Source organism: Phacochoerus africanus, chromosome 5 (assembly GCF_016906955.1).
Source record: "Phacochoerus africanus isolate WHEZ1 chromosome 5, ROS_Pafr_v1, whole genome shotgun sequence".
Taxonomy (NCBI): domain Eukaryota; kingdom Metazoa; phylum Chordata; class Mammalia; order Artiodactyla; family Suidae; genus Phacochoerus; species Phacochoerus africanus.
In genome coordinates, this window is record NC_062548.1 from 135,867,228 (window position 1) to 135,926,159 (window position 58,932).

At 59.9% G+C, this 58,932-nt stretch overlaps 2 protein-coding genes across 2 annotated transcripts in view; one reads left to right on the forward strand and one right to left on the reverse strand.

Annotated features, from left to right (window-relative positions):
- ADI1 (acireductone dioxygenase 1) overlaps positions 1-3,547 on the forward strand; it is a 7,425-nt gene extending 3,878 nt beyond the window's left edge. Inside the window, exons 3-4 of the mRNA XM_047782713.1 lie at positions 1,935-2,114; positions 2,865-3,547. Coding sequence (XP_047638669.1) covers positions 1,935-2,114; positions 2,865-2,984 — 300 coding nt within the window. The 3' untranslated portion in view covers positions 2,985-3,547. The remainder of the gene's footprint in view (positions 1-1,934; positions 2,115-2,864) is intronic.
- An 8,540-nt stretch (positions 3,548-12,087) lies between these two features.
- TRAPPC12 (trafficking protein particle complex subunit 12) lies at positions 12,088-58,683 on the reverse strand. The gene is made up of 12 exons (XM_047782715.1): positions 58,559-58,683; positions 54,882-56,030; positions 44,729-44,845; positions 38,179-38,292; positions 37,177-37,315; positions 27,508-27,620; positions 22,819-22,891; positions 22,132-22,205; positions 18,484-18,582; positions 16,678-16,778; positions 12,497-12,584; positions 12,088-12,369 (listed from the first exon to the last, which is right to left on the reverse strand). The coding sequence occupies exons 2-12, from the start codon at positions 56,022-56,024 to the stop codon at positions 12,127-12,129; spliced, it is 2,304 nt and encodes a 767-aa protein (XP_047638671.1). The 5' UTR covers positions 56,025-56,030; positions 58,559-58,683; the 3' UTR covers positions 12,088-12,126.
- Between the last annotated feature and the right edge of the window lie 249 nt (positions 58,684-58,932).

Genomic DNA, 58,932 nt, shown 5'->3' on the forward strand with positions numbered 1-58,932 from the left:
CCCCTGAGCGAGGCCAGGGATCGAACCCGCAACCTCATGGTTCCTAGTCGGAGTCGTTAACCACTGCGCCACGACGGGCTCTCCGAGGTTCTCTGGGGTTAAGATGTCTGTCCTTACTTGGAATTTCACGTTTCCTGTCTCTCGTCAGCATCCCTTTGTCTCACGCACCGGGGGCTCTGTTGCGGGTAGCGGGGTCGCTCTATGGTCAGCGTCTTCTAGGTCAGAGTGAAACCCTCTTCCTCGCGCAGGCTTCCCTCTCCTGTTTTTCTAAACGAGCCTTATTCTCTGATCATCTCCTGTTCGCCTGAGGTTTCCTCGTGGCTTTTGGCAGGCGGCCTGCACAGACGGTGCAGCTGCCCAGGGCAGTGGCCCCAGGGGACCTGGCCTCGCAGGAGTGGCTCCCCTCCCCTCCTGTTGGTTGACACCTGCCGGGCTCACGGACCGGCCCGTGGAGCCACGCATTCCTCCTGGTTGGCGGCCGTTTCTGCCTGGTCCGTTTGGATGTTCGGATGTGTCCAGACTTGGCGCGGGGGCGCCCGTCGCAGCGGCCTGTCCCCTGCCTCGGCCCTGTCGTGCTGCGAGCTTCCTGCGCGCCTGGATCGGCGAGTCCGGGCTCTTGCACTGGAGCCAGCTGTTCTTCTGGGAGCCAGCACCGGGTCCCGGAAGCCCGGATGGGTGCCTGGCGACCTTGCTGCCGCACTGGGGTCCTTCACAGAGAGTGAGTGTGTGTGTGTGTGAGTGTGAGCGGGCGAACTCCGGTTCAGACGGAGACCTTGACCTGCCCTCCGACCCCTCAGGACTCCCCTGTCTATCCCCGGGTCTCTGTCCGTCCCGTCCCCCCCCCCCTTGCCGGTCACATCAGCCGTCCGTCCACGCGCCGGGGTCCCGGTGTGCCGGCTGTGCGCTCGCCGTCCCCTGTCCAGTGGCATCTCAGGCTGCTCGGTGCTTCTCTGGCTGAGGACAGAGCCCCACGTCCGCCTACGTCTACGGGCTGCTCTTCCTTCTGCGTGTGAAGGGGGGGCCTTCGGGTTGAAGGTCTGGCGCGTAGGGCTGGATTCTAACGGTGAAGGTTATTCTGTGTTTCCTGTAAAATTCTGTCAACTTTGCTGTGTATTTGAGGGTTTTTTCCTTTTTTTTGGGCCTTTTTTAGGGCTGCTCCTGTGGCATGTGCAGGGTCCCAGGCTAGGGGTCAGATTGGAGCTACAGCTGCCGGCCTGCACCACAGCCACAGCAACGCCGGATCCTCAACCCACTGAGCGAGGCCAGGGATCGAACCCGCAACCTCATGGTTCCTAGTCGGAGTCGTTAACTGCTGAGCCACGACGGGAACTCCACACTTGAGTATTTTTATTATAAAATGTTAGAGGGATGGAGACCTGGGGGACGTGGACGTCGGTTTGGACAAGCGGAAAGCGTACTCGAGACGGTGACCTCCTCCTCAGAGGTCATGTGGCTTCTGACGTGCTGGGGGGTCAGCGTGATGCCATGTGCGTGTGGTCACGTGATGGTGTGGGTCTGGTCACGTGATGTGTGCGTGCATGGACTTAGCGTGACCCCGTACGGCACGTTCCGAGCCGGAGCCAGGGTGTCTGTGTGGCGTCTCTGCACATCCGAGCTGCGTGGTGTTGGGCGGGTGAGCCGGCTTCTCTGAGCCGCTTCCCTCCTCTGTCCGGTGGGGGTGATGGGGCGCCCCGAGTGGGTTAGAGAGGCGCTTCGGACGTTGCCCGCCCGCGCCAAGTGCTGTGTGGGTGTTTGTTCTTTGTTGCACGGACTGTTCTGGCTCCTGCCTCCTCCGCGTGTGCCGGCGCGTCGCCCTGGCAGCGCCCGTGTCTGTCGGCCCCTGGCTCGGGCCGGCTCGGGCAGGGGGCAGGGGCAGGGTGGGTCCGGCCACCGTGCCCCCTGGGCCTCCGGTCCTGACGGCCCCTCCCGCGCAGATTAAGACCTTTTACGAGGAGCATCTGCACCTGGACGACGAGGTCCGCTACATCCTGGACGGCAGCGGCTACTTCGACGTGAGAGACCAGGACGACCGGTGGATCCGCATCTTCATGGAGAGGGGGGACTTGATCACCCTTCCCGCCGGCATCTACCACCGCTTCACGCTGGACGAGCGGGTAGGCGCGGGCGGCGGGCGGCGCGCGGCTCCCTTCACGAGCAGCTGGGTGTGGCCTTCCCCGCCCCGCCCTAGAGTCCTGGAGACCGGTGGTTCTTAGGTTCTCCGGCTAACCTGGGGTCTAGGTTTTGAGTAGACGACAAACGCAGGGGGCCGGAGAGCCGGGCTTGGGGCAGGGACGCCAGGAGAGCGCCGTTTCTCCCCCTGAAGGGGCCGGGCCTGCGTCTTAATGATCTGGAGACGTCGGGCCGCCCAGGGCCCGCAGTCGCCGCTCTCTCTCCTACCCGGGGAGTGGGCTCGTGCACGCGGGGCCGTGTCCCCCTTTTCCGTCCCTGCGCTCCGTGGCCCTGTCCTCCCAGGGCGCAGGGGCCTGGTTCCCGGGAGAGCGCCGTGCGCCCCTGCGCAGGGACCTGCTCTGTTCCCTTGATGGTGACCCGGAGGCGGGCACACCGGGGCCCCGGGGCTTTGGCTGCTGTAGAAGGTGCCTGAGGCACAACCTGCCCCGTGGGTCATGTGGTCCTGATGTGAGCTTATCTGGAGGAGGTGAACCTGGATGGACAGGTAAGCACGTTGCAGGTTTCCGTGCCAGGCGGCCGCCCCGTGGGCAGCGGGCTCTCAGGACCCCGCGCCAAGGGAAGCAGGTGGGCGCAGGCGTCTTTCCCGTGACAACGCGCCAGGACCCGGCAGGGGCAGCGGGGAGCTGCCTGGCCCGCGGTCTCAGCGCTGCCGGCCGTGTTCGTGTGTTTTCCAGAACTACGTGAAGGCCATGCGGCTGTTCGTGGGCGACCCCGTGTGGACACCGTACAACCGGCCAGCCGACCACCTGGAGGCCCGCGGGCAGTACCTGCGGTTCCTGGCGCAGTCCGCGTAGCCCGCCCCGGCTTCCTGGTGCAGGTCCGCTGTGGTGGCCGCAGGAAGTCTCCCGTTTTCTCCTTTTTCTGGCTGCAGCCGGAGGCTGGGGGGGGCTTCCCTCTCAGGATTGTTTGATCAGAGTGCGCGCTGATGACTCTGACTCGTCCCCGGCAGCATCTGGGCAGATCTGCCGCTTTTCTCTGGCTCGGGATCGGTGGGTCGGTGGCCCTGGGTCCGCTGGTGCCTTCAGCTCTAACCCAGCGAGTTTGTCGCCCCGAACGCCGACGCTTCGCTGCCCCGTGTAGGCCTGACTCTTGGCCTCTAAGCAGATGCCCATCCATCAAGGCCACCTGTGTGTGTGTGTGGGGGGGGGTGACAGCAGTGACAGGACCTGCCGGGGAGGAGACACGGGGGGGCTGGTGGGGGAAGCTGGGGGACAAGCTGGTGTGTTGGGGGGACGCTTACTTGCTGATGCCACTTCTCTGTTCCAGATAACGTAGCGCCTTAATTTTCTGCTTGCGGCTTGGGGTTGCCCTGTATGTACTACAGCGCATTAAAATCACCCCCTTCATGTAAACTGGGTGACGGGCGTGTGTGTCGTTCATTTATATCTTATCTGTTCAGTGTTTGTTTCCTGGAAGATTTTCTAGGTTCAGCTCCCTCATGCTGCGTCTCTTATAGTCGAACTTTTGCAATTTTTTTTTTTTTTTGTCTTTTTAGGGCTGCACCCATGGCACGAGGAAGTTCCCAGGCTAGGGGTCGAATCAGAGCTGCAGCTGCCGGCCTGCACCACAGCCACAGCCACAGTAACACGGGATCCAAGCCGCATATGCGACCTACACCACAGCTCACGGCAACACCGGATCCCCGACCCACTGAGCGAGGCCAGGGATTGAACCGCAACCTCACGGATACTAGTCAGGTTCATTTCCGCTGAGCCACGGCGGGAACTCCTGGTTTTCTTAATTAACAGTGATCTTTCGATGTTCCTACCACCTGCTCTTTGCTGCCCTCAGAGCTACTAAGAGGCTGTGTCTTTAGAAAGTCCGCCAAATAAAACCACCCTCAACCTGTAGGTGGTGTGTTTTTCCGGCTGACACTGAATCTGAGGCAAGACTTCCCTCTGCATTTCCCCAGCCCCTTGGCCGCCTGGTGGCCCAGCTGCTCTGCGTCAGGGGACTAAGCCCCTGGCTCAGCCTTGGGTGTTGGGTGTGTGTGTGTGTGGGGGGGGTGTTGGGAGGAGCCTCGGGTGTTGGGGTGTGTGTGTGTGTGTGGGGGGGGGTGTTGGGATGTGTGTGTGTGGGGGGGTGTTGGGGTGTGTGTGTGTGGGGGGGGTGTTGGGGGGAGCCTTGGGTGTTGGGGTGTGTGTGTGTATGTGTGTGTGTGTGTGTGCCCCTGGCTCAGCCTTGGGTGTTGGAGTGTGTGTGTGTCTCTCCAGTCGCACATGGGCTTAAAAAATAAATCCCAAGTGAGCAGTGTCTGCAGGTTCTCATGGGCCACCAGGGCTGTTGGAAAATTCTAGGTGACTGGCTCCGCTGAGGCCAGCCCGCCTGGCACGACATCCAGGGACGGCCTCCCCCCGCCCCCCCCCACCCCAGCCTCCCCCTCCTCATCCCCGACCAGTGGGGGATGCTTGTGATTTCGCACCCGCCCCTCCACGTGGCTTGGCCTTGGAGGGGAAGCTGCACCATTTTCATCCTCGTGGAGTCGCTTTGTGTGCTGCCAGCCACGGGCTGCGTGCGCAGGTCACAGACCCGACACGGACTCATCGGGGGAGCGCATGGCAGAGGAGCAGCCGCCTTCCGGGGGCCAGGTGTGCATCACCTCACCTGCCAGGGGCGCTGACATCAGCCAGAAGCCCTTGTCGCCAGGCCTTGGGGAGGGGAGCCTCGGGGCCATCAGGCGACCTTCCTTCCTCCTGCTGGGGACTCAGAGCCCCCGGCTCGCTGCGGGGAGAGCTCTGGGGAAGGCAGGGTTGGCAGCCTCTGTCCAACCGCCCGGGCCTCCCTGGCCTGGCCCAGCCTGGGGTCGGGCGGCAGGCGCGTGCTCACGCCTTTGAAGGGCTTTGGGCGGTGAGGACCCGCCGACGTCAATGAAGGGCTTCCTTGCACGGAGGCGTCATCAGCTTGGCCATATGTGGGGGCCAGGTGTGCGTCCCCAGGGCCCTGCTTGGGTCCATTTCACCCACTCTGTTGGACCAGGGGCGGAGGAGCGCCTGTACAGATCAAGTGACGGGGGCAGCGTCGTGTTCTCGCTCTTTCTGATGGGAAGGATTTGTTTTTGTGTTAAATTACCTGTGGTGGTTTGGGAAGTGTATCCACAGGTTCCTAGACAAACCCTCGCCTCAGGGATGGAGCCCGTCTCCCCTTGAATGTGGGGGGCCTGGTGACTTGTCTCTCACGGGTAAGACGTGGCAGACGTGACAGTGACAGCTGTCGCCAGGTCAGAGAGGCCTGTGGGTCCCTCAGGGAGGCAGCTGCCTGAGGTGCCATCCCAGCACCTGCAGGTGATGTGGTCCCCGCAGGGTCCCCGAAGCACCGCCCGCCCATGACTCGGGAGCTCTGGGCCCTGGTACCCTCACTGCCTTGTTAGCGCCTTGAAACACCGTTTTAAGTCACCAGCTCTTGGAGCAATTCTGTCACACGGCATCTGTACGGGCTGGTATGAATCCTCTTCGGTGGGGCTCTCTGTGCCCCCCCAGATGTCGGGAGTGGACACAAGCGGAGTCCGAGTGGCGGAGAAACAAGACGGGAGCAGGCAGCCTGTCCCCACGGGCGGCGCCAGACGTCAGGCCAGGAGTGCGGGAGGGTGGCACGCGGGGCCTGTGCGTCCTTACGCACCACAGCCCCTCCTGCCCTGGCCACCTCTGGGCAGGGCGTCCTCCCTGGAGACGGGGGTCCCCCCGGGGGAGGCGCCAGCTGGGCACCGAAGGGGGCTGACCCCTGTGTCTCCGAGGCTTTGCCAGATGGCGGGTCCCGTCCCGTCGGGGCCCTGATCCTGTGCTTCGCGCTGTTCCCGCTGTGCTGTCCTGCGGTCCTGTTGGGGCTTTGGTGCCGTGACAGGCAGGCGCTGTCAAGGGCTTCGGCCAGGAGGCTGTCGTGGGCAGGAGCGTCACCCTCTCTCCCTGCTGCACATGAGACGGCCCCTCGCCGTGGAAGTGGCATGGACGGTGCTGGAGCCTCACTTCCCGGCCCCACTGCGAGCTGGAGTGACTGCCCAGCTCTGGTCCCCCCACTTCCCAGGGGGCGGGTTCTGTGGGACCACAGCTGGCTCGGGAGCTCGATGTCACACGCAGTCTCCGAGGAGGGGCTACTGTGGTGTCGTCCACGCCCCGAGGGGCCGCGTGCAGGAGCAGCCACGGTGTCTCCGGACCAAGGGACCGGGAGGTGCCAGGTTCATTACAGGGACAGAGACGGCGGCCGGACCGCTTTGGGAGAGGAGCCCGGCTCTGGGCAGGCGGAGGATGGAGACAGGAGAGGGCGGCCGGCTCTCGGGCGGCATCGGGTAGGAGTTCGGCCGTCAGGCTCTGGCCCCCGAGCTCTGCTCTGAAGCATCTGTGGCAGGAGAGCCAGCTGCTCCGCCCGCTCCGTGCCTGGTCCCCAGGGTCGCCTCCACCTGGGGCCAAGCCTTGGGTTTCAATGGGGGGGGTGTGCCCGCCCCCTGCAGGGCCGGGCTCCGGGGGGCCTCTTCCTGGCTGTGTCCTCGCCCAGGGCAGAGGGAGAGCCAGCGGACACTGACGGTGCTTCCGTATCTTGGAAATTGTAAATAATGCTGCAGTGAACATAGGAGCGCATATGTTTTTGTTTTCTTCGGATAAAAGTGAAAGGCTGGACTTGTCCTGGGGGGGGGTGGTGTCGCAGATGAGGGGGGAGCTGGCCTGTAGTTTATCTACTTTGGGCTGCTCTTGTGCTGGGAATTCCCGTGCAAACGTGACCCTACTTGACTCTCAGACAAGTGGATTATCCGCATTCACGCAGGAGAAGCTGGCCTAGAAGGCTCGGAGGGTCAGGTGGTCACGGGACAGCCGGGCGGGCGGTCACCTGCGCAGGGCTGGGTGTACTTCCCGTACAGCCTGAGGCCTCCAGCGGGAGCAGCTGAGGGGATCTTGGATCTGCAGCTGGGGCAGGGGGGCAGGGGCGGGGGTGGGTACCGCTCTGATCCTGTGCTGGTTACAGAGGGAGCTGGGGGCCTCTGCAGGGACGAGGGGCCCACCGCCACCCACTCACCTCCCTCTGGACCAGCAGGAGCAGGAAGGGAGGGCTGAGGGCTGGAAGGAGAGCCCAGACCACTGCTGGGCAGAAAGCCACTGCCTCAAGCGCACGTCCTGCCCGGCGGTCCCTCTCTCAGGACCAGTGCGCCTTGCCGTCCGGGTTAAATAACTTTTTTTCAGTGCAGAGTTTGATTTATTAGCCTTTAATGCTTTCATGTACATGAAAAGCAACTGGACAGATTTTCCTCACTATGTACATGCATTCAGTTAAGATTGTTTTATTACTCAGTGGATTTTATTATCGCTGTACAATGATCATCACAACCCAATCTTATAGCATTTCCATCCCCAGCCCCCGGCCCATCCCCACAACCTGTCTCCTTTGGAAACCGTAAGGTGAGTCAGCATCTGTTCTGCCAAGTTCACTGTGTCCTTGTTTCAGATTCCACACGTCAGTGAAAGCACCTGACGTTGGTGTCTCATTGTCTGACTGACCTCACTTAGCATGATGGTTTCTAGGCCCATCCATGGTGCTAAAAACGCTGGTTTTTAACGGCTGAGTAATATTCCCTCGTGTATGTGTACCGCACCTTCTTGGTTCACACCTCTGTCAACGGGCGTTTAGGTTGTTCCCATGTCTTGGCTGTTGCAAATAGCGCTGCAGTGAGCACTGGGGTATGCGTGTCTTTTTGAGTCGTGGTTTTCTCTGGGTCGATGCCCAGGAGTGGACTTGCTGGATCGAACGGTAGTTCTGTTTAGTTTTCTGAGGCATCTCCATCCTGTTTTCCACAGTGGTTGCACCAATTTACAGTCCCACCAACAGTGCAATAGGGCTCCCTCTTGTCCACAGCCTCTCCAGCACTTACTGTTTGTGGACTTTTGGATGATGGCCACTCTAGCTGGTGGTACCTCATAGGGTTTTTGATTTGCATTTCTCTACTTAATGAGTGAGGGTGAACATCTTTTCATGTGTTTTCTGGCCAGCCGTATGTCTTCTTTGGAGAACTGTTTAGATCTGCCCATCTTTTGATGGGGTGGTTTGTTTTTTCGGTATTGAGCTGCAGGTGTTTCCAAAATTTATAAATTTTGGAGATTAACCCCTTGTCAGCTGCTTTATCTGCAAAGATTTTCTCCCATTCCGTGGTGGTGTCATTTTGTTCACGGCTTCCTTCGCTGTGCAGACACTTTTAAGTCCCATTGTGTTTTGCTTTTACTGTCATTGCTCTAGGAGGTGGATCTAAGACACTGCTGTGGTTTATGTCAGTGTGTGTTTGGCCTGTGTTTTCCTCTAAGAGTTCTATACTATCCGACCTCATATTTAGGTCCTTAATCCCTTTTGAGTTGATTTTGTGTGTGGTGTTAGGGAGTGTTCTAATTTCATTCTTCTGCGGGGCCGTCCAGTGTCCCTGCACCACGTATGGAGGGCTGCCTTCCCTCTGGTTAAATACCTTTGGCGCAGGGGCTGCTCTGTCTTCTAGAAATGCGGCCTCCCCTTCCTCTCCCCCCAGCCCCGCCCGAGCGGGAGGGCAGCCACACCTTCCAGCTGGCAAGCCTCTGGCTCGGGGTGGGTCCAGACCCGGGCAGGTGTATGTTGCTTGCTTCCTCAGGGCTCCCAGGCCCCAGCGGACGGCCTCGCCCCTCGCCCTCCAGGAGGGAAGGCCGAGGGAGGGCAGAGCTGAGCACGGAGCGGGTGAGTGGCAGTGGGGTGGGGTCCTGCCCCCCCCCCCCCCAGGTGTCTGGGTGTTTGCCAGCCCAGCTTCAACCCCAGATGTTTGCTCTCGGTCCCGGGAGCTGGAGCGTGTCATCACGGTGCTGGCCGGGCTGGCTGCGTCCTCACGTGGCCCTTCCTCTGCGGCAGACCCCGGCGGCTGTCCTTCGTTGCTGTTGTGGTTGACCGACAGTGTGCTGTCGGCTTCTCTGTACAGCAGTGCCTGGCGTCTACTCAGGTGAGGACGCCGTACCGCCCCACACCCCTCCCCGCCTTGTGACTTCATCTCATCTGCACACACAGCCACACTGCGGGGAGGGCTTCAACCTGGGAGTTCTGGGGACACTGCGGGCACAGCTCTGTCGACACAGGAGGGAAGCAGCAGGTGCAGAGGGACGGGAGCAGTCGTGGGGGGAGGGGCAGACCTCGGTCCGCGGTGGGAGCCGGCGGAGGGCTGGGGGCAGGAGGCCACCGGAGAAGCCGTCGCCGGCCTCTGTCCGCCTCTGACAAGAAGGAAGCGGAGGCCCAGGCCCGGCGGCCTCACCCTGGCCTGCGGTCCACACCATGGGTCAGCGCCTTTGTCGTCAGCTGGAGGTGGCACTGTCTCCGCAAGAACCACCTGTGGGGACCTTTGCCATGACAGTGCCAGCTGCGGACCGGGCCTGTTTCTGACTGTCCCGCAGGTTTTCCCAGCCTTAAGGAGTCATAACAAAAAACAAACCAAAGAAGAGTCTTCAAGTGCTTCCTACCTGGCCGTCAGGACGCCTGCCCACCTGGGCCCGTGTCCCCAGTGCAGGACCCGAGTCCCGTCGGGGCTGCCCGGGGTGTCGGGAGCAGGACTGGGCTCTTCTTGTGAGAATGGCCTACAGGCTGGCAGCCGGGGGGCCTTAAGAGGAGCAGAGGGCGCGCCAGGCAGGAGGCCGAGTGTTCTTCCTTCGGGGCAGGTGTCTCAGGCCTCTAGTTTAATGGCTCATCCGGTTGGCACGTTAGAAACTTAGCTGCTACCCTGTTTCACCTGAGCAGCCCTTGCTCCTGACCAAGCACAGAGACCACGCTGAAATGGCATCCTTCTTTTTTTTTTTTTTTTTTGGTCTTTTGTCTTTTTAGAGCTGCACCCGTGGCATGTGGAGGTTCCCAGGTTAGGGGTCTGATCAGAGCTATAGCTTCTGGCCTATGCCAGAGCCATAGCAATGCCAGATCCGAGCCACGACTGCGACCTACACCACAGCTCACGGCAACGCCGGATCCCCAACCCACTGCGCGAGGCCAGGGATCGAACCCGCAACCTCACGGTTCCTAGTCAGATTCGTTTCTGCTGCGCCATGACCGGAACTCCTGAAATGGCATTTCTACAAGAGAAATCTGAGTTTTGCTTTTTCCTGAACAGCAGGAGGAGAAAAACAACAAAGTGAGACGGCTCCTTCCTGAAAGGGCGACAGCTCAGGCGTCGGTGTTTGTAATGGCCACGGGTGACAAGAAACTAGAGTTCGTGGTTTAGGCAAATCTTCACAAACTGCCCGCCCCTCTCAGCGACTGGGCTGGGGAGGAAGCCCAGCTCCTTCTCGGCTGCTCAGAACCCCTCACGCGTGCCCGGGAGCGTGTCTGCCCCCTGCCCAGCGGCGCCCAGTGGGCAGCGTGGCCCGTGGCCTCGTTCACTCAGGGACAGACGTCTGCTGACGCTGCGCGTGACCCGTGCATGTGACCCGTGGGGCTGGGGCTGCCCGGCTGAGGCTCAGGGGAGCTGGACGTGCAGACAGCAGCGCGGAGGGCGCGGCTGCCGAAGAACACCGGCCCAAGCTGACAGCCCAGTGGGTCGGCTCTGGGCCAGTCTCGGGGCGGCAAGGGACATCCACTCCTTTCCTTCTGAGCGTAGTTAAACCCGACTTTCGCCCCTTCCCCCTGAACCGAGGGGGACTGGCCTTGGCTCTCACTGGCCTCTGTCACCTGCAAGGACTGAGGCCGAAGGCTCGGGTGTTGCTGGGAGAACGTTAGGAGACCTGTGGCCACGACGGCCTGGTGGCCTGGGCATGCAGTCTGGCCATGCAGGGCCGGAGCCCCGCCGCCCCAGGTCCATGGAGGGTAGGCGGTTCGAGCTGTCCCGTCCTGTGGGCGGGGTCCAGTCCCAGGTCAGAGCAGGCCCTGGGGATGTTGGCAGCCGTCCCCCCACACAGGCGATCCCAGCCCAGCCTCTGCCAACATGTGCCTGAGCCCAGGGGTGCCTGGGCCCGCGGACCAAACAGCAGGGTGGCACCTCCAGAAGGTTTTCCTGTGCGGGGGCCCAGGGCCCGGGGCAGGGGAGGGGGTGGTGGGTGTCCACGAGGTGCCAGAGCGAGAACTGCCGCCAGGCAGTGACGTCAGAAGGATGTGCAGCCGGGGGGAGGGAGACCTGGGCCAGGACGCGGGGATGGGAGGCCGAGCCCGGGCAAGACGGGGGCGGACAGGCAGGGCCCCGAGGTTCTGCCGGATGGAGCTGACGGGGGCCACGAGGCACTGGAGGGCCTGCACCTGCTCCGAGGCCAGCAGCTGCGGCCCTGGGGCGGTCCAGGGCCACCGAGACGGTGGCGCCTGACTCCGGTCACGTGACTTGGAAGAAGAAGATGTGGGCTGTGTCCACTCCTGACTCCCCTTTGAGGTCAGAGATCTCAGCTGGGGTGGCCTCTGCCCGGGCTGCAGGGCGAGGCTGGGAGAGCAGCCTGATGGGGTTGGGGGGGGGGGTTGGGGATGGTCCCAGAGAACTGGTCCTGCCTCAGGGAGCTCTTCCTCCCACCAGCAAGACCCCGGCCGGGCCCCTGCCCCCACGATGGCACCGGTCGTGCTGGGAGACGGGGATGGGCCCAGGTGGCGCCTGGCCCACCCTCACGTGAAGGGCCTGGCCCTGGGACTGAGCCCCGCACGAGGGCCGGCAGACCCAGCCGCCCTGCTGGGCTGAGACCCTGCCACACTTGCGGTGATAGGGGCCCACACACGGTGGCACGGGGTCTGTGGTCCGTGCGCACTGTCCAGGCCTCTAGGACGTTCGGCACAGAGCCAGCGGGCCTTGCTATGTTGCTCAGCTCTTCTCTGAGCTGTTCCGAAGCAGTCCACGCGCGGGGCCCGCCGCGTCCCGCCCCCCGCAGCCCCGGGCCATGTTCACCCTGCGTGCGGACGGCCAGCTCGGCCCGGGCCTTGGCCGGGCCGGGCAAGACCAAGAGACGCAGCCGCAAGCACGGGGGCGGGAGGCTTTACTGGCGGCCGTGGCGGGGCCTAGGCCAGCTTGAGGCACTGTGTGTTGAAGCAGTCCCCCTCCTTGCTGGCCACGGCCTCGAGCAGCGCCTGCTTCTTCTGCAGGCTCCGCGAGGACTCCAGCTCGTACATGGTGGCCAGGTTGAAGAGCACGCTCTCGTGCAGGTAGTGCCGCGGGTCCTGCTGCACCATGGCCTCCAGCTGCCGCAGCGAGTCCTTGAGCTTGCCCAGGTACAGCAGGCACACGGCCGCGTTGTTGTTGGCCTGCGGGGGGGTGGGGGGGACATGCGGGGCTCTGTGGGGGGGGGGGCAGGACCCCCCACCCCCAGCCCCTGCGGGTGCCCCCCTCCCCGGCCCGGGTGCGCCTCCCGCCCCCAGCTCCGTGTCTTACCACCGCGTTTGTTGGCTGGATCCTTAGGACTTCCGTGAAGAACCTGTGGGCTTCTGCAAAGTTGTTCTGACCGAGGTGGAGGAAAGCTCTGGAAACAAGCAGCATGTAAAGAACTGGGCAGGACGCGCTGTGCGCACGGGAGGGCGTTTGCCCCTCAGGGCGTCCCCTGGGCACGGGGCTCAGGGCTGTCCAGACGCTGTGGGGGGCATGCGCTCGGGGGGCGAAGGGCAGGGGGTCTGCCTCCTCGTCCTCTAGGCGTCGGAGCCTCACCCAGATCACCTCCTGCTGGACAGCCTGGTCCCTGCTCCACCTGGACTCTCTCCTTGTGGGAGCTTCACCCCAGGCAGTAGCTTCATTATGATGGTTTTTTTTTTTTAGGGCCACACGCATAGCATCTGGAGGTTGCCAGGCTAGGGGTTGAATCTGGGCTACAGCTGCCAGCCTACACCACAGCCCCAGCAACACGGGATCGGAGCCATATCTGCGACCTACACTGCATCTCACGGCAACGCTGGATCCTTAACCCACTGAGCGAGGCCAGGGATCGAACCCAGATACTCATGGATACTAGCTGGGTTCCTTACCTACTGAGCCACAACAAGAACTCCCATTTTTTTGGCCCTTTTTTTAAAAATAGCTTCATGTTAATGAGCATAAACCCACCCACACAAAGCCTCACTTTATAGTGGACTGTTTTACTCATAAAAGCCAACCACAGACACCAACCCACAGGCATTAGAATGGCTGGTGCACTAGAGATACTAAAATTTATACACATTTATGCTGAAAACTGGAGGCAGCATAAAGTAGCACTTTAAAACCCAAGAGAAAAAAAAATCTTAGAGAACTTTATGACTAAAGGAATCCAACCGCGACTCCAGGAAACACACTTCTTGGGCCCCTGATGGAGCCCAGGACAGAGCCGGCTCTGCTGTGCAGTTTACCTTGATGGGACGTTGGAGAAAATGGTCAATAAAAAACGCAAACCTATTTGTCAAAACCATTGTTTTATCCTGTAGTTCATCCAATTTGAAACACGAAGTTAAGAGACATCCCTTGCCTTTCTTTACACTAAAAACAGACTATCAGAAAGAAAAACGAAGGGAGGTCCCGTCGTGGCGCAGCGGAAGCGAACCCGACTAGGAACCAGGAGGTTGCGGGTCTGCTCCACGGCCTCGCTCAGTGGGTTAAGAATCCGGTGTTGCCGTGAGCTGCGGTGTAGGTCGGCAGCTGTAGCTCCGATTAGACCCCTAGCCTTGGGAACTCCATATGCCACAGGTGTAGCCCTAAAAAGCCAAAAAAAAAAAAAAAAAAAAGAAAAGAAAAATTATTTACTGTCACATCAAAAAGGATAAAATACATACGGAGGAATAAATCAGAAAACAAAACAAAACACTAATGAGAAAACTGAGCATGACACAGAGAGACGGGAAGACGCTCCGTGCTCCTGGGTTAGAAGAACCGATACCGTCAAAACGACCACACCCCAGGGTGATGGACGGCGTCAATGCAGTTCCCACCAAACCGCCAATGGTGTCGTTCACGGGACTAGAACAAATCATGTCTTTTCCTTTTTAGGCCACACCCGTGGCACATGGAAGTTCCTGGGCCGGGGCCTGAATCCGAGCCACAACTGTGACCTACGCCATAGCTGCGGCAATGTCAGATCCTAGCCTACTGAGCCACAGCAGGAATTCCCTAAAACAAAAAATTTGAAAATTGGTGTAGAAACACGAGACCTCAGCCACAACAATCTTGAGAAATAAGTACAGAGCTCCAGGAAGAAGGCTCCCTGACTTCGGATCATACTGCAAAGGTACAGTCATCAAAACAGCACAGCACGGGCACAAAACCAAAACGTAGATCAATGGACAGGACAAAAGCCCAGAAACAACCCCATACACTCATGGTTAATTAACCTATGACAGAGGAGACAAGAACCTACAGTGGAGAAAAGACAATCGCTTCCCTAAGTGGTTCTGGGAAACCTGGACAGCTCTACGTAAGATCTGAAATTAGAACATTCTCTAACACCAAACACAGACATAAACTCAAAATGGATAAAAGCCCTAAATGTAAGACTAGAAGCCACAAGACTCCTAGAGAACACAGAAGGAACACTCTTTGACATAAACCACAGCAATATTTTTTGGATCCATCTCCTAGAGGAATGGAAATAAAACAAGAAATAAAAAAGTGCTGGCTAATTACACTTACGAGCTTTTGCACAGCAAAGGAAACGAGAGCACTGGCAAAACAAAAAGGACACCCTTCTGAATGGGAGACAATATCTGCAAGTGACGTGACCAATCAGGGGTAAGAGCCAACATCCGAGAGCGCGCAAAGGAGTTCCTGCCATGGCGCCGTGGAAATGAATCTGCCTCGTATCCACAAGGATGTGGGTTCGATCCCTGGCCTCACTCAGTGGGTCAGGGATCCTGCATGGCTGTGGCTGTGGTGTAGGCCGGCAGCTATAGCTCTGATTTGACCCCTAGCCTGGCACCTTCCATATGCTGCAGGTGTGGCCGTAAAAAGCAGAAAAAGAATAAGCTTGATTAAAAAATGGGCAGAAGGCGTTCCCGCTGTGGCACAGTGGGTAAGGAATCTGGCATTGTCAGAGTTGAAGCAGTGGTTACAGCTGTGGCTTGGGTTCAGTCCCTGGCGCAGGGACTTCCAGATGCTGCAGGTGCAGCCATAAAAAATTCTAAAAAAATTTACAAAGTAGGCAGAGGATCAGAGTAGACAATTTCCCAAGGAGGACACGCGGACGGCCAACAGGCACCCGAGGAGATGCGCGGCACCACTACCCAGGGAAGCGCACATCCACGCGGGGAGCTGTCACCTCGCACCCGTCAGGACGGCTCCTCTCAACGCGGTGACGGACAACGGGCGCTGGGCGGATGCAGGGAAAAAGGCACCGCTGTGCGCTGCCGGCGGGAGAGCCCGCGGGCGCAGGCGCTGCGGAGCGCAGGGCGGAGGTTCCTCAGACCACTGGGAACAGAGTGACCGTGTGACCCTGCCCCTCCACTCCTGGCGACTTACCCGAAAAAAACAAAGCACTCACTAGAAAAGCACGTGCGCCCCGACGTTCACTGCAGCGTTATTTACAATTTCCAACACATGGAAGCAACCTAAGTGTCCACCAAAGGGGAAAGACGACACGCACGTGTGCACACACACACACACAATGGAGTATTAGTCATGATTTTTTTTTTTTTTTTTAGGGCTTCACCTGCAGCACATGGAAGTTCCTGGGCTTGGGGTAGGATCAGAGCTACAGCTTCCAGCCTCCACAGCTGCTCATGGCAACACGAGATCCTTGACCCACTGAAGGAAGAAGCCAGGGACTGAACGCGTGTCCTCCTGGATACTAAGTCGGGTTCGTAACTACCCCCGACTCAGTATCCTCCAAATGGAAACTACCCCCAAAGTGAAATCTCGTCATCTGCAGCAACACGGGTGGGCCCGGGGGCGCTGCGCTAAGTGAGCGGGACCAAGACAGTGAGTGACTTCACTGGCTGTGGCGTCTCGACCCCAGCCGAACAAAGCAGCGCCCCCAGACGCAGAGACCCAGCAGGCGGGCGCTAGGGGGAGGGCGGTGGGGGGAGCAGAAGGAGGCAGCTGGGGGGGGCAGGAGGCAGAAACGCCCCGGCCCCAGCAAACGAGTCACGGGGACGCAATCACGGGGTGGGGGAAGCGCGGTCGGCGACTGTGTGGCATCTCTGTCTGGGGGCACACGGTGACTGGGTTTACCGTGGCGTCCGTGTGAAAGCCGAGCACATAGCCAAGCACCCTCGCGGGTGGCGGGAGCCGGCGCCGCGCTGCAGGTCAGCCGCACTTCAGAGCCAGACGCGCTCACAGGGGTGGGGCCTGCGGCCGGCGGCGGGGGGGCTGCGGGGAGGCGGCGGGCGGCCCACGGACGCCGAGGGCAGTTCTAGGCGAGTGCCTCGGTACCGGGTCCAACACGAGCACACGGAACAGCGCCCACGGGGGGTGCGAGCGTCGCCCAGGGCGAGCCCTCGGGCGTCGTCTACGTGAGGCGACGGATGTTCCCTCACCGTCCCGTGAGCATCCCGTCACGACGCCCAGAGACCCACGTCAGGCTGCAGCCTTAAACGTGAGGCTGCTGTACGTCAACTACGCCTCAGTAAAACTGGAAGAAAGAACAAAAACATGCGTACCTGTTCATTAAAACCATTATTTTACCCTGTAGTCCATCCAACTTCTGTGTTACTTTCTCCACGTCTTGAAAATACTTTTCAGCTGTTTTTATGTCTCCAATCTGCTTCGAGAAAATTCTCCAGTCAGTGCAGGTGACAACGTTCCGTCAACATCACATACATGGCTCCCTAATATCCTGTGGGACACTGAGGACGGTTACGTATCAGGCGCGTAAGACTCTGAAAACCATTCACCGATTACTTTTTTTTTTTTTTTTTTTAAGCAAGAGCTGCTTAGGCTACGGCGGATTGTCAGCATCTACATGCTTGAAAGTGAGTCTGGAGCCCCGAGGGTGGGGCGTGGGTTCTGGGCAGGTCAGGGCTTCAGGGCCCAGAGGGCAGCGGAGGGCAACGTGCAAGGCCAGCCTGGGGGAGGGAGAGCTGAACCCGGTCCTTGGCCCTGAGCTGAACCCGGCCCAGCAGCCTGTGGTCCAGAAAGACCTAGAACTGCCTGAGGATCCAAGTCCCTGTGCGGCGATTTGTGCTTAGACGCCGACCGTGAAGGCACGAAGGGCTTCCGAGCAAGTGGACGGGGCCTGTTCCATCAGACGCCCCTCCCCGACCCTGGGCTAGGTGCCCTCGGAATCAGCCTGGCACTGCCTGGTGGGGGCAGAACCCGCTGCCGGAGGCGCACACGGGACCTGCCGACCCCTGCGCGTCCTGGTCAGGGCCTGGGCGCGCACAGGCTCTGTGATCCCCGAGGGCAGCCCTGCCGGCGGCCCCTCCTTCCTTTGGTCTGAAGCCCAGCCAGCCGCAGCCCCTACCAACCAGGCTGGTCTGCGCTCGCCTTCCCGCGGGGGCAGAGACGCAGCAAAGCACGCGGGGACCAATGGACGAGGCCACCTGATGGCGAGAGGACACAAACGCACAGGGGGCTTCGCAGCTCCAGCCGCGCTGCGCAGGCTCCCCTGGAGAAGCACCGGGAGCAGAGAGAAGCCCGGCTGCTTCACACGCCGGCGGCGCCCGCGTTCCTGCCCCCCGCACCTCACTCTGAGCCCGGGGTGGGGACCCCGAGGCCTTCCCTGTCCCCTGGGCGGGGCGGGGGCGCATGCGCATGGAGGGCAGACCCCGCATCAGTGAACAGACCTGCCCCAGCTCCGAGAGCCCTCGTTCCTCAGGCAGGTCACGCCCCCGGGAAGCCTCAGCCCGCCCATCTGTAACCTGAGCTGGTGGTACCCCTGGGGCCAAGGGCCAGCGCCTGCTCTGGTGCGCCCGCCCTTCCTCCGACCATAGCGGATGGCCCAGGACGCTCCGCCCTGAGCTCTGGGGGTCACGCAGAAGCCCTAAGAGACTGAGGGGGGACAGAGACACCCGCAGGCATGGGCCGCCGTCCTGGGTGCCTGCACCCCTTCTCCACCTCGTCAGCTAAGCGCGCCCTGGTGCTGTGCCCTTCTTGGCAAAGCGGGCACGTCGGGCTCTGTGCCCGGGACCATGGCTCCACACAGGACGTCTTCCGTCCATCCACGCGGACTGGGGCGCTCTTTCCAGCAAAACACCAGTGACTTACTATCAGCCACGTTAAATAAGATTCTTGGTGGTTTGCCGGCACTTTCCTAACTGCAGCAGGACGATTTCTCAGTGCTCCCTCTCAGCGCCTCCTAGATGAACGTGTGTGTACATTCATGCTTAGCAAGTGGCTTCCTAGCATGTCAAAGCTGGAGGGCTTAACACTCGGGAGCCACAGCAGCACCACTGGGCACAGACTTCTGCTTCGGCAGCGTTCCTTCCTTAAACCTGAGAGCTCACACCCAGCCCCCGGCCCCTTACCTGGAGGAAAATCCGGCCGATGCAGCTCAGCACCTGGGGCTCCTGCTCCGGTAGGTACTGGATGACCGAGTGGTAGGCGTCCACGGCCAGCACGTAATCCTGCGGGGCCCAGGGAACATTCCAGAGTTAATGGTGGTGCTCCTTCGAACACGTTCGCAGGAGGTCAAGCACCTGCAGACTCACAGGGAGGGGACACACCACCTGGGGAGGGGAGCTGGCCCAGGCGGGTGCGGCCAACAGGCTCTGGGCCCTGCGTGTAACCAGCATCCCGAAAGCCCGGCTCTGCCCCGCGGCTTCAGGTTGGGCACTTCGTGTTTCACCTGGACTCCTTCCCAACAAAACTGTTAAGTGAATCTTGTCTCCACCTGCCATAAACATACCCCCAATTTATTCACAGTGTCTCTTCAACATTTTCTTTGCTAGAACTTGAGAGAGAAAGTTCTTAAATGTAACAAAAGCCCAGTGAGACAGCTGGGCGGGGAGAGCGCGCTGGTTCTCACGGGAGGAGGGTGCCGGGCATCATGGGGGCACCAGGACAGCTCTGTGCTCCTGGCCGTGCCATCACCTCTCCCTTCCCCATTCTCCTGTGTCCCCATTGGGTGCCCAGCCAAGGCCGGCTGGGCGCGGGGCCGTTGTGAGCAGAGTCCACAAGCAGAGGTGGAAGCCATCGAATCTCAGGTGTGAGATGCCATCTTGCCAGAGTCACAGGGACACCCTGAGCTCTCGGACGCAGGGTCACCGTCTGGTCTGACGAGCGGATGCAGTGCCAACTCATGTTGGCAGCTCGGTTTCTCGACTTGGTTATAACGCTTGCTCAGCAACACACAGGGCCACAGCCGTAGTCTGAGTCTCTGTGCAACCCCAGTGGGACTCTTCCTTCTTTGTTCTTCCACGTTTTCACCCTTCATGCAAACTGGTACTGGAATCACTAGTTTGGAGGTGGGATCTTACAAGACAGACGGATGACAAGGACAATTCCAGTTTAGCGGAAAAAAAAAAGGGAAAAGACTCTCCAGTCCGGCGGCTTTGAGCGCCGCTCATCAGAAGGCACGGTGCTTACGCGTGGGGGCGCAGGGAGCTGCTGCACCTGCCCGGCCCCCTCGGCCTCTGGCTCCTGCCGCCGCTGCCCCGTGCAGGGTGAGTGTGTGAATGAGGGCACCCTGACTCCGGGTGCCTGGCTGCCAGTGCGGGCACCCTCACGGGCTGTGGGCCTGGCTCCAGCCGAGCTCTAGACTTCCAGGGCGTCGGGGAGACCTCGGAGCATCTGAGAATCACCTGCTCCAGCCCTTACTTTCAGATCTTGTTAGTTGGCACCGCGTGGCCCTGGATCTCGCCCATGTTCATCCTGGCCTGTGAGTCTCACTCAGGTGACGCTGTGGGCCGAGCCCGGGGCCCTGGAGGTTCTGCTGTCCTTGCTGGTGGGGAGGGGGCACGTCAGCGCCCCTTCCAGAATGGCTTTCTGGCCGGGTCACTGCCTTTCAACCTCACGTTTGGGCGCTCCAGGCCAGGCGTCAATGTAGCAGACGACAATTGGAAATGGAAAGGGCGGGTTTTAAAAACCAAGCCCCGACCCTTGATGGAGCTATTTGGCTGCGGTTCTGCTTAAGCAGGGCTCTCCTGGGTCAGCACCTGGGGGCAGACCCACAGGCGTTGGCACCACTGAGGTCAGAGGAGGGGGGCCGTGGGCAGCTGCAGGGTCACGGGGCTGCCTGGGAGCTGCTGCAGCCACGGAGACGGACTCCAGCAGGCTCCAAGGAGTCCCGCCGCCCACACACTGGAGCGGGAGCTTGTCAGAGCTTCGGGCCCCGATCACCACGTCCCGCCACTGTCTGCGTACCAGAGGTGAGGAGACGGGGTCCCTTTAAGGGAAAAGGGCTGAAAAGAGCTCTGCAGACGTGGCTCTGAGCTCGGCTGCGCGAGGCCTGCCCGCAGGAACAGACCTGTTTGACCTGTCTTCACCTCGTCTTCCAGCAGCTCCGCGGAAGGCTGGGCAGGGTGATGCTGGCAAGGAGGAGCTGCCCGGTCCCTCGATGCCTGAGCGGGCTGGGCAGGCGGGACCTGCGCCCGTGTGGATGCCCGCGAGGCACCAAGGCCGCATGAGCCCCAGGAGCGGAGGGGACACCGTGCACCCGTGAGACGGGTGGGGTCTCCAGGCTCTGGGGCACACGCCACGCTGCCTGATGGTTTCCATGCACATATTCGGGGCGGGACGTATGAAGACTGCTCCTCGTTAAAAAGCTATATTAGTAGTTATTTCACTGTAATAGAAATGTTATTCAAAATAATTAACTGGCTGATGGAAGAACTCATTGTTAGTCCATATACGCATAATTTGATTAACACGACAGCCCACGTGTTGGGGCCTCACGCTGCTGTAATGCTGGGTGCGCCCACTAGATGGCGGCAGGACGCACGTCCTCACTGAGGCTTTCATTGTTAAAATTCTTCACTTTTTTTAACTCGACAATGAAATAGCCTAAAATTTCAAATTAAACCGCATCTGCTGTAAAAGTATGTCTGAGCCGCGACGCCATAGGGAGAAGACCTGCTCTGGTGCCACTGCTCCCACAGCACAGCAAAGAGGATGGTTCTCCTCCCAGAATTTTCTATGCCTGTGCCTCAACAATGCACAAAAAAGCCCTCCGGTGGAGCTGGAGATCCCTCCTGAGGAGTTTCAGCTCGAGATCAATGAGACATCCGCCTGTGAATTTACAATTTGTTTCTCTGTGTAAGCCATCAAGCTGCCAGTGGCACGAGGGACAGGTCCCACCTGCAGGGTCAGGAGTGGACAGGAGGAAGGAACCTAGAGAACCAGGGCTCCGCCACCCACGCTGTCCAGCTTCTGTGCCTAGTTTCAGGGGCGGCTCTGGGGCCCAGAGCTGAGAGGGATGCGAGGTGGTCTGCACCCCAGTATCACGGCAGCTCAGGGGGTGCATGGAAGGTGAGGCCCCCAGGACACGCAGCGAGGCCTCCTTGAGGGGACCTACAGCTGCCCCAGGACATGGTCCTCCTGGGGGGCGGCCCGTCGGGGTTAAACCCCAGCTCCCAGAGCACATTTCTCCGCCGGGCAACTGGCCTGCTGTGCTGAAAAGCCAGGACCTGCTCTGGGCAATTGCAGCCAAGGATCTGGGCAGCAGCAGCCTTCGGCCCCCACTGCTCCCAATGGGGCTGTGAGCGGGGGCGGGCCTGCCTGGGGAGGGGACAGACGGGAGAAGGAAGGTCACGTGCCCTCGGCTGGGGCTGGTTCAGCCTCCTGGTCCTCGGGGCGCCCAGCACTGGGGCCTAAGGGGCATGTCTCAAGGGGCAGCCTGTCTCCTGAGGCTGGGGCTGTGGAGGGTCTGGTCAGGTCAGAGGAGGCCACCACCTCCTCTAACCCCGGGGAACAGAGGCTGCCTTGCTGGGGACGAATTCAGAGAGAAGCAGGGCAAGGATTTGATAGCATGAACGAGGATTTCAATTCCATCGCCCAGACCCCGTTAGAAGAGTGAAACCTGCCAGTGTCAAGTCTCCCGTCTACTGACATTCCTTTAGCACAAGTTCAAGTGCGCCGGGCCTGAGCGTGTCAGCGGCCTTCCGGCTCCGCAGCCCCTCCTGCTGCCTTGGGGTGCCTCTCCTGCCACGGGGTCCCCCCGCCCCCGAGGGTCATACCTTCATGAGCAGCAGGCAGTTGGCCATGGAGCAGGTGACCCGGCCCAGGCGGGACCGCCACAGCTGCACGGAGGCTGCAAGAGAGGAGACAGTGAGTGCGCGGTGGGGCTGTCCATTAGCCCTGATGGGGACAGTGGCCCCTCTGTCCCCGGGCTTTCGGCTCTGGGAGGAGCAAGGAAAACGGGAGGGGGACGGACCGCCCAGCTTCAGGGCGGACAGGTCCCTTCATCAAACCTGGGCCACGTTCCCAGGCTGGACAGCTGGTGAGAGAGTGGCTGGGCCTGTGCCTGGGCCGGCGGCCTCGCCGTTTTAACGGGAAGCGACAGCTCCTCTCTCCGTCTGCTTGGCCAGGCTCTGGAGGCCGGGTCGGGGGGCGGGGGGTCGAGAAGCGGGGAGCGGGTGGTGTGCGGCCAGGCGGTTCAGCCGCTGTCCCCTCGGGCCAGGGAGAGCAGGACCCGGACGTGTCTGAATGACAGTAACTGGGCCAGCTTGCCTTAAACGGACCTTCCTTCTAAGGCCAGACCAGGGGTCCATTCTGGGACGACAATCCCCCAGAGAAGATGCTCATGCCAGATGCTGGCCTCTCCCGGGAAGGGCGGAGGAGCCGAGGGCGAGAGGGTGAAGCGCGGCGGGAGGACGACAGGCGGGGGACAGGGAGGGGCTGTGGTCGGCCGGGCGGCCACTGACCTTGCCGGTTCTCCTGTGCCATGCTGCTCATGCCCCCGTCCTCCGCGAGGCCCTGCTCCAGGTTCGCCAGGATCTGCGGGGATTTCAGGAGAGACCGAGCGTGAGGCTGCTCCGAGGCTCCGTCGCAGGGCCTCCCCGGAGCGGCCGCTGTCCCCGGAAGCCTGTCTGTCCAGGACCGTTTCACAGGGACACGTGGCCTCCGTCACGTCCGTCGTTTCCCTTTTGGCTCAGGGCTCTGGGTCGCCGCCTGTGGGAACTGCTTTCCGTGAAAGGAGAAGCTGCGGCCTCTGTGATCTGGGCAGGGATGTCTTAGAGGCAGGCGGAGGCGGAAAGGCGACCACGGCAGACACACTTTGCTGGGGAGAGGCCGAGAGGGCCAACCGCAAGCCGGCCTCTCCTGTCCCGGCCGTGGGACGACCGACCTGAGGCCTCGGGCCTCGGGCAACACCCTCTGGCTCAGTGGGTCCTGCCAGCTAACAGGCCCCAAACACCCAGCTCACTGCAGGCCCAGGGCCACACACCAGGTGGGGACACGTTGCCGTGAGCACGTGACCACTCGGGACACAGCCGGGGTTCAGTGGTGACCGCGTGAAGATGAGCAAGCTGGTCCCAGCCAGGTCGAATGACACCTTTCAAGGAGTCTGTCTTCTGGTAACTGACCACAAAGCCAGAAGCTGACCCGGAAACAAGGGAGACCATGCTGGGACCACGTTGCAGGGTGGGAACGAAGGGAAGGGACAGGGACCAGAGGTACCGGGGAAGAAAACAGGAGGCCTCGGGGGCCACGCGCACAGCAGAGGGTCCGGCCCGGCCCGGCAGTGACACCAGCCACAGCTACAGAGCCTGGAATCTGCAGCGCAGTGGGGGCTGTGGGCGAGGGCCGGGCTGGGGGCCCTGACCCATGGCCGGGGTGAATCTTGGGGTGGGGGCGGTGGAGGAGGGGGGCTTGAAACAAGTAATGAAAACCTCAGCATCTAGGAGTTCAATGCACCCCTGCCTTCTCTCCCCTGCCGGCCCTGCCACGACCTCGACAGGGCCGAGTCCGCTGGGGTCAATCCTCATCCGATAACCTCCTGTTTTTGCAGCTCCTCTGCCGGCCACCAGGACACACCCCGGCCCCCTCCTCCCATTTACAGCACAGAGCACCCCGTGCGCGCAGCCTTGAGACCCTGAGGGGTGCCAGGCGTCGGCTGAGGGAGATGGGGAACCATTTCTCCAGCCCCGGCAGGTCGCGCGCGGGGGATCCCTGCTGCTGCAGGACCCCTACCCCCATGGCACCCCCACGCCCATCCTGGGAGGGCCGTCACAGACGCCAGCGCACCCTGACAGCAGGGCGGGGTGGGCAAGAGACTTCGGGCACAGGGGCCGTGTTTCGCCCAAGGAGGAAACTCTAAGCCTGAACCAACAGCCCAGCTGCCCGACCCCATGTATCACCAAACAGTTCAAAAAGGCGACTTGGGAGTTCCTGTCGTGGCGCAGTGGTTAACGAATCCGACTAGGAACCATGAGGTTGCAGGTTCCGTCCCTGCCCTTGCTCAGTGGGTTAAGGATCCGGCGTTGCCATGAGCTGTGGTGTAGGTTGCAGACGCGGCTCGGATCCCGCGTTGCTGTGGCTCTGGCGTAGGCCGGTGGCTACAGCTCCGATTCGACCCCTAGCCTGGGAACCTCCATATGCCGCGGGAGCGGCCCAAGAAATAGCAACAACAACAACAACAACAAAAAATAGACGAAAGACAAAAAAAAAAAAAAAAAAGGCGACTTGTAGCCTGTTCCTTATAGAGAGACCAAACTCGCGTTCTGAATTCTCTGCCGCTCTCCTGGGAGGGGAAGGGTGACGGCCTAGGATAACTGACACCTTTGCTGGGTCACTTATGAACATTTCTGGGTTCCCAGAAACCTCCAGCAGCCCGAGGGAAGGCCCCGTCCACACCTCCTCCAGAAATCCCAGAAGTCTGTGGGCCCTGGTGCGTTAAATTTCAGGCTCTGAGTCTCAGGCAGGGCATAGCCCCAAAGCCTGTATTTCCGATGAGCTCCGGGCCACCCCAGTGCCTTTGCACCTGTCCCTTGTCAGCCTCCACGGGTGGTGGGTGCGTAGGTCTGGGGAACGGGTATTATGTGTGAAGCTTCCAGCACACAGACCCCTGGGGGCGGGCCCAACTCCCAGGCCGTGGACTGATTCCCCGCTGACTCCAGACCGGGTCTCCCTAGAGAGCCTAGACTTCTCTGGGTCAGTCCTTTCCCACTGGCGCCCGGGCTCCTGGAACACAGGCCATATTAACAGCTGACGACTGGGTGTCGCGCGCGGTCACTGGCCCGCATCGTGATCCGACCACACGGCCGCCCCGAGGCAGCTGCCGGCCGCCTCCTGCACAGGTGGGCGGCTCAAGGCCTAGACAGGCCGGTCACTCTGCCAGGAAGGGCTGCGCAACCTGCAGGCCAGCTGCCCTCCTCCGCGCAAGTCAGAGGGTGAGAACACGGGATGCAGGATAAGCAAGGCCTGACCGCTCCGTGCCACGGAAGCCTGCCTGCTGCTGGGCTGCCGTGTCGGCGTCAGGGCAGGACTGTCACGAAGCTGGGGGACCCTGAGGGTCACCTTGGCACATCAGACTTCATGCTGCTTTGGGGCTGCTGAGGGCTCCCTGTGCTGGATTTCCCGTGATGCAAGCTGGAATTTCCAAAGGGGCAGATTTCCAAATGAGGACGTCCCCACGGGCTCTTCCCGCTGTGACCTCAGAGCACACTGGGCCTGCAGCACGCATGTCAACAGCAAAGGGCAGAGACGCGGCCTGGACCAGGAAGCAGAGCTTTGCGGTGGTGGTGGGCCTGGACCCGGGTCCCACTCGGCCTCCTCTGGGTCTGGCGGGAGGCTTGCTGGGCACGCGGCAGGGGCGGAGCCGAGCAGGGGCGGAGGAAAAACCTGGCCCCGGGAGGGATGTTCCCACGAGATGCCCCTCTTCCCGCTTGACCCCCCCACCCCCCCCTCCAGTGAGGGTCCCACTGACCCCTGAACCCACTGAGACGGATTTCTCACAGAAGCAAGTGCAGCTGCACCCACCCTGGCACCATCAAGGGGACACGCGTGACCAAAGCTTAGAGCATCCGTTCCAAGGTCACCAGGCACAAACTGAAGCTGGGCGGGGAGATGAGTGTCTGCAGTGGGACTCCAGAGGGGCAGGGGGCCGTCCAGAGCCCGGTCCGAGCCGACACCAGGCCCTCCCGTCACGGGGACCTCGCACGTGGGGGCAGGTGCGGGGTGTGGGCGATGCAGGGAGAGTGCGGACCACGGGGCGGGGGCGGGGGCGGGGGGGGGGCTCGGGAGGGAGCCGAGGGTCGCGGCCTCAGCACTCAGGCCCACTCCCCGGATGCGGACGGAGGGAAAGCCAATTAGAAAGTCACCTGCACGCAGTTTGGGACATCACCGAGCCAGCGTTTCTCAATCACAAGTTTTGTTTTCCCAGTTCTGAAAATAACTAGACTTGAACCACGTTTGAAGACTCAAGGAAGGTGGGAGTTCCCGTCATGGCTCAAGGAAAAGAATCTGATGAGCATCCACGAGGACACAGGTTCGATCCCTGGCCTCGCTCAGTGGATCCGGCATTGCCCTGAGCTGTGGTGTAGGTCACAGACGCGGCTCGGATCCCACGCTGCTGTGGCTGGGGTGTAGGCGGGCAGCTGTAGCTCTGATTAGACCCCGAGCCTGGGAACCTCCATGTGCTGCGGGTGCAGCCCTGAAAAGCAAAAAAAAAAAAAAAAAAAAACATCAAGAAGAAAGAAAGTGTTAGAATCTAAGAAGCAAATTGATAACATAATTTCCCCATCAACTGCTCAAAGAGAGCAAAGGTTTTCTTACTGTCTTTTCAGTTATAAAAACTGGCAGCTGATGCAAAGCTGGGGGGCGAGGCGCCCAGGTGCGCCTGTGTGCTGGACGGGGGGCCGGCCGCGCCCGGAGGAGGCCGGGCTGCCTCCCTGTGGGGGGGCACCGAGGAGGACCCTGCAGACCCCAGAGCCGCGGGGACAGGAAGCAGGAGGTCCCCAGTACAAACGACCTCACCCCACCTGCTGCCGCATGCCTACCGCTTGCTGATAGTCTGCAAAGCGCTTCCACGGACACGCCTCCCTTCCCGCCGGGCCTGGCTGCTTCGGGAAGGGCAGGCTGGCTTCGGTGCCCAGACCGAGGCCCTCGGAGGGCGGGCTGCCCACCGCCTGGAGACGGAGCCCCCAGACCACCCCTTCCCCCGCCACCCGCTACGGGAGCCACCTGCTGTCTTCCACGTAATCACTCCCTCACAGCCCAGAGTAAGTCGCGAGGCCCCTCTGAACCTCAGCCGCCCTCGGAGGCAGCGTCACGTGTGACAGCGGTCCCGACGCGGTGTGATGTGTGCCGACTCTGGAGCCCTCGCACCCATCATCTCTCTAGACGCGGCCCTGACCGCACACAGGCGCGCGGGGTCTCCGCCGGACGCGGGAGGGCCTGGCAGCCCGGACTCGGTTCGCACGCGTGCTTTCCACACCGGGGAGAGCGCGCCTGCTCTCGTTCACGAGGAACGCCAAGAGGAAGGGCTTCGGGACTCGCCCTGGCCCCCAACCGCTCGCCACCCCCCCGGAACAGTGCCTGGCGCAACAGCGCAAGCCCGGAGCACAAGGACCACCTGCCTTTCCGGAGGTGGGGCGGGCGGGGGCGGGGGGTACCTTGCTGCAGACGGCCTTCACGCGGTGCAGCCTGTCCAGCGACTCCTGCGGGTTCCCCAGGTACTGCTGCAGCTCCGCGTGCAGGATCCGCATGGAGAAGGGCACCATGGAGCCTGGAAAGGAAGTGGAGGGGGCGTCAGTCTCCCCTGAGCTCCCAGACCCGGCGTGTCCGCAGACACTCGTGCGCAGGGACGATGGGTGCCTTCGATTCCTGGCGAAGGTCGCAACGGTGCCACCAAGCATGAGACGCGTCTTGATTTTCTCTGTGAAGTTGCATGTACGTATGTCTGAGTCAGGGACAGAGTGGGTGTCACTGCTGTGTCCATAGCTACGCTCCAGGCGTGGGGAAACGATCCCCAAATGAACGAAACGGTAGAGACGGGCGCCTGCCCTCTTGGCTCCCTGATGGGGAGAGGCCGCGAAGGGAGGGGCTGGTAAGTCAGAAGCGGGGACGCAGGACCAGGCGGGATGGGAGTGTAAGTCTCGGGTCCCGAGGACGGAGGGCCGGCCTGGCGACGGAGCTTCAGCCTGCCTGTGGCTCTGGGGTCAAAGTTCTACCTGGGAGCCGACCCCACGGAGGGCTGGGGAGCTGGCCTTGAGACGCCCGGGCAGCCGGAGGAAGGCATTCAGGGCAGCGCCGGCTGGTGCAGGGCCTGAGGGCGGCTCCCCGAAAGGGGCTGCAGTTGACATGAACTTCCACGGGGTGTGGGTGCGGCTGCGTCCTCAGGATAAGCTCCTAACGTGACTTGGGGTTTGAGCCAGTATCAACCTAAGTTTACCTTACAGATCATCAAATGAGCAAAGCGGCACTGACCAGAACGAGACAAAGGATGGGAAACCGGAGCGCAGGGCAGTCACGGGCACTCAGAAAGGGACTTGGCCACAGCAAGACCTGGAGCAGACTTTAGCGATGCTGAGCCAACAAGCTGTGTGACAGCCACAAGCCACTCGGCCCCTCTGTGCCTCCGTCAGCCAGCCGTCCGTCCCTTCGCCATCGGCGAGGGCCGGCACGTGCCACGCTGAGACGGCTTCGGGTCGGTGCTTCTTCTTGGCTTGAAAACTGCAGGATGCTCTACGGTCTTTAATAAGGATGGGAAGGAGCGAGGTCCAAAGGACAAAGAAAAACGAGGAACGCCGTGGAAGACAGGTTCTGCCGCGCAGGGAGCCTGGGGAGAGAGAGGTGGCAGTTGCGGAACCGCGACCGTCGCAATCGTGACTGCGGCTGGTTGATGACGCTACACAGGCCCGTGTCTGAGAGGGCGGCGCGCCGAGTTCCCACTGTGGTATCAGTCGCTTCGGCCTCCCAGAAAGAGAGGCGACGGACCATCAGCAGCACTAAAAAGGGATCGCGCCAACTCGGGACCTTGTGCCCACGTTGCGTCTTTCCGTCCCCCACACCAAACGGAGGACAGGCAGGCAGAAGGAGAGGGTGCGGCTCAAGCGCTTCGAGCTCCCTAAGCGCAGAAACAAAACGCTGTGGAAGTTCCCAAGCCCAGTTTACAAATGAGCTGAAAATAGGACAAGGGGGCCAGGAGTGACTTGCTCTTTGACCTGCCGATTGCCCACGGCCTGGGGGAACTTTCTGGACTTAAAAGGACACATGGGAATACTGTGAACTAAATAAAAATGAAAATACAGCTTATCGAAAATCTGTAGGTTGCTGCAAAAGCAGTGCTAAGAGCATTAAATGCATATATTTAAAACAACAACCTAAAATCAGTCACCTAAACTGCTACCACAGGATACGAGAGATAAACAAACAATATAAAAGCAGAGAAGGAGTTCCCACTGTGGCTTGGCAGAAATGAATTTGACTGGTATCCATGAGGATGTGGGTTCAATCCCTGGCTTCGCTCAGTGGGTTAAGGATCTGGCGCTGCTGTGAGCCGTGGTGTAGGGCACAGGTGTGGCTTGGGTCCCACATGGCTGCGGCTGTGGCTTAGGCAGCTGTAGCTCTGATTGGACCCCTAGCCTGGGAACTTCCCTGTGTTGCAGGTGCGGCCCTAAAAAAAAAAAAAAGAGCAGAAAGGAATGACACCGAAAACAGGACATCAACAGAGAAAATCATCAAAACGCAAACCCAGTTCTTTGCCGAAAATCAGTAAAATTTATAAAACTCTAGCCAGGCCAATCGAAAGAGAGCAGATGTGAATTCCTAATATCAGAAATGAAGAAGGGGTCATCACTACTGACCACATGGGCACTAAAAGGAAAATAAAGGGACACTAGGAACAAACCTAGGCCAATGTATTCTGCAAGCTACGTGAAACGGACCGGTGCTGGAAAGACACAACCCACTAAAACTCACACAAGGAGAAAAGGACAAACTCAATAGGCCAATGTCTATTTCAGCAATTCAGTTAATAAATAACGACCTTCCAGAAACAGCGGGCGCCAGGCCCAGGCAGTTTCCCCGGTGAATTCTACCCAAGATTTAAGGAAGAAGCGGCACCAACTCTCCATAAGCTCTGCCTGAAAACAGCAGCAGACGGACACTTCCCAGTTCATCCGACGAGGCCGGCTTTGCGCCGACACCAAAACCAGGCAGCAGCGCAGCAAAGGAAAGCCAGAGAGCAGCAAGCCTCCGAATACAGATACAAAATCCTCCACCAAATTAGCAAATCAAATCCAACCCCAAAATTACCAAGTCTAACGGCACATCCCACTCGACAGCACAGGGAGCTGTATCCCAGCTCTCGGGATAGAACAGGATGGAAGGTAATACGAGAAAGAGCATGTGTATGGACGGCTGGGTCACTGTGCTGGACAGCAGAGATGGACGCAATACAGTAAATCCCTGATGCCCCCGCCTCTGCCCGGGGGCTCCGTGGGCAGAGGTGGCTGTGCCCCCTGCTTCTCCCGACATACGGCTCCTCGGTCCCCGCACACACACCCCCCACCGGTGACTAAGATTTTTCTCATTTCTCCTTGAATGTGTGGGACATGAACAAATCCAAAAACAGAGCTGCCAGTACTGTAGCACGATTCTTCAGCATTCAAATTTTAACATGTTTTAGTAAAAGAAAAAAATTCAGCATGGTATTTCAAAAATGTTAACACATTCTCTCTTGCCCCTGGGGTAACAGTGCACGGGCCTTCTGGACGCCTGGCGCCCACTTCCGGCGGTCTGCTCCCTGCCCGGGCCTTCCGCTCGCCCTGCAGCTGTCCGCCCTGGGCCCCGTCTCCCGAGTGAGCACACAGCCCTGTCCCCTCCCAGGTCGCCAAGCCTTGCGCTCAAGCCCAGGCACAGCCCTTCACACCAGACCCAGCTCTTGGGCCCCTGCTGGTGGCAGGGGACACCCACGTTGACCCCCCACCCCCACCCCAGGACTTGCATCTGAAGTTGGGGCTCGACGTGGCAGCAAGGGTGAGAAAGAGGCCGCAGGTCTCGCTTCAACACGTCCTCCTCGGCTGTGAGCTTCCTGGGTGTCTGCGAGAAAGCCAGGGCTAGAGCGGGGAGAGCCTCCCTCCTCTGTGGGACCGGAGGAAGGGCCGTGCCCAGCTTAGAGAGCTCCTGGAGAAGGAATCAGGAGGAGATCCGAAAGGAAAACGCCCCTCCTTAGAGAAACACACTGTTATGGAGTCACAACCCCAAAGGCAGCAGGGGGAGAAACAGCATCCACCGACTCCAGCCCGAACCCCTGCCACAACAGGTGAATTTTGCGAGCCGCCACCCACTCAGCAGCTTTTAGGAGCCAAATGCAAGGCTGGGCACTGGACAGACAGACGAGGGGGTGTGACTACTGCCCCCAAGCGGTTCCTCAATCTTGCCAATAAAATGCAGGAGAAGCTGCTTCATATAACTCAGGTCTTCCCCAGTTTTGTTTGTCTGTTTCAAAGAAATGCAAATACAAGTACTTCAAACTGATGCTGTCGGTCTGGCAAACGCGGCCGTGAGCTGTGTGAAGAGGCCTGGAAATCCGCGACACCCTCAGGCCAGCAGAACCCAGCCACACGAAACACCAGCCGGCGGCCTGTCCCTCCTGCAGGGAGAGCGCCCTCAAGAGAGGGCTAGTGGGAAATCTGGGGGAAACACACGTCCCAGTGGCTCTGGTCTTCTGGGAGGTTCCCACGAACAGGCATCACCTGCCCAACTCCACGCTGGTCTAAACACCGTAGAGGCACGTTCATTAATCATTCTGGAGACATTAAATGAAAACACTCCTACAGGAGTTCCCGTCGTGGCGCAGTGGTTAACGAATCCGACTGGGAACCATGAGGTTGCGGGTTCGGTCCCTGCCCTTGCTCAGTGGGTTAACGATCCGGCCTTGCCGTGAGCTGTGATGTAGGTTGCAGACGCGGCTCGGATCCCGCGTTGCTGTGGCTCTGGCGTAGGCCGGTGGCTACAGCTCTGATTAGACTCCTAGCCTGGGAACCTCCATATGCCGCGGGAGCGGCCCAAGAAATAGCAAAAAAAAAAAAAAAAAAAAAAGAAAACACTCCTACAAAATTCATGGTATAGAGATCCCTGCAGAGCCGCAGGGCCAGGTGGCCAGCAGAGCGCCAGCACCCGAGGTTCTGCAGGCCCTGTGCCGGGTGGGAGTGTGAGAAACAGCCAAGGATGCGGTCAGCTTCTCCTCAGCAGATGTGCTGCTGTCTCCAGCAGGGGCAGGGCTTTTCTGGCCTGGGGACAGTCTAGGGGCTGCCTGTGCACTGGGCAGGCAGTGTCCTCTCTCAGCCCTTCTGGCCACCACGCAGGAGGACAGGGGACTGGGCCACGGTCAGGCTGCGGGGAGGCCGAGTGTGCTGTTGGGACAGCGTGTGGATGCCTGGCGGAGGCCCAGCTGGGAGCAAAAGACTCTGCGGGCCCTCTGCCCTCTGGGTCAACTGCTCAGCTCTCTCCCAGTCCCCTCCAGGTAGGCAGGACCCGGGCTGCTGCTGCCCACTTCCCTGCCCCCAACCCCACCTCCCCCCAGTATCCTGCAGCTCAGGGAGGGGCCTCATCTCCACTCCCACTGCCCCGTTGTGGGGACACCGTCCTGGGGGCCTGGGCCTGGCCAAGAACAAGGGCCACTCACCTGCACCACCAAACCACTCCCAGCAAAGCCACCTGCAACTTGAAGGCAGCATTTTAAAACAGAAAACCAGCTCGAGCAAGTCCTGGATGGCTTTTCATTACAGGGCTGGGTCCGCGCTGCTCCGAGGGCCAAGAGGCCGGAAGGGAACTCAGGACAGGCCGGCGCTTTCGGGTGTAAGGCGGGCGGGAGAGGCCCCGCGGTGCTCCCGAGAGAAGTGGAGCCCACGCCGGACCGCCCGCGCCTTCAACAGTCTGTCCCACTGGAGAGCTGCCGTGCCAAGTTCGCTGGGATGAGAGGGTGAGCAGCGCGAAAAGCTGCAGGTTTCCCGCCCAGCCTCCTCAGACTGCGGAAAGGCCACTGGGAATGATACACCCTGAGGCGTCTGGCGAAGAGGAGAGGAAACTGGAAATCCAACCTGAGCAGAGGACGTCCACGGTGAGAGGCGATTTAAGTTCCCCGTGGAAAACAAAATACGACCTTTTGAACGTACTGAGCAATTCGTCTCGGACCATGCGTGGTTACAAGTTGATGAAGCTTCTGGATTTACCGTGAGAACCAGGAGTGTGCGTTTCATGACCCGCAGGAGGAGGGCAGAAAAGGACCTTCGCCGACCCGGGCAGGGTGGTGCCCCGGGGGCCTGAGCACCACGCGGAGCGTCTCTCTTGATTTTAGCTTGACTCTTAATCCACAAGGACTCAGTCTCCAAGTAAGGCTTCATACGGAATCCTGACGGCTCTGATAATTAGACTAAACACATAGCTGAATTCACTCTTGAGAAGAGGCACTTTGATCTGTGCGCTTCGTATTCACCAATCGAAACGGGATCCAAGGGAAAAATCCGGGCATCAAGTTCCCGGCTGCAGGGAAAGCCGGAGAGACCTGCGGCGCGCGGAGGCCGCACTCGGGATAAGCTGTACGCGCTCACGGCTGTCACGGCCCTTCCTTTCCAACAGGAGGGAGTCATGAACACTGAGGGGGTGGTGCCGGGCTTCTGGGAAGGCTTCCTGCTCTACGAGGGCTGAGAACAGCTCCATCAGGAAGGCACGTGTTAACTGCGCTGGGAATGGAAGAAAAAGTCCTTTTTTTGGTCGTCTTTTTAGGGCCGCACCCGCAGCACAGGGACACGCCCGGGCTAGGGTCAAACGGGAGCTGCAGCTGCCGGCCTACACCACAGCTCACGGCAGGGCGGATCTTTAACCCCCGGAGCAAGGCCGGGGATCGAACCCGCATCCTCATGGACGCTAATCAGACTCGGTTCCGCTGCGCCACCACAACGGGAACTCCTCATCTTTTCTTGATCATGAAATTTCAGGGACTACGCACAACTGAAAGCGTGCACCCGAGTGCAAACAGCGAGCCTTTGTTAACGGTAACGCAGCAACGGTGACCAACGCGTCAAAGCAGGACCTTCCTAAAACCCGGAGCGTGCGCTCGTGACACTGTCCTCTGCGCCGGGGCCACGGCCGCTGTCCCCTGCGGACAAGGGAGAATTCCAAACCACCGACGAAAAGACAGGCGAGCGCGTGGGAACACACGCTCCCTCCTTCGCAGAGGCTGAGGAAACTCCATGAAATTGCCGGAAGGTCAGAGAAACACACCAGACAACGCGCTTCCTCTCTTGGATGAAAATTCAAAAGGAAATCTCAGGATTTTTACTCCTGATTCAGTACATCTTGCCATGAAGATTCTGAATGGGTAAAAATTATGCCCAATGTTAAACAAAATATATTAAAGCTCGTCCATAAAACTTATTTATTTGTATCGTTATAGCTTCCTTTTTAAAGCATGTTTTAATGACCTGCCTTGCTTATGTATGTATTGCAAGCTAAAATGAAGTGAGTGAATCAGACTCTGACATTAATGCTTGCTACGCCACAAAATGAGAAGAACAATGAGCAAACACGCAGCACGTCGCTGTGGACGGATGTTGGCACACTGGAGCTGAAGCACGCACGTGACTTTTGTCGATTCCGTAACCGAAACGAGCGGCTCCGTGACGCACGGGGCCGTCGTCGTCTTTTCATCGGGCGGCATCAGAACGGGCGTTCGGTCTGCGCGTCCTCAGGCCGCTGCGTCCTCCGAGCTGCCGGAAGGGCCCCGTGCCTGGACCCTGGCCTTGCTCCTCCTGTCACGGGGAGCTCCGTCCGTCGCCCCCAGACTCCGCCGCCCGGCGCAGGGGGTCAGAGGGGACCCCGGGAGGCCGCGCGCTTGAGGCGGCGGTGGCGAGGGCTGGGGGTCCGCGAGGAGCAGGAACTACCTCCCCTGCAGGCTCACACTCGCCCCTGAATAAGGCTGTCAGAGCAGCTGAGGTACCAGCAGTCACCGAGAATCCACACTGGCCCGGACCTGGGCAGGAACGGAGTCAGAGCGCTTCCACGCAGCTCTGGGCACAGGGACCTGCAGTTTGGAGCTGCTGAGCGAGGGGCCCACGCACACGGACGTCTTGTCTTTGTCACCAGTGGACAAAGCAACGTCAGCCGCCAAGCCCTGGGGCCAGCAGAGGGTCCGGCCCTCTGCCCGCGAGCATGGCAGGTGTGGGGGGCAGGCTGGCAGAGGGGAGAGACATTCGGAAGGAAGGTCGGAAGGAATCACAGATGCTCCTTACAAGCAGCATGAGAACAGCCATCTCCTGACAATGAAAACTGCCAGGCACAATTATAAAAAACAAAGCCACCCCAAACTTCCCACGGAAGATGCCTCTAGCCTTTCCATCAAGTGCCTTTCCAGTGCCAGACGTGGCAACAGAGCCTCGCCTCACTTGGGGTGCAAGTCCGCTCCTCACCTCCTAGGGAGGGTGGGCCCCAAATGGCAGAAAGGGTGGCTCGCAAGCTGGGGGAGCGTCCCCCGAGCAGCCAGGAGGCCGGTGCTGTCCAAATGCACTGGTGGACGCAGGCGAACCACCCGCCCAGCAAGTGCCCAGCCGGAGCCTCGAGGCGCGGGAGGCCGTCTGGGGTCCAGCCCTGCCCCCGGCGCCCCCGGCCCTGCACATGGGAGGGGCCCTCTGAGCGAGGAGGTGGGGGTGCCGGCCTCACCCGCGCGGCACCTCGAGGGAGCCAAGCCAGGGAGCCCTCCCACCCACGTACCACCGCCGCGGCCGGGCTGCACCCCGGACCTTGCCCGCCAGGGCCTCTGGGGGCTAGCGGGGCCCCTGGGGGGCGAGAGCTTTCAAATCGGGGCCCGGGCCTGCAGCCCTTCCCGACCCTGCGTCTACACAGCTTGCCGCTGCCGGCCTGCCCGGGGGAGGCAACCTCGGCAAGACTGAGTTCTGCCACGTCTCAGGTTTAAACCTGCCCTTCCCTTCCTTTTCTCGAAGAGGGTTGACCGGTCGTCAGGAGGGAGAAACGGGGTCTCACACCAGCGAGGCTGAAGCTGTGACAGCTCCGCACTCTGAACACCCTCCTCCCTCCCGGCAAACCCGGGCAACGCGGACTAACCCCCATCGCCCCGGGAAAAGGGGGGATGATGACGGATAAAGCCGGGAACTAAGCAAGCGCCCCCAACCCCCAGAGAAACAGGTCTGAGCTTTAAGGGAAAATAACACGAAAAGACGCTGAGAAACGCTTTCACTTCGTCTTCTCCGCTCATCGTTTACCTACTGAGCTAGGACACGGCTTTGACTTCCCGAAACTTCTAGAAAACTCCTCCTTCTTGGTGCCCCGGCCTTTGCGCCCTCTGTCCTGCTACTCCACCGCTGCCTCCGTCAGGCTCGGCCCCGCGACCGTCCCGCTGCTCCACTGCTGACCCCCGGGCGCTGACCAGCCCATCTGACAAAAGACGGCCGCGGCCTCCCCCGTGTCCCTCGTGAATTACGAACAGAACGAGAAGAGCCAGAGCGCTGCTTACTGGGTGCCGGCCACTGCTGCAGGCTGCACGCACGCACGCACGACCTCACGTCATCCTCGTCACCCTCCAGGGAGAAGCGTGGCCCCCACCCCGGCTGTACCGATAAAGGCACCAGGCAGACAGCCCGAGCCGGCCACCCAAGGCCACACACCGACAAGCGGAGGAGCCAGGGTTTAACAGCAGGTCTGGCTACAGAGCCCCGGCTCTCAGTGACGCTGCTTCTGTTGCGTCTCCGCAGAAGTCCTTTGAAAGTGCACTTGATGCAAACACTTGATGGGTTTCAAACCTATTTATAAGGTTCTCCACCAAGAGAAGTTCACTCCCCTCCAGGAGCCCGGAAGGCTCTTTGGACCCCCCCGCCCCCGGGGTCTAACGTCTTGCTACTCTCCGACCACCACCCTGAGCTGTAGCCCAGGGTTTGCAAATGACATTTCCAAATGACAGTCACGACGCCCTGGTGAGCTGCAAGCAGACTGCTAAGTAAATGAAGCCTGGGAGAGTGGGGATTGGGAGAGAAGGGCACGGGGGAGCCCTGCTGCAGGACGCCTGCTTCAGCACCGTGTGCATGCTGCACGGAGTGTGTCCTCACTCCCGAGCACAGTCAGAAAGCCCGCATGTCCAGCACCCAGCCCTGAGGCCAGGTCTCGGTGCTGTGACACGGCAGGTGCCCGAGGCACGGCCGGGAAAGAGACAGAGGCGTCAGGGAGCCTGCCCAGGCCAGGCTGCTCAGGAGGGAGGGCCTGCGGGAGCCAGCCCTGGGCCCCTAAGTGCAGGCCAGGCCAAACCGCGTGCGCCGGCGGCGCCTTACCCCTGCGCCCCGGGTACACGAGAGGGTAGTACTCGTAGTAGAGGTCTGGCTGGTCCAGGTTCCCGAAGGGCTCGAACTCCATTTCGGCATTCTGGAAGAGGCCCAGCTTCACCAGCAACGCCAGCCTCACGAACCAAAGCTGAAACACAAAAGCCCGGTGAGACCACAGGGCCTCTGCCGACAGCAAGGCCAGAGGTCCCATCCCCATTCACTGCCTATCGGCGCTGGACTGGGAGGCCGTCAAACCAAGGGCCTGCCTACTCCCTCTAGCACGTCTCATAATTACGAGGTTAGGCAAATGGATACAAAGAGAAGCTCTCCCCCCAGGAGGGCGGGGTGCGGCTGGGCGGAGTCCCCGAAGGAGGCCGCAGGCGCACGGACGGACAGCGCGAGTGCGCGGTCAGCCCCAGCGGCCACAACACCGAGCACCTTCGTGACGACAAGGGGCGCGGGGGGCTGGGGGCACCTTGGCAGTGACCCAGCTCAACCTCATCTCACCAAGGAGGTTCAGAAAGGAGCCAGTGCTCCAGACCACGTGGCCCGGCAGGTGACAGACAGCATCCACGGGCGGCCGCGGAGGGGAGAGTGCGGCGCACTCGGGAGGGCAAAGCTGCGTCCCCGGGGGCTGCGGCGGGTTTCGGGGAGACGGAGGAAGAAGCCCTGCAGCAGGCAGAGGCCAGGATGGGCACAGGCAACGTGGGCCTGGCAGCTCCCAGTGGGAGACAGAGGAGAGCGGGTTGGGATGCCCCACGTCCCCTCCTCCTCCTCCTCCCACAGGCTCCCCTTGGTCCTGAGAGCCGCTGGTTGGGGTGACCCTGGGGGACCCCATACAAGTGAGAATAAAGGTTGGGACTCCCGGGGAGGCAGCACCAAAGGGCCCTGTAGCTGCTCCTTCTCATGGGAGGCCCTCCCTGTGCTTCTCGCCCCTGCCTTTTACAAAGATAAGGCCCCGGGGTCTCTGTCCCCAGATGGTGACAGACCAGAGGAGGACCAGGGCTGTACCTGCAGGGAGTCCGCCGTGTGGCTGGTTGGCAGCCCGCTCTTGCCGTAGCCTTGGCCGTGGGCGGTGAGGAGCCGCCCGCACAGGTCCACCGCCGCCCTCCAGTTCTTGCAGCTCTGTAAGACAGGGGACACGTCACCCGCGGCACCTACGGCCCTGGGCGGGCAGGGCACCAAGCTGGACACACGCTTCAAGACAAGCAACGATGAGACCTTAGCGCTTAACAAGCGTCAGGCTGGGGGCGGGGGCAGGGGCGAGGGGCTACTTGTTGGAAAGCTGCCCCTGCCCCCGAGCCCTTCTGAGCGAGAGAACTCAACCCTCTGATTTTCATCCACGTGTTCCCAGCTGTTTAACGTTAACCCACGTGCTGGGGAGGCGTATTTGTAAGCCCTGCCCGCGGCTCTAAGCGGGCTTCTATGTTTGACGGACACCAGGTCGTCACCATAAGAGAAACCAAGGAGAAGCCCGGTGCGGCCCGTGCCACCCAGGCCGCGAATCAGCTGGCAGCCCACCTTCCCGCCACCCCTCGTCACGGCTGGAACCACAGGCGCATGGGCTGGTCTGACACAGGCCCAGGGACCCGATGCCACGCAGAGTGGAGGGCTGCCTGCAAACACCACCCGAGGGGCGCTGCCCCTTCACAGAGCTCCAGCGGGTGCGCGAGCGGGTCCTCCCGACGCGGCAGGCGCCACCCCGGAGGCTGCAGGCGCCGCTGCAGGTCAGGGCCCGCAGACTGCACGGGGCGGTGCGGGCGAGCTCAGCTCCAGCAAGGAAGGCGGACATTAAGCCGTTTCTTCAAGGATCCCCTGAGGGATTTTGTGCGTGCAAAGGGCCTTCTTACAAAACCCGTATTGGGGTAGAGGGGATGTCCCGAGCGGTGTGAGCCTCGGGTGCACAGCAGAGCCAGTCGGTCGCACAGACGCACACACATCCCTCCCTCCTTCCCGAGCAGGTTACCGCCGGGCGTCCCTGGGCCGCGCAGGCGGTCCTTCGCCTCGGGCGCTGCGCGGGCCCACCCTCCGGATTCACCCCCTCCCCTCGCCTCCCGTTTCCCTGTTGGTGGCCATCAGCTTGCTCGACTTCAAAACCTGCGAGTTTGTTTCTATCTTATCTAAGTTCCTGGTGTCATTTTCATAGGTTCTACGTCCAAGCGGCATCACATGGTATTTGCCTTCCTCTGTCTGACTTTTTTCACTTAGTATGATCGTCTCTAGCTGCATCCACTGCTGCCAATGGCATTATTTCGTTGTTTTTAGGGCTGCGGGGTGCTCCATCGTGTCTATGCACCACATCTTCTTTATCCGCTCCTCTGCTCATGGACACTCAGGTGGCCTCCGTGTCTTGGCCGTTGTGAAGAGGGCTGCAGCGAACGCGGGGGTGCATGACTGTCTTTTCGAATTTCGGTCTTCCCTGGGTACACGCCCAGCAGTGGGACGGCTGGGTCATATGGCGGCCATATATTTGGTTTTCGGAGGCCCCTCCACACAGGCTTCCCCAGTGGTTGCACCAACTGACACTCCCACCATCAGTGCAGGAGGGCTCCCTTTTCTCCACCCTCTCCCGCAGTCTTGCTTTGCAGACTTTGTGATGATGGCCATTCTGATTGGTGTGAGGTGAAACCTCACTGTGGGTTTTTTTTGGTCTTTTTAGGGCTGCGCCTATGGCATGTGGAGGTTCCCAGGCTAGGGGTCTAATTGGATCTGAGCTGCGTCTGGGACTTCTACCACAGCTCAGGGCGACGCCAGATCCCTAAGCCGCTGAGCGAGGCCAGGGATTGAACCTGCAACCTCACGGTTCCCAGCTGGATTCACTTCCACTGCGCCACGACGGGAGCTTCCTCATTTTGGTTTTGATTTGCGTTTCTCCAATAATTGGTGACACTGACCATGTTTTCATGCACCCGTTTGCCACTGGTCTGTCTTCTTTGGAGAAAGGTCTATTTACATCTTCGGACATTTTTTGATATAAAGCTACATGAGACATTTGCACATTTTGGAGCTTCATCCTTCGGCACGTGTGCAAAGCTTTTCTCCCATCCTTTGGGTGGCTTTTTTTTTAAGGTTTCCTCTGCTGCGTGAAAGCTTTTAAACTTAATTGGGTCTCACTTGTTCACGCCAGAGAATGCTCAGCCTGTGTCCCCTCTAGGAGTTTCGCAGCATCTGTCCCTGCATTTAGGTCGTCCCTCCACGTTGAGCTTGTTCTGCGTGCGGCGTGAGCGCGCCTTCTAACTTTACATCCTCGGACGCCGGAGTGTCCGGTGTCCCAGCGCCGCTCCCCGAGGAGGAGACCGTGTTCCCTCCCCGCACGTCCCGTCTCCCTGCGGCACATCAGCTGCCCACAGGCTGCAGAGCGCTTCTCGAAGCCGAGGGGGCTGGGGGAGCGTGCAGCCAGGTGGCCTGACGCAGCCTCGGAGGGTGGAAGCCAGAGCCAGCCTGCAGGAGCACGGGGGACAGCAGGGGGAGGGGGAGGACCCCCCAGGCAGGCGGGGGGCAGGTGCGGGCAGGGCCCCGGCCGGGAGGGAGCCAGGCTCACCCAGGGCGACGGGAGCCCCAGGGTCCGAGGCAGAGGAAGGGCAGGATCCTGATCAACACGCGCCTTCAGCAGGTCGCCACCTCTCCTCTGTGCCCCGGGCTCACGCGCTGCGCCCCGCTGACACCTGCCAGGCAGACGCCTAAGTGGCGAGGACACAGAGGCCTAAGTGGCGAGGACACAGAGGACACGAGCCCCGCCACGGACGAGCTCGCGAGTGGCAACAGGTTCTCCAGGTCTCTCCAGGCCGCCCTGCAGGTGCTCCGTACCAACTCCCCAGGGCCCAGGCCCACACGGGCTGGGGGCTGTCAGAGCACCAGCACTAGCGCCCAGGGACCCAAGGTGCCCGCATTCCGAGGCGCCGGGGTGGAGGGCATCTGTCCCGCTGACGTGAGGCCAAACAAAACAATGCACAGGAGAACACGGAGCACAGGGCCGGGCGGAAGCCCTGAAAACGTGAGCAGTGCAGGCGAAAATTCAAATGGTTCTCACGGCCTTTTCTTCCCCGAGTTAGACTTAAACTTCTTTTTATGGCACAATCAGCAAGGACCAGCTCCTTGTGCTCCATAGATGATTAAAAGTAGGAAAAATGCATTGTATAAAAAGCCTTTAGGGGAGTTCCTGTCGCGGCTACAGCAGAAATGAGTCCGACTAGGAACCATGGGGTTGCCAGTTTGCAACCCTGGCCTCGTGCAGTGGGTTAAGGATCTGGTGTTGCTGTGAGCAGTGGTGTGGGTTGCAGATGCGGCTCGGATCTGGTGTTGCTGTGGCTGTGGTGTAGGCCGGCAGCTACAGGTCCAATTAGACCCCTAGCCTGGGATCTTCCACATGCCATGGGTTTGGCCCTAAAAAGCAAAAAGAAAAGAAAACAAAAAAACCCCCTTCAGCTCTTGCTGTGATTTTTATACCAAGATACATTTTATGTCTCAAACCAGATCACCATTAAAAATGAAGCAACAATGTCTCATTCTTTTTTTTTTTTTTTAGTAAGTGTGAAGTCTTAAAAAGTGGCTTCTTTCCTAACTGAACATAGAAAGCAAAAATGGGAGTTCCTGTCGTGGCTCACTGGTTAATGAATCTGACTAGGAACCATGAGGTTGCGGGTTTGATCCCTGGCCTCGCTCAGTGGGTTAAGGATCCGGCGTTGCCGTGACCTGTGGTGTAGGTGGCAGACGCGGCTTGGATCCCACGTTGCTGTGGCTCTGATGTAGGTCGGTGGCTACAGTTTCACTTCGACCCCCTAGCCTGGGAACCTCCATATGCCTCGGGTGCGGCCCTAAAAAACACAAAAAGACAAAAAAAAAAAAGACAGCAAAAATGTTTACACTCTTAGTAGCTTCTTCCCCTAACAAGTGAATACAGCCCACCCCCTGCCCCATATCCACAGGCTCTGCATCCAACCTCAGATGGAAATGAATAAGAAAAAAATTCCAGAAGGTTCCCCAAAGCAGAACTTGGATTTGCCCCCCACCAGCCAAGACTCACGTAAGAGGATAAGTAATCCAGAGACAATTTACAGTGCTTGGGAGGGAGTTCCCACTGTGGCTCAGCTGTAACGAACCCGACTAGTATCCGTGAAGATGTGGGTTCAACCCCTGGCCTCGCTCAGTGAGTTAAGGATCCCGAGTGGCTGTGGCTGGGATGGAGGCCGGCAGCTGCAGCTCCGATTCAACCCCTAGCCTCGGAACCTCTGTGTGCTGTGGGTGTGGCCCTAAAAAGACAAAAAAAACAAAAAAACAAAAAAATAAAAAAAAAACACTAAAGTGCACGGGAGGGGGTGTGGGTCACAGGAAAATGCAGAATGTCACGGCTTTTGCATCCGAGGGGGTCCAGGGCCCCCATGGACACTGCTGTGAGGGTTCACCCGGGAAGCTGCCCTCCTGACCACAGGGGCCACCTCGGGCTGAGCGGCCTTCTGATTAGCACGCTGGTGTGTCCGTGACACAGACTCGTCTAAACTCACAGTAACGAGGAGACAGAATGACCCGGCTCCTGGGCACAGGGGGTGACCAGCAGACTGGGCGGAGCCACAGCAACAGGAACGCCTGGTTTGCCCTCTTTTTATCTCATTGTTTTCTCCTCTGGTCCCCCCCTCCTGGAGGTCCCCCTCCATTTCACTCGATATTAGATGTCAGACATGTTTGGTGAAAAAATTACTTTTAAAATTAGATTTTTTGTGTGTGGCATGTGGAGGTTCCAAGGCTAGGGGTCGGATCCGAGCTACAGCCGCCGGCCTACCCCACAGCCACAGCAACGTGGGATCCGAGCTGCGTCTGTGACCCACCCCACAGCCCACGGCAACGCGGGATCCTTAACCCCCTGAGTGAGGCCAGGCGTGGAACCCGCAACCTCACGGATCCTAGTCGGATTCGTTTCCGCTGCGCCACGACGGGAGCTTCCTAAAATTCGCATTTTAACGTACCTCATTAAGCCCTAAGCTCTGTGGAGAAAATCTTATGAAAATCTCATAATTACTGCAGATGACATGCAGAATTCTAATGAGGCTATTTTGATGTGAGAAAATACCTAAATCCAAACGAACATGACTTTTCAAACTAGGAAACGCGACGCAGATTCTGTTGGAGAAGCTGCACGAGGCTCCCGCGACTCCCAGAGGACAAGAGACATGGTCCCATAAACGCCACTGAGTCCTAATCGTGCGTCCACGGCCTTTCCCACCCGCGACTCAAAGGGAATCGTGAACAACGCTGCACGGGACACGCCGGAGAGACGGCAGCGAGCCTGCCCTGTGAGTCCCAGCCTCGGGTGCGCTGAGGCCACGCAGGAGCAGCCGCGGAGCAACGCTTTCCTCGCGTAAAGACAGGTGCCCCCGTCTCGGGACGGCATCAAAATACCGGGAGGAAACGGTCTCTTCACAGGGACGGTGTCTGCCTAAAACAGGCCTCCCTGTCGGGGCCGGGAAGAGCCTCTCTGCCGGCCTCAGGGACCCGCAGCGCCGGACAAGCATCACGGCACCGCGTGCGTGTTAATTCCCACCAGGAACGATCCAAGCAGGCAAACCGACCGCCTGGCAGCGGGTCGCAGGGACCGTGCCTGGCTCTGCGTCTCCTCTGGCCGCCTCGCCACCGGGCCCTCGTCGCGTAGCCCCCGTGCACCGCGCCGTGTCGCAGCAGCTCTTCAAGGCCAAGTGCAGGGGTGACAGCAACCCTCCCGACGGTGGAGGCCCTGCATCCCACCAGCTTCAGGGGCTGCGACACGGCTCCCTCCTAAGACGGGCAGTTCGCGAACAGGTGAGAACGCGCACAGAGGCCCCGAGACCAGCTCTGCTTTCCCCCGTGTGGGAAGAGAGTGACTCCACGCCTGTCCTTTCCAGGCTTCTGGTTCACAGCAATAATTCTAGAATCACTTCAAGTAAAAGAAACTCAGTGAAGCGTGAGACTTACATTTACTAGAAGCTAAGCTTTAGTTGGTTTCGACATGTCAGTTGTCGGCGAAGCACCCGGGCAAGTGTCCCCACGGACCCATGGAGGAGGCAAGCTTTTGCATCGTCACATAAGGTGCTGGGGGTGGGGGACCCGGTTCCCAGGGGCTCAGAGCCCACGGAGGTCCCTGCCCGCCCACCTGCAAAGGCCTGCAGTCGGCCTCCCACTTCTGATCCAGGCAGCGTCCCCGCCTGGTGTCTGCACGCCTGCCTGTGAATACGGGCAGACAGACGTCTGGTGCATTTCTGGTGAGTCCACTCATGCGATAAGAGACCTTCCACAGCAAGTGGAGAAAACAGGAGGATTTTAAGAAAATCAACATCAAGTCATTTCACTCTAGTTATTTACTCAAAATATATACTGCTTCAAGGAACCTGGCCATCTGAAATACTGCTTTCAACTAACTGGACTTAAGAATGCTCTCAGCTGCACTGGACCGGTATCTAATCCGACATGATTCTGTTATGCGAAAGGGCTCAGGATAAGATATTCAAAGCAATTAACTGCAGGGAAAATATTAAGAAGGGAGGCAGGGCTTATCAAGGAAACGATACTGAAAATCAAATGCATTGTGACTTACAATGAGCTGTTTCAATCCAACAAAAGACTGTTCCACCGAGTTGGCACTTAAGACCTGCCTCTTTGCCGCAGCCTTCTCACCCAGGAAGCGGAGCATTAAGTCTTTAACGGCATCTCCCTGGAAAGAATGGAAGGAAAATATGTCAGGACAATAAAATGTTAATTAAACTCAGCTAACCAGAACCCATGGCGAACCAAAATTTCTTTTTTCTCCATTGGTGTATGGAGGCGAAAACGTGGTTACAGTACAGAAAAACTTCAATTAACCGGATGCTAACGTAGCAAGAGCTTTAATGAAATGCGCATTTAGAACTGCTCTTTCTTTTGGAGACGGAGCAGTCAAACCCCCGCTGCCTGGATCAGCCTTACGTGAGAGGCACCCTGTGAGCTGGGGACGGGCCCTGGGCACCTGCTCTCCAGGGACCGAATCCTGAGCCGCTGCAGCCACTGACCCTCAAGGGCCCCGAAAGGAGCTCTGGGGGATCGGGAGTGAGGGCTCTGCGCTCCGGGGAAACCGGCAGAACAGGCCTTCAGATGTTGGATAGTTTCAGAAGATCTGATGAGCCCAATTCTTGCACCGGAATCCTTCACGGTGGCATCAGCTCCTCGTGAGACCAGCAGCGACCCCCTGCACCGCGTGTGCTGGTGGCCTGACCTTCCCTTCCCCACATCGCACGCATCCTGCCCGCGCTTCGGCCTCTCGGCAGCGGTTCCTCCGGCTCCGGAGATGCTGCCTCCCCCGCCACGCCCGAACCCCCGCCCCGGGCTAGAGTCCGCATTTTGCCCCAAATAAAACCTAACTCTCAACTTTTAGGTGGTGCATATTTTTTAAGCTGTCAGCACCAAACCAGAGGAGGGGTTGGGGATGAGGGGCTTGGGGAGCGTGAGGTGACACCGCAGGGACAGGGGGCTGGTGTCCTGGGAGAAATGCTAGGTGGGGCCAGCCCAGGCTGGGGTGGGCTTGAGTGCCCTCTGCCCCCTCCCGCCAACTGGCCACCGGGCCGGGGCCTCGGGAGTCCCATCAGAGCCCCAGGAGAAGAGGGGCCCTCCCTCTGCAGGGGTTCCCTCAGCCCCAGCCCTGGGTCGGACCCACCCGCACCCAGGCTGAGTGACGGGGGACAGACGGGTGAGGGCAGGGAAGAGGGGCCAGGGAGAAACCCGGGCGGGGCTGGGACAGAGGAGACCCCGCAGCTCAGGAGGGAGGGAGAGGCTGTCCCTGCACCAGAGCAGAAGCCAGCAGAGAAAGCCACAGAGAGCCACTGCCGCAGGCCGCCTGGGGGCCAGGCGCAGGCTGAGGCTGTCGGGCGGAATCCACACAAGGCCCGGGCGCCTCCAGGGTGGGGTGGCCCAGGGCCAGCATGAGGCGCTGGGACAGGGGAGACCCTTTCGTGGAGGCGGTCCTGGCCTCCCCGACCTGCTCCCGGGTCCCCAGGGTGGCAGGCCAGGCAGTGGGCCCCCTGCTGCTAACAGGAGCCCAGCACAGGGACCCCAACTCCCCACTGAGCCACCTGCAGAACAAAAACCAGGCCCACCTGGCGGAGGTGGGGACAAGGCCAGGAAACCAAAGGCCGGCCTTGCCGTCCTGGCCCAGCACACACTGATTCTGCAGGGACCACGGGGGCGGGGGGCAGAGGGGGGCAGGCGGTGACAGAAGCTGTCCCCCTACTGCCTTTCCACCCGTGGGGGTGGAGGAGGGAGGCTGCTCACACTCGGGGTGACTTTGCACTCAAAGCACCGGCACAGAGACCATGTGGCAGGAGCAGGGGGCAGAGGCGCGGGAAGGCTGCCCTCCTGAGGGCTGGTTCTGGCCGGCACCACGCCTGGTGCTCAGAGGCCAAGCTGCACCTCTAGTCACAGGCGGCACAGGTCTGGAAGCAGCAGGGCTCAGAGAGTCAGGTGAAAGGGCTAGAACCCCAGGAGCGCCGAACACATCTGGGAGGGATGGTTCGGGGCAGCAAGGGAAGAGCTCAGCCGCGTGGCCCCGACTCCGCGCCCACGCAGCTCCTGGCAGACCGAGAGCTTCACGGAGCCAGAGGGGCCGAGAATCGAGAAAGGGCAGAGTCACACTGATGCTGCGGTGGGCGGGCGGGTCCCACTCCTCCGTCCCCAGAGCATCCTTCTCGTTGATGAGACGGTACCCTCACGGTTCTGTTAGTTAGCACCTGGTTACACAGGAAGGTCCCGAGACAGGGGCAGACATCTGTCACCAGAGACATCTGTCACCGGGGACATGTGCAGGCCTGACAAAGGCCTCAGCCAGAGCTGAAGACCCGCCCAGCGTCCCAGTGTGGACCTGCTCTGGCTGTGTCGCCGAGCCAAGAAGGTTCTGCCCTGGGGTCCCGGCGTCTGTGCCACAGACCCTCCCCGGTTCCTGGAGTGGGGAGGAAGCTTCCCCGAGGCCCTGAGAGCTGGGTCGCTGCCCCTGCGGGTGATGGGCCCCTTCCAGTCAGGGAGGCGCTGGGGGAGGGCCTCCTGCAGCCGAGGCAGGGCACGGGGGAGGTAGCCGGGGAGGCGCAGGGCCCACGGTCTGGCAACGGGGGTTGGGGTTGGGGTGGGGGTGGGGGGCTGTCAGAGGCTGGATCTCAGCCCGCGGGGTCGGGGGCTGCTCTCCTGCAGCCTGGCAGCAGCTGAGCAGCAACCTTCAGTCCCCGCGGACAGAGGAAGGCAGAGCCCAGGGCAGCTGACTCAGGGTGTGGGTTTCACTGTTAGCAAAGCAGATGACACGCAGGGACGGTGGCGCTGGAAGGCCCATGGCCCGGCCCTGGGGCCTGGCGAGCCCTCTGCCGCGGGGCCAAGGACAAGGGCAGCGCCTCCTCCTGGGAGCCCTCGGTGGTCCTCTCAGGCCCGGGAGGGGAAGCCAGCTGAACGGAGGGCATCGGCCAACAAAACCAAAAGGAACTCAAGCGCGAGGCTGTGGAGAGGCCGGGTACGGCGCGGCCTCGGGAAGGCGGCTGGGGTGTTCCTCGGAGGGGGGGCCACAGCCTCACCCCACACCCCACAACGGCGCACCCGCAGAGTCCAGTCCCGTGCCGTCCAAGGTCAGCTGCGGGGGCAGGAGAAGGGCCGAGGCGCTGACGCGGGACGCTCAGCGGCAGGCCGTGCCGGGTGAGCCCCTGGACCACGCGTCCGGAACAGGGGAACCCACAGAACGGAAAGCAGAGGAGCGGCCGCCTGGGCCTGAGGGGGTGGGGATGGAAACTGGGTGCCAAAGGTTTGGGGGCTTCCTTGGGGGGCGGGTGAAACTGGTCCGGAAGCGGACTGCGGTGATGGGTGAACCACTCTGTCCAAAAAGGGTTAACACCACTGAGGGCACACTAAGTGTGCGACTGACACGGCACGCGAGGTGCATCTTAATTAAGCGTAAAAGCAAAACCAGACCTCAAGCCCTTTTCGTCCGAGGCCCTCAACAAACTAGCCCTCCTCGAGGGACCGCGGGAGCCACAGGGCCAGCTCCGGGCGGCGCCTCCACGCAGGGACCGCCCTTCACACCCGGGTCCCGGGGTGAGGGGCGCCCTGTGCCTCTGTCGTCAGCGCGACTGGCCCGGGGCTTGTCCTCCTGACGAGAACGCTGGAACGACAGACGGAACACCTGTTTTCAGACACAGACGAGCTGAGCGAAGGGGAGGGCGAGTGAGCCCCTGAACCCAAAGGCACAGGGGCAGGGAGGGGGGCGAAGTGCAGCAAAGTTGCGAGTGGGCACCGGCTGGGAGCTGGCAGGGAGGCGGCTGGAGCTGGCACCGGATGCTGGCCGGGATGGCGCTGGGGTCTGCGGCCGAGGGCGAGCGGTCCCTGCACGGGGAGAAGGGACAGGGCGGCCGTGCGCTCCCTCAGGGCTGAGCGATGTCCAGTCCAGCCGACCACCGCGGAGCACTCTGGGACACCCAGGTGTTCAGGGCAGATGTCAGAAAGGTCACCCAAGAGTGAAAGCTACTCTCAGGTCCCTGGAAAAAGCGAAAAACCAAACCCAGAAAGGTGAAAAACACTGCCTGCCACATCAGGAAATAAAGATGTGGCAGCCATCCAGCTGTCACATTACAGCCACCGGGACGGTGCGCCCCAGGGCACCCAGGACGGGAAAGCACACGACAGGCCCCAGGCAGCCAGGCCCCTGTCACCAGAAGGATGTCCAGCCTCCGCACCTGCCCCCGCCGCCCCCCCAGGAAAGTCCTACCTGCATTCACCTGAGAGGCCGGTCTCCTTTCCCAGCAATATCCTGAGGTTCCCACCCCCTGGTCTCTGTGACAGAAGCGCTTCTATAGCCTGGCCTCTTCCCTGCCTCTTCTGAGCGGTCCCCAGAGCCATGTGAGGTGCTGGGTCTCAGGCTTAAGCCCTCATTTTTCTCCACCAGATAAAACATAATTCCCGACTTTCAGACTGCGCATTTTTTCAGTTGACAAAAAGGATCATATAAATCTGCATGTAACCTGCCTGCCCGCCAGGACAAAGCACAAGTGTTTCTGAAGGAAGACGACAAAATATAGACTCAACAACAGGAAACCCACAACATCCAGCCTCTAATAAAAAATAACTAGGGAGTTCGAGTTGTGGCTCAGCGGACATGAATCTGACTAGCGTCCATGAGGACGCAGGATGGATCCCTGGCCTCGCTCAGCGGGTGAAGGATCCGGCGTTGCCGTGCGCTGTGGTGTAGGTCGCAGACACGGCTCGGATCCTGTGTTGCTGTGGCTGTGGCGTAGGCTGGCAGCTACGGCTCCGATTGGACTCCTAGCCTGGGAACCTCCACATGCCGTGGGTGCAGCCCCAACAAACAAAGAAACCAACCAAAAAAAAAAAAAAAACTAGACATGTGAGGAAGCAGGCTTGTGTCACCCATAACTCAGAGAAAAGTTAAATACAAACAGACTTTGAAATTACAGAGCAGATAGAATCTTCAGAAGAGAACCTCAAAAGACCTACTGTCAATGTTCTCAATCTTCTAAGTAAAACTTGAACACAATGAGTGAAAAAATAGATTAAAAAAAAAGAACCAGGGGAGTTCCCGTCGTGGCGCAGTGGTTAACGAATCCGACTAGGAACCATGAGGTTGCGGGTTCGGTCCCTGCCCTTGCTCAGTGGGTTAACGATCCGTAGTTGCCGTGAGCTGTGGTGTAGGTTGCAGACGCGGCTTGGATCCCGCGTTGTTGTGGCTCTGGCGTAGGCCGGTGGCTACAGCTCCGACTTGACCCCTAGCCTGGGAACCTCCATATGCCCCGGAAGCGGCCCAAAGAAATGGCAAAAAGACAAAAAAAAAAAAAAAAAAAAGAACCAGGGAGTTTGAGGCTTTTACCACCGCGGTCCGGGTTCAATCCCTGGTCTGGGAACTGACAACCCACATCAAGCTGCTGGATGGAAATTCTAGAGACAAAAAAGTATGAAAAATGTATTGACTAGCATCAACTGGAAACTACAACGTGCAGAAGGAAAGATAAATGAACTCAGGACACGAAACCAGAATTCCAAACTTAAGTACAAAGAGAAAAGTAGATGAAAACCAAAACCAGGCCCGATCATTAATGTCATCAATGGCCTCTCGGGAACAAGAAGCAGCACGCGGCCCTGAAGTTCCCGGAAGCAGAAGAGAGAGAGAAATAGAAAGCTAATTGAAAAATAACGACTAAAGATGTTCCAGAATTGGTCACATAAACCACAGATCCTATAGGGTCAACCAGTCCTAAGCAAGGTGAGCATAAAGGAAAACCACGGGAAGGCTCGTCAGAATCACACTGCTGAGGAGTTCCCGTCGTGCCTCAGTGGTTAACAAGTATGACTAGGAACCACGAGGTTGTGGGTTCGATCCCTGGCCTCGCTCCGTGGGTGAAGGATGTGGCGTTGCCGTGAGCTGTGGTGGAGGTCGCAGACGCGGCTCGGATCCCCCGTGGCTGTGGCTCTGGGGTAGGCCGGCGGCTACAGCTCTGATTGGACCCCTAGCCTGGGAACCTCCATATGCCTCGGGAGTGGCTCAAGAAATGGCAAAAAGACAAAAAAAAAAAAAATCAAACCGCTGAAAACTAGTGTAAAATCTTAAAAGCAACCAGAGGAGAGCGTGCTCTTTACAGAAGACCAAAGATGAAGTTTCTCACAGACTCTGCATCAGCGAAGGATACAAACCAGAAGACGACCAAGGGCATCGCACGGCACCGAAAGGAAAAAGTAAACACACTGCATTTCCTGCAGAAAGAGCCTCGACAATGAAGACACATCGTTTTCTCAGACTTAAAGCTGAGAGAATCTGCAGCGAGCAGACCTGAAGGAATAGGTGTATCTTTGGCCGTCTGCGGATTTCCAACACAGGGGCTGAGGATGGCCCGGGAAGGGGTTTCACCCAGACGGTGTGGGTTCCGTGACGCGATGCCTTCTTCTGGATCTGGAGCCATCACCGCGTGGAAACGCTCCCTGGGCCAGAGAGAGAGGCTCGCAGACGTGCACAGGAACCGTTCCTTGGCGTCCTCAAATGCACTCAGCTCACCCTCTCGGTTCCAGCCAGCCTCTGACTTAACGCTTGACGTCAACCAAATCCTCAGATCACCCCAGAGCTAAATCTGCTGTTCCCAAGCTGCAGAGCCCCCTCTGTGTGCCAATGGCTGTCTCAACTCCAACTTCCGCCGATCTAACCGCCCCCAGCCCAGCCCCCCAGCTCTAGCCCCAGCCCCAGCTCAGCCCCAGCCCAGCTCAGCCCTAGCCCAGCCCAGCTCTAGCCCCAGTCCAGCCCAGCCCCACCTCTAGCCCCAGCTCAGCCCCAGCTCTAGCCCCAGTCCAGCCCAGCCCCAGCTCTAGCCCCAGCCCAGCCCCATCCCAACCCAGCCCCAGCCCCAGCTCAGCCCCCCAGCTCTAGCCCTAGCCCAGCCCCAGCTCTAGCCCCAGCCCAGCCCCAGCTCTAGCCCCAGCCCCAGCCCAGCCCCAGCCCAGCCCAGCCCCAGCCCAGCCCCAGCCCAGCTCTAGCCCCAGCCCCAGCCCAGCCCCAGCCCCAGCCCCAGCCCCAGCTCAGCCCCAGCCCCAGCCCCAGCCCAGCCCCAGCCCCAGCCCCAGCCCCAGCCCAGCCCAGCCCCAGCCCAGCCCCAGCCCAGCCCCAGCCCAGCCCAGCCCCAGCCCAGCCCCAGCCCAGCCCAGCCCCAGCCCCAGCCCCAGCTCTAGCCCCAGCCCCAGCCCCAGCCCAGCCCCAGGCCCAGAGGTGTGAACCAGGAGGAACACAGCAGAGGCGCAGAGGAGCGGGGGAGGCGGGAGACAGAAGGTCAGGTCCAAGGGGCCGAGGGGCTCAGGGAACGGAACCAGACCTCGCGGTGGAAGGGATGGCGCGGTGGAAGGGCTCGGCCCGCAGGTCTGGATGCGGGTATCTGGGACCACAGCCCGGTCTCGTGCCTCCTTCCCAATCTTACTCCCTCGCCGCCGCCGCCGCCGCAGAGACGCTGCTGCTTCCTGTCTGTTTACCCCCCTCCCCCTTTCTACTGACCAAGCATCATCCAAATAGTACACAACTTCCATTCTTTATCGGTTCTGAATTTTCCCATCATTTCCCCACAAGCTTCACCTTTACGTCTCTAGGAACACCGGCCGTCTATAAAGTTCAAATGACGCTGCTGTGGCTGGACGGAGAGTTACGCCCTCGCTTTTCATTTCTCCTTCTTTGAGAACTCAAACTGCCCAAAAAGTCACTTCATAAAGCAACAATTTAACCCCCCCACTTCTATCCCACAAGAAGGAATTTTTAACTAGGCGCCAGTGGGTGAGCAATTCGGAGAAGCGCCAACGCAAGTGTGTTAGAAAAGCCGGTTCAGAATAACGTCGCGACGGTCGCAGCGGCACAAGGAGAAACTTGTTCATAGGTGCGATCGACCGACGACTGACTGACGTCTCAAAAGCCATCTTAGGTCCTCTGGTGAATACGCACAGCATTTCCAAGGTAAACCACACAGCCCTTCTATCCTGGGAACGAACAGTTCTTTGAAGGGCGACACAGCACTGTGGAGACACAGGCCGAGAAGCCTCCAGCACATCTATTACGTGGCAAAGGCAAAGGCCTTTGGGGAACTGTTCTTAATTCATATTTCAATTTACGGCGATTTCCAAAGCCTCCGCTGCCAAGTGCGAGAGGTGAGGATACGCTGCCTTGGGATTGAAAGGAAGCAGGGGGAGGCCGCTGCCTCCAGGTTGGCCGCTAGGATGTGTCCTGCCCCGGTGGCGGGCGCTCCCTGACCCCGGCGGGCTCGCCAAACTCCCCGCTTACTGCGCAGCCGGCCGCCTGCAAGCTTTACAGCTACAGAGGCGCCACTGCAGAACCCCTGCTTCTCACTGGTAGAAAGGGTCTCCAGACCTGATTCAATCCGGGGTAAAGGAGCAGGACGTCAGTGCAGCTTCTCAAGAAGGACCGATGAGCTTTGCCGGAGCCAGCAGCCCGGGGGGGCTGTCAGCATCCGTGGTCCGTCCCCTAAAGGTCAGGAGCTCCGCCCAGCCCTTCAGGCGACCACAGCGAAACAGCTCTGCACACTTCCAGACACGCCCGAGGGGCCCTGGGCCCAGCACCCCGTGGGAAGCGCTGGGTTAGGTGGTCGCCGCGGCAACCTTCCCTCTTCCTGGGCTACACTCAGAGGGGGACGCAGCCGGCAGACAGCACGGGCTGGGCAAGACCTGCTGAAGGCCAGACCTGCTGCCGCTAAAGGAACTCTGCGGCAGGGCGCCAAGACCCCACGAGGGGAGAGAGGGAGGAGACGGAACACCGAGGCCCCCCGGGGGCAGGGGATGCAGCGGGGCCGGGACCCAGCGAGACGAGGCACACACCGGCTCCTAAACAGCAGATGGCCCTGCCGTCAGAGCCCACAGGCGGGATTCCCTCGGGGCCAGGGCCTTCTGCCGGGAGGGGGGAGGAGAAGGCCACGAGGGGACGGGTTGAGTCAGCAAATACGCTGCAGCCCCACGTGCAAAATACCGGGAACCTGCGGCTCACCCCTCGGTTACCTAGAAAACCCGCTGACTGCGCGGCAGCCACTCCCCTTCTCTAGAGAATTCTCTGTGCTGCTTTCCGACCCAGCGAGGTGGTGGGGTGGGAGGGTGTCCGTCCCCCTGGGGGGCCTCCTTCAGTCCCCAGAGGAAGGACCTCTCAGGATGCCGGGCCGAGGCTGGCGCACAGAAACACCAATCCCACCTGCAGCCTGGGTGCCAGGAGTCACAGCTGCCGGGCAGTGAGCTGGCCTCCCTCGGGGTTCACCAGCGTAGGCCTGCCTGGCGACCGTAACAGCGGAACCTCGTCACACAGTTCGCCACAGCGTCACGTCCACTGCCTACGCGGACACTCCACCAATAAGAGGACACGTGTCACAGGAACTCGGGTGGCCTCCTGCCACTGGCCTTTCAGACGGTTCGGCTCCTTTGCAATGACACCCCTCCCTCGGAGGGGCGGCCTCCAAAGCCGGGGGTCTGCAGGCCAGCGAGACCATCTCCTTCCAAAGAATGCCGAAGGGTGGGCTTCTGGGGGGAAGGAGATGCACGCTGGGACGTGCGTCCTACAACTTAAGAGTCTGTGCCAAATTCCAGCCCCTCAGGGCTGCCGGGGCAGGCCACCGTCCCACACTGGAACACACACAAATAACCCGACGGTGGGAGTGAAAATCGCTTTACATCTTTGATTACCGGTGCGATTGAGCTTTTTAATACTGCTATTTACTATATATGACATTTGCATGTTTTTATGATTTATTATCTTGAGGGCCCATTCTCTTTGTTTAATTGAATCTATGAGACTCTTTCTTTCTATATCAAGTATATCATATAAAACGCAAACGTATTTTTCCATATCTAAAAAAAAGGAATGGGGGTTTATCATTTACTGGTGCTCCCGTGTCACAAACACACTGACCACACGAGGTGCAGAACTACTCCAGAGAGAACGACAGTGACACGACTGCCTGGCTGGCAGGTACTTCTCCGACTCTGATTCGTGCCTTAAATACACTGTATCCGAGAAGCCAGCCAGGTTCCAAACTACCCAGGGACAATGCCACACAGACCCTCGCCGTCAGAACCTTAGCAGCTGCTGAGAAGCAGGGGTTTTCCAGCCGCACAGCTAGGACATCGGAACATCCTAACAGGCTGAAGGGAACAGGGCTGCACGGAGCAGCAGCCCAGCCCGGCCGGCCGGCTGGCAGCGGGAGCCCGGCTCTCACCTGGATGTTGTCGAACTTGAGGCCGGGCATGGTGAGGTCCTCCTTGTCCACGAAGACGGCGCTGTACTGCTGGGTGGCCACGGAGACGAGCACGCTCCGGGTGGCCTCCCCGGGGAGCCAGGCGTCGCTCCTCCGGTCCATCTCGCTCATGCTCAGGGCGGTGGCAAAGGGGTCCTCGCTGCCGGCAAACACGGCCTGGATCTGCGAGAACGGTTTTGGGGACGGAGGGATCTCCGGGCCGCCTGTGGCGACGGCGGGCTCCGGGCGGCGGGCGGGCTCGGCGGGGCCCGGGGCGGTCTCACCCATCGGGGTGGCCGCCAGCGAAACCGGGGAGCCGGCGTTGGGGTTACTGACCGAGATGAAGGTGGACGTGGTGAACGAATCGAAGAAGTCCGAGGCCAGGGAGCTGGGGCCCGCGGCGTCGCCAAAAAACTTACTCAGGCTGGGGCTGGGCTGGACGCCCTGGGCCGGGGCCCGCGCCGCCGCCGCCGCCTCGCTGGCGCCGCCGAAGCTCGGCGATTTCACCATCTGCGACTGGAAGCCGTCGCGCTGGGAGCCGGGCGGCCGGCTGAAGATGGTGCACACGGGCACCGGCTCGTCCCTGGGGGAGGGCTGCCGGGGGGCCTCGCCGGCCGCCGCGCCCCCCGGGGGCGCCCTCTCGTCCTCCCCGGGGCCCGAGGCCTCGGCACCCGCGCCGCCGTGCTCCAAGGCGGGCGGCTCTCTCCCTTCTGGCTCTGGGTCTTTCTCCCCCGAGGGCGCCCGGCCGTCGGGGGGCCCGGGGGAGGCGCCTTCGGGCGTGTCCTCTCCGGCGCTCCCACTGTCGTCGCTCAGCGCGCCGGCACCCGGGGCCAGGCCGCGGTCTGCGCCGCCCCCCGTGGGCTCCCCGGCGTCGTCCTCGCTGCTGTTGGGCGAGTCCGAGATGAGCACGCTCTCCATCAGGTGCTCGGCGAGCCTGTCCGCAAAGGTACTGGACTCCTCCGAGACGGTCTCATTCTCTTCAGACCCGAGCTCGTCGCCACCGAGGTCGATGGTTTCCTCGTGGTAAAGCAGCTGCCCCTGATCTTCCCGGGGCGCCGGGGCTGGGCCCTCGGCGGGAGCGCTCTGCGAGGCCGAGCTCTGGCCGGCGCCCCCAGCTGTCTCCATGGTCGCCTGCAACAGACACACACACATCAACCTCACCGGCCTATGCTTCAGTTATTACTAAGCTGACCTATCCTACTGGACTCGTTTTGTTTATAAATAAATGACGAATCCACAGTTCCTGCCGCACCTCAGCAGGAACGAATCCGACTAGTATCCGTGAGGATGCGGATTGGATCGCTGGCCTCGCTCAGTGGGTGAAGGATCCGGTGTTGCTGTGAGCTGTGGCGCAGACCAGCAGCTGCAGCTCCAGTTCGACCCCTAGCCTGGGAACTTCCACATGCCTCGGGTGCAGCCCTAAAAAGCCAAAAAAAAGAAAAAAAAGAAAGACGATGAATTCATGCCATTATAACGGTGGATACATGTCTTTATATACATGTGTTCGAATCCACAGAACATGCACCACCAACCTTGAAACCCTACTGTCACTTACGGACTGTGTAGCTTGATGGGGGGAATACATGAGGGTCTAAGCTGGGGCAGAAGACTGGGTCAGGTCTCCCTGGTGTGTCATGAGCAGTCCTTACACTTCCTAATTCAAAAGGGGAAACACAGGTATCTGTTCCTGATTCATGTGTGACATACATCTTTGCTTCTCCTACTATCGACTTACAATCTTGATCAAATTATAGGCATGATTTTAAGCTTACGTCAGCATCAAAATGCTAGCCAAGAAATCTTTCTTTTTGTGCAGTTGAGTGCTGTGCACAAAGAGCACAAGATATCTTTGGACTACTAACTTCAGGTGATTTAGATTCACTAAGAACAACTAAAACTACTGCTGGTCAGGTTCCCTTTCTGGACAGAGACTCTGGAATTATAAATCTATTACCAGATGACAATACTGTTAATCCTATTGCCACGAAAAAGCTGCCAAGAGGTAAAAATCTACTAGCGTATATCTCACATGTGAAAGCCGCTAGGTAAAGAACCCTCACTGCAGATCAAGCATTTTACCTGTATTAGCTTATTTAATCCTTAGGAGCACCTTACAAATTATTAGCTCCATCGTGCAGCAGAGAAAGCCAAGTGATTTACCCAAAGCCACAGTACCCATACTTGATGGTGACAGGATTCCAACACAGATCTTTCTGCCTCTGCTGTCCTTGGGAGGTCACTAGGCTAGGTCACGATTGAGGGCTAAGGTGAGGCGGAAAGAGCACTGAACATGGGCGCTGGATCGCTTCCTGAGTCTTAGCTTCACTATGAAGTGGCCTCTGAAAGTGATTTCATCTTTTAGTCTCAGCTCCCTCATCTGTAAACTGGGATAACAAAGATTAAATAGCAACTGGTGCACGGAAACTTTTTAAAAACTGTGATGAGCTGCACTTGTATACACATGGTAATTATCATTTTAATGATGAAGCAGAGTGGCGAAGATCCTGTTAGAAATTATAGAACGGGGTGTTTTGGTCGGGCTCAACAGTAGCGAACCCGACTAGTATCCGTGAGGACGCAGGTTCGATCCCTGGCCTTGCTCAGTGGGTTAAGGACCCAGCGTTGCTGTGTTTGTGGTGCAGGTCAAGGTTGCGGCTCAGACCTGGTGTTGCTGTGGCTGTGGTGTAGGCCAGCAGCTGTAGTTCGGATGTGACCCCTAGCCTGGGACTTTTCATATGCTGTGGGTGCAGCCCTAAAAAAACAAAAAAAAAAAAAAAGAAAGAAAAGAAGTAGAATGTGAAGGCTGGTGAGTAATGCTGTAACTATATTATCCTAAGAGTCTGTCTCCCTCCCCCCACCCCCCCCACCCCCAAGAGCCTAACTCACTGTCTGCCACCCAGTATAATCTTCTGAATTCGTGAGAAGAAACGCGAGTGACGTATTTAAATCCAAAAGACAGGGTGTCTTTCAGTAGCCATAATAAGGTTTGAACTGTGGGCTCAAGGAAGTGTTTCATTGGGGTTAAACTTGTTCGCGGGCGAGGTGAGAAAAGCAGGCATATTTTAGAGCGCATCTTTGAGCCTTACGCTTCTTTTAAGATAAAAATGTTTTCAGGTCTTCCCAGTGTACACGCTCTCCATCGGTTCCATCCTGGATGTTCTCGGGATCAGCCAACGCTTACATAGAGACCTACGCGCTTTTACACAAGCCCTCGAATGTTGCCCGCCCAGCACTGAGCGTCTGGTCGGGCGGTTACTGTGAACGTCCATCTACCTAAGACTGAACTGAGAGTAAGAGGCACCGGTGCCAGCCGGGACCAGGGCCCAGACCCCTCCTGCGCGTGGGGGCCGCCCCCGGGAAGGGCACACACCGAAGGCCGGAGCTGCGCACCCGGCAGGACACGGGGGCTGGGGCCTGGTGGGAGAAGGGAGAGACCAGAGACCTGGGGAGGGCACCGCCGGGGAGGAGAGACCCGGGAGGTGAGACCCGGGGAGGTGAGACCCGGGGAGGTGAGACTCAGGGAGGTGAGACCCTGAAGGAGGAGAGACCCGGGGAGGAGTGACCCGAGAGGAGACCCCGGGAAGCTGGGCCTGAGGGTCGGCGGGGCTGCGGTTAGGGACGGCACGACCCCCTCCCTGCAGCCCCGGCCCTGTCCTCACCTGGCACCGGCCCCCTCGGGGTGGGTAAAGAGTCGCCCGCGGCCGAGACCAGGGTCCGGGAGAAGGTCGAGGAAGCCGGGAAGGCGGGACTGCGCTCGGCGCCTCCTGCGGCTTCCGCGCCTGCGCGCGCCCCTCCCGCGCATGCCCATACCCAGCGCAGGAGCCGGCAGAGCAGTGCGTTTCCGGGTCTTGCTGCGGTGGGCGGGGCCTGAGCCCCAAGGTGGGGCGGGGACTGGGCGGGGACTGGGCGGGGACTGGGGAGCCGACCCCACCCCTGGGAAGGCGGAGGGAAATCTTTCTGACCCTCAGAGGCCACAGACGTATCTGGGGCAGAGGGGCAGGTGGAAGAGACTTGGTTAAGCTCTTTTTATTCC

Coding starts and splice junctions, on each gene's coding strand:
- TRAPPC12 (XM_047782715.1), bottom strand. CDS start 56,024: ATGGAGACAGCTGGGGGCGCCGGCCAGAGCTCGGCCTCGCAGAGCGCT. Junction 18,583..22,131: donor ACTGCCTGCTGCTCATGAAG/GTATGACCCTCG, acceptor TGGGCCCCGCAG/GATTACGTGCTGGCCGTGGA. Junction 12,585..16,677: donor ATAATGGTTTTAATGAACAG/GTACGCATGTTT, acceptor GCTTGTTTCCAG/AGCTTTCCTCCACCTCGGTC.